A 63,744-nucleotide genomic window follows, 5' to 3' on the forward strand; every position below is an offset into this window, starting at 1 on the left:
ACAAACTCAAGAGCCAAATGGAGGTTATATATGGATTAGTTTATCAAGAAGACTTAGTGGAGTTCCTTAGCATAAATCTCCTTTTACATGTTCTCTTAAGAATAGTGCATTGGAAACCTATTAATCCCCATTCACTTACCTAATCAGGTTACTCTTGCTCCCTGCTAGAGGGTAATCACAACTGTTTTCTAAGGTGACTTGGAAACCATGGGCCGATACTTTCCTGTCATAATGCCAGTGTCATCAGTGACTTTATGCCAGCCAAAAATTTGGTCTTGCATGTCTTACGACAATGTGAGCCAACCTTTTTAACAGGCATCCCCAATTAGCCCTGTACCCTCCGAGTGCCACTCCGATTCCATTCCCTAGCCTGATCTGCTGCCCTGCTTCTGCTCCGTGCTCTCTGCCCAATCTTCTGCTCTGCTTTCTAGTACCTGCCCTATCTATCTCTGTGCCACCTCTCCTCTTCCCTCCCTGATCTGCTGCATGCCGCACACAGACACTGTCCCTGCCACTTGTGGCACCTGTGCCACAGGTTGGCCACTTGTGCCTTAAAAATGCATCTGAGGACGGGTGTCTTCCAGATAAAGTACCATCCTGGAGGTTGGGACAGCTGGGTTCAATTCCCACAACTTTTGTGTGAACATCATCAAATCACCTAATCCCTCAGGGGCCTCAGTTTCCCTTCTGTAAATAATTATAATATAAAATATATGTGTCAAATAATAGCAAGGCATTAGGTCTGTGATCTCATCCTTTTGTCAGTCTTGTCTATTTGGGCGGTAGGACCTTTGTCTCAGTGTTTCTTTTTCACTGCATGTTTATACAGTACCATCATAGGGCCCAATTCCAGGTGCTGCAGTCATACAAATGATAATACCTGGTGGGTTTTACCCAATAAACTGGGTGTGTTCCATTACTGAAATAACTTCACCAGTTGTATTCTATACAGTCTTCTGGCTAAATATCAGGGACATTTTCCTCTCTTGCCCTCTTTTTTCTGCTTATCTCACCAATCTCATATGGGGTTTTAAACCACAAGTTTTTATCAATCATACAATTAATTTGAACTTCAGTGAAAATAAACAGTTTTTGTCAGCTTCCTCTGACCACAGTAAGAATTCCTGAGACATGCAATAGTATAGGCCACTCACCACCTCTGCCACTCAATCTGTGAGAAAATGTGTCCTCTTTCTTGTGCCATACTAGAGAGGAGGGGTGAGTGTTTCCTGTGTAGTGAAGCTATCATCAAGTTTCAGTCCAAATAAAGCTGAAAGGGTTTGGAGATTGGGGGGCTTTTCTGGTGAGACTTGCTCTGTACATTTGTTTTTCTAATACTATAGTTGCCAATCAAAGGAACAAGCAAGCCATGATTTAATCCAATGCAGACTAAACAGCAAGGGGACTGGTTATGGGAATTTGCTTACAAAGGGATTTCCTGTTCTGTTGGGAGATCAGTCCCAGTAAAAATAGGGTGGTTAAGCGATTTACTCTGTGGCTTAGCATGTAAGTATGGAAGTGATAATCCCAGTTTAACATCTAAAGCTCATGATTGGGATACTACATAATGCCCATTGAGAGATTTATTTTCTTACTTTTCTGTTTTCAGACTGCATATTTTGGAACTCAACACAATGTGATCAACACAATCTCATTTACTTTTCAGGCTTTAGTGATTGCTCAGTTTTGCTTACACCTTTAAAAGCAAGGTTGTTATAATAGTATCACTTAGTTATCTTGCTAGTGAAATGTTCTCAAGGCTGTGAGCTAAGCTCATTGTACATAATATCTGGTACAACTCCATTAGACCAAAATACTGTGTATGTGAGAGAGTGGTCACAAAAATGGAAAATCAGGCCTGTCCAATCTCAGCCTAATTTTGGAAATTAACTGGAACATGAAATTGTTTCAGCTGATGCAGTTATGAATTCCCAAACACATAAAAATGATTATATCATGTCCCGTACTCAAGGGAACTCCTGTTTTATGTAATCAAGACATCATTATAATAGGTAGCCTGACAAATTGGTCAAAAGTCACAAAAATAGTGTAGGACCCTCTTGTGCTGTAGTGGTCAGCACAGTAACAATCACTGCATGAAAATGTTTTCCGTGAGGCAATAATAGTTTGCTACTCTATTATGCTACCCGGATGCACAGTTGAAGTATGCTTTTCCAAAGTGAATTACAAACATACACCCTCTTCCTTCCTGCTTCATAATAAAAGTCTTGTAAGAATAGCTTCCCAAGTGTGAGGTGATTATGACAGCAATCATTTTCAGTTTTAAATGTCCTCCTATTTAATCGGAAATGATTTGCATGTAAGGTAAGTGCTGCTGCAGGGTGAGTGAAATTCACTAGTGGATGGTGTAATTAATGAGTAGTTTGATTGCTTTGTTTATATCCTTCCTGAAAATATTCTCATTCCTTTGGAGGAAGGGAATAGAGAAGAGCTTTTATGTTTCTTCCATGCTGGGTTTGATTACACACAGCACAGGTGCATAGAGCTGCAAGTAGAAGAGCAAAGTAAAAAGCACAGAGCAAAAGAGTGAGCCCACAGTTCTGTGTCAGTGGGAATGCTGCTATGCAGCCACAAAGCTTTTGCCTGCCTATCGCAGAGAAAAATGAGCCAAATCCTTCATTAGCTCTGTGAGAGTCACGCTCACACTGTCTCCTCCCATGGACACATTCACAGTCACATACTTTGTGTTCTTGCAAATGAGAGTGTTCACTTGAAGGACTTGTGAAATAGTATTTCTTAGGGTAAAGACAAACCTTACAATTGTTTTGATATCAAAGGATATAAACTGTTATAAACTGTGACAACTGGATAATTCTGGGAGCATTTACACATGTGCTTTAATAGACAGTAGCTTATCCTACTGTGCATTAAAGTGGCACATAAAAAAACACCATGCTAATACACTAGTGCACAGTAGAATAGGCTACCACACATTAAGCATCACCTAAAAAGCATGTGCTTGCATTAATGCACATATAGATGCACCCTCTGTGTGCCAGAACAATTGCAACTTCCACTCTGTTTCATTAAGGGCCAGAATTAAGCTAGTTCGTATGTGACCAGACCATGCAGATATAACAACTACCTCATAGAAGGCTTCAAAGTAGTTAAAAAGGTATATTTGTCCACATTGTGGTCTAGAGGGGAACACCTGCTGCTTAGCCTTAAACACTGTCTACATTCCAAATTGCACCAGTTCAATCAAATCTGAATCTGTATCTGTCCCACATCAGTAAATGTGACTTAGAGTTTCAGTTCTCGTGTTTTTCTTGAGCCACTATTTCCCCCATGTTGTTATAATCAGTAAAACTGGGACATTTGCGTAGCATCTGACAGAGGAATTTTTACATGGCTCATGCCTTCAGTATCCAAAGGCATGCCTGCCATGGCAAATATTCTGACTTCATTCTTAACATCTGAACATTTTTTTATCTTCTTTTCTGAATAGCCTTAAAGTTCTGGATAACTTTCTGAACTTGAATGAATCTAAGTGTCTACTATAGTATACTATTCAGTTTAATACCTAGTATCTTCCTGAGTCATTTGCTTTCAAGGGCAGTTAGATGTCTGCCTAGCCCTCTCATGGATTTCCAGCTTTCACATCCGTATGTTAAAATGGAAATAAAATTTTAGTTGTAGATTTGTAGTGTGGTCTTTTAAACTGTAGATATTTAATGAATAAATATAAAATAAGCTGCTAAAGACAGCTGCTGCCTTGCCAATTTCTGACTTTATTTCCTTCCATATTTCCAAGTGAATTGATTCACTTCTTGTATACCTTTTCTTTCAACTGCAATGCTTACATTGGCACCTGCTAGGATTCTCATTAGATTTGTGTTTTTTAACTACTTTTTTAGTGTGGGATCAACTTTTGGTCTTCACTTGCAAGTTGGTTGAACTGTTCCAGAGGAAAACAATGTCATAAATAAAATCTAAATCTTCTAGCGTTCTGTTCTTAACCTATTGTAACAGGGAACTTTAGCCCTGTTACTAAGTAGCAGGGCTGCCCCTTTAAGGCCTGGGTCTACAGGAACACCAAGCATCAGGAGGGTAGTGGTTAATAGCCCAACCACCCTGCCTGGTCAGCTGACAGGAAGGGGATAGGCCTCTGGGCACATGTAAACCCCAGGGCTGAGGCTGGCAGGGAGAAGGTCTCTAGCAAGCGGCCAGGGGAAGAGAGCTTCTGCACAGCAGAAATACCCAGGAACGCTGTGGCTGCTGGTCAGACTGTTGCTAATGAGGCTCCAGGAGTCTACAAGGTACCCAGAGTCGGGGGGTGGTGGGAGGGGGGGCACTCAATGCTTGAGGAGCAGTTTGGGGTTTTTAAGGAGCCAGAGTGTGGCTTATAGGACTTATATTATGTTATAGCCCAGGGGCTCATATTTATGTTATTGTTTATCCAGTGGACCGGGCTGAGGTTATTTGGGGAGTAGTAGGCCTCAGTGGGGCACACTGCGTGCAAAGCCCCAGTGCCGCGGGGCACAGCAACAGGAGGTGATCAGGCCTCAGTGCCAGGGGGGCACAGTGACAGAGGATGATTGGGCCCCCAGCACCAGGGGGGCACAGCAACAAGGGGTGATCAGACCCCAGCGCCAGGGGGCACAGTGACAAGTGGCGCAGAGACAAGGGGAAGACCCCCAGTGTCAAGAGGCACAGTGACAGAGAGTGAGCTGACCCAATGCCCTAGGGTGCAGGTCAACATTTATACACCATCTGCAAGGTACAGGCTGTGGCGGGCCAGTAGGGGGCACTCCTGTGTTGAGCCACTCACCTCACTGTGCCCGACCACCTTCCAGGCTCCAAGTGCCTCCCTGGGGGTGCCTCATGTCTGGCTGACCCACTTCCTGGAGCACACACACTAGCCTGGGGTTTCCACTGCCACCACCCAGGGCTGGGTTTGATTTTGGCTCTGTGCACCCTGGGAAACACAGGGCTAGTAGCCCTCAAGGGTACTTGATTCACTTCAAGAACTTGGAATGCTTCCCTCAGTCAGAAGCACAAGTAGTGGTCTCCTTTAGTCAGCCAAACCAAGGGGACCCCAAGGCATAATCTAGACCCACTCCCAGTAAGTCTCCTACACCAGGTACAAAGGAGAACTTTATTGGTTACAAGGGGTAGGGTTGGAATAGAGTACAGGGTAGAGCAATATCTGAGAAATCCCATAGAGCAAACTCCCATGGTTGACTAGCCTTTGATCACGCATCTGAGTTACTGCAAGCTATATATCTAGTTAGATCTCAGGTAGCTTATTCACAACTATCATCCAGAGGCAGATGGAGATTCCCTCTGGAGGCAGGCAGTTCCTTGATCATGAGTTTTGAGAGAGAGCAAGTTTCAGATGGTTCAGCTCTTCTCCCTCCCTGAGTTTTCCTCATGGCTGCTGCCCCCTCTTCCTGGGCAGTCCTTAACTTATATAGCCCTTGTGACCTCATTTACCTGGTCCAATGGAGGCCAGCACCTGTTGGCTATCAGCCAACCAGTTTGAAATGCATCACTTGTTGCTGGGCAGACTGGCAGTTCCTAGCTCCCCAGGGAGCAAGCCCCTCACCCAGGTATGTGATACCAGTCACGTAGGCAGAGGGAGCAGGTTTCTCCCCTCCCTCAGGAATGTATCCAGCTCAGGTTACCTAAAGAGATAGGGTAAGGTGTATATCCTCTGCTGGGCCCATCCTAACCAAACTGTCACAGAGCAGAGTTTTTGGGGAGAAAAAGAGGTGGCCTTCTGCCACACAGGCCACTGTGTAGGGGAGGTTTGGAGCTGTGGATAGTGACCCCTAGCGTTGGGGTATTAAATGGGCAGCCTCCCACCTGAGTAACATCATAATTATTGTTCCATCCAGGTATGGCAGATGAGATAGGTGGGAGGGTAGCCCAGAGACAGAGGGTTGGGCCTCTGTTAGACAGGCGCCAGGATGGACCCCGTCACACCCACATATTGCATTGCACTGCATTGTTCAGCTGAAATGGTGGGGACTTTGCTTCACTGTGGAGCCCAGCCTGCAATGCCTCAGAAAGCACATTGGTTGCTCCTGGACCTGGAATGAGGAATGCCATGAGCTGGGGTCTTACCGCTCACAGCCCCCAACACCAGCTGCGTCACCATGACCCCACTCAGGAGAACCATCCTGGAATGGTTCTTGAAGGATGCCATCTGATCCAAGTACTCCAATGGCCTGAGGACAAAACCCAACCAGAGCAAAGTCTTTGAACTCACTTCGAAGTGGGACGCCCACAATAACTTCATGCCCAGTGAGAGCTTCACACTGTTGATAGACTGTCACTTCATCTACTGCACCCACTTCAACTGCCTGCTTCTCAACAGCACCATATGGTATGGGAACCATGACAAGAGGTGCCAATGCTGCAGCTATGAGGTGGAGACCCTCCCGCACACACTGGGTGCCTGCAAGCCCCATGCCACAGCATGCCAGCTGCTCCACAATGCCATTCAGGAATGGCTGGCCAAGGCCATCTGTAACAGGGGGCCTCCTCAGAGCCGATCTTCGTGGCCCGCCCACCTGTTCTTGGGCCAACCACCCACCTTCTCGCCCGTCATGCCTTGATTTAATTGATTCACTAATTGATGTCACTCAAGCAGGAGGCTGCCCATTTTAGTGCCCCGATGCCAGGGGCGCTCTCTGCTGCTCCTTTCCTCCCCAGTACCACAGCCCAAGCCTCGCAGACCGCCACGCTGGGCCCCAGAATCATCCTAACAGGACCCCTCCGTGATCCCTCCAATCAGACGGCCTCTCCACCTTCATTCAGGCTACCTAGCCCCCCGAAACCATTTTCCCCTCTTGGGTGTGGTCCCCCCAGGACCTTCGGCTACCAGCCCTGGCCCACCTCCAGGCCAGTTGGGACCTCAGGCCCCCGACTCTTGGGTGTCCCTCACGGTGGGCCCCTGGCCCTTTTGACCCTCCTGGTCCTGGCCCCAGCATGGGCCAGTTGAGGGTACTCTCTTGTTTGGGTTGGGTCTCTAGCCCCTCACTCTCTCCCAGGGTCCGCCCTCTGGGCCCTTCACAAACGGGGTTACCCACCCGGTGGTGGGGGCTAGGGTTTAAGGCGCCCCGACCCGCCTTTCACCGGGGTGGTAACTGGCCTGGCATTTCCTGGGGGCTCCCGCACCACTGAGAGCCCCACCAGGCCACCCACTCCCGGCAGGGTGCAGTTTTAGGTCATGCCCAGGACCAAGAGCCTCCTTACCATCCCCTACAGCTCCTCCCTTACCTCCAGGTGATATCAGCAGCCCTCCGGCCAGGCGATGTTGCTGCCTGGCCCCCAGCAGCCAAACTGCCCTGTTTATATAGGCAGCCCTTGACTCCAAAATGGCTGCCCTCGGCAGGCACCTGGTGGCTGCCAGCTCCAGGCCCTTAAAGTGGCAGGCACACACAGTGCCCTGCCACACCATCCTAGCCTCAGCAGGGACTGTGTCTGTCAAATGTACCATTCCATGCTGCGAGAGTCAGATGCATCATCATTGTGATTGACAAGGACAGCAAGTGTGTTGTGATGGTAGATGTCACCAACCAGTTTGAGAACCGACAGCAAGCTTTTGTCAAGGCTCATGAATGGAAGCAAGAAAAAAAACAGCTGCTGGTGGACATCCTGAGGAGCTGGGGACATGACGGTTGAGGCACTGATTGTTGGGGAGCTTGGACCATGGAACCCCAGCAACAAGAGTGTCCCGCGCATCTGCCATGTATCCCACTGCTACACCAACCTGATGCAGCACCTCATAGTGCCTGACACCATCTGCTGGCCTAGGGACATCTAAGTGGAGCACATCACGGGACAGCATCAGTACATGGACCCCCCCAGACTGATGACTGGAAGCGACATGGGGGAACTTATCCATCCTGGACTCTTCCCAACCCCTGCAATTGTATTTCATGTTCTACTTTCTGTAACTGACCATGTACTTTTTGTAAACCACCTCTGAACCCAAACGTGGCATCATTGAAGGAGTCTCTGATATATTCCTGACTTTATAAGTGTTGCGTTCCCCCCACCCTTGTCCCCCTTTTCACCTGCTTACCCCCAGTCTTAGTTGGCTACAAGTTTGATATGTAACTTAGTTCCTTTCCCATCTCTACCCCAAATCCTCTACTATGTAATCCCTTACTTGGGTCCTCTGTATTTCCTTCTGCCTTGAACTTTGTACATTGAAATTTAACTTCTTCTAATGAAGTAAATCTCCATTTTCTTCTCATAATGAAGTGACTGGCAATATCATGGTGAAAGAATGCATCTTACGTTGACACTGGTATCTATTTTAAGCCTTTCCTATACATGTTTATTTTAAGTGTGCAACCTGCTTCTTGACATGAAACTTTGACAAGAATGCTTATGCTAAGTATTCTTGTCAGCATACCAGCTTGGTTCACCTGCAGATTGCCCAGGTTTTAAACATTTGATTTTTTTTTTTTTAATTCTTTCACTTCTTCATTTATGATGTGAGATTGGACTACGTCTGGCTGAGCATTATTTTCCTTGTCAAAGTCAATGTTCTTTGGGGCACTGGTCTCTTTAGCATCTATCACTCTGTGTTCTTTTTCATTTGCTAAAGTCTTTCCTGATTAATCCTTAATAGGTCCTCCAGCTGCTATATGTTAATTAGGACCTTGTTGCATTGATAAAGTGTCCTACTATCATTCCTTGCAGCACCTGCTCCAGCTTCTTTGGTGGTGTTAACCACTTATTTCCTCTTGTCTCTTCTGGCTTATCCTCTGTTTTAAGCAGATACTTTTTTTATTCTGCTTATTTTGCTGGAGGTATGTTTGGGGTGTTAACATTTTATTTTAAATAATTCTCTTTCCTCCAATTTTACCCTTACTTATGTCTGCTTATCCCAAAATCAATTCTAGCTGTTGCTGTATTCATGTGGAAGGGACTATGATATGTCAGTGCTAATTTCTGCAGTGAATGTAATTTTGACTAGACCTGAAATCTGTTTGTCTTTTATTTTGGAGTTTCTGCTGGAATTTCTTGTCTATCAGCCTCCTGCTGTCAATTTTTTTGGAGATTTTGAGGGGTTGGTTTATTAAAGGTTGATTTTCAGTCTTGTCACGCATAAGCTGGATGTTTCTGGTGGTCCAGTTCTTCTGTATACTCAGACACCCTGGAGAATTCATTTAAATCTCCTTCTGATATAGAGGTGGTTAATCTGGTTCCTGCTGACTATGGATATCTTTGTGTGGAATTAATATTCCATTAATTGTGAGCCAGACACAGTTTTGCTCACCTTTCCCCATTTTTAATTTTGATTATCTCCAACTTTGGCATTAAAATCCCCCATTACTAAGTAGACAGTAGCCCTGTACGAAGCAGCTACTATTCGCTTCAGATTCAGCTAATTCGGGGGACAAATTCAAATCACTGTCCCAAATTGATTCAGTCAAATCTAATTAGCAGGTTCAGCCACTGCCAAAGCAGCCAAATCTCCAAATCAAACAGGCCCCATCTCCCACCTGCTCTCCCAGCACCGTAAATGGCTGCCTCGCCCAGCCACAGTGTCCTGGCTTTTTAAAAAAAAAAACAAAAAACCCTGCAGCCACTGGCTGCTGCCAGGCGAGGGGTGATCCCTGCTGTCCCCCACTGCCCCATACTGTGTGGGGGGCTCTGCCACAGATCCCCAGAAGTCCCAACAGCCACTGCAGTATCTGGTGAGTGCAGGGCTTTTTTTTTTTTTAAGGGCTGGAATGCTGGGGCCAGGTGGGGCAGCCATTGACAGGGCTGGGAGAATGGGTGGAGGGCGGGGAGCACTCGGGGGGCTGGGGAAACAGGCAGGGGATGGTGCCTGGTAAGGGTTTCTCCATGGTCCCTTTCCCCCTTCTCTAGCCCCCCCCCCCTTAATTACTGGCATGGATCCAGCTCCCTGCAGCAGCAAGTTGGGACTGCCTAAATCTCTGAAGCTTTCCAAATCTTTTCTGAATCAATTCAGAGAACTTCATATTGATTCGGACCTTTTTATTGGTCTCCTGATTCGATTCGGAGATTCGGCGGCTGAACCAGGCCGAATCTCCTCCGAACTGAATCAGCACCCAAAGCTTTGCACAGCCCTAGTAAATAGCACACTTGGGAATCTTGTTAGTTAAGACTTTGTAGGGAACTGTGAATCTTTGTATAGCTTTTTACCTCCTCCTGGTTTCTTGATGCAAAACACTGTCATCTTCATGTAACATATTGTCACAAGACACTGGGATGTGCCTGCTCCTTTAAGAAAGCAAGCAGCCTGAGAGGCTGCTTGCAGGCATCAGGGGAGAGCTAGTGAAGGACTCACCTGACCAGAAAAAGGCTCAGGCTGGAGCTATTTAAGCCCAGAGCCTGCATGGGTCAGGTAGTCTCTCCTCAGCAACCATGAAGCAAGGAACTCCTGGCAGCAGGGCTCCTGAAGGGACCTGGACCTAGCTTAATAATGCTGGAGGCCAGGAACAAAGGAAAGGTCTCTGGGCAGAGAAAGACTGATTTTACGGACTTTATTTTATGTTAACCCCTAGAGGGTTTGAGGTGCCTACCAGAGGGTCCATGTGCCCAGGGAAGGACTGAGCCAGGACCAGAGTGTCTGAGAGTCCAGAGGAGGGGCTGAATATGGGACTAGAGAGTCTAAGAGCTGGAGGAAAGGGTGTGTATGGTACTGGAGGGTCCAAGAGCCAAGAGGACCAAGGGCATAGACTAGGGTATAGCCCTGAGCTGGAAAGTATACCTGCTGGGAGATGGGGAAAGTTTGCTCTCTTAAAAGGATGGAGGGCTGCTTCTGCTGTTTCTGTTTTTGTTATAGCCCAGGGGCTTATGGTTTATGTTACTGTTTACACTGGTGGTTTGGGTTGGGATATAAGGGGAGGTTACAGAGATCCCTTTAGTGCCTGTGAGGCATGCAACTGCCTTGAGCTGTGCCAGGGGCAGGCTCAAGGCCTGAGCTTTTGTTGAGCCCAGAGAGGGGCAGGGTGCAGGAGCACAATGAAGTACAGGCCTGGTGCCAGAGGGGTATAGCCACATAGGAGCCAGGGGGCCAATAGACATGGGCCAGGGGCCCAGAGACTGAATGTGATTGAAGCTAGTGCCTCGAAACTAGGTCTGATGCAGTGGACTTTGGCTAGAAGGCCTAGAGCAATTAAAGGGGTGGAGGCCAAGGAAGCCAAGGTCCCAACAGAGGGAACAACGTTACCATAACACCTGCAAGGCTTGGGTTGTGGTATAGGGGAGGAATGAAGCCACACAATTTGCCCTTTAGACTACAGGTGCCCTGCAAAGGCACTGCCAGGCTGAGAGGGGCCTATTTAGCACAAAGGATGCTTGAAACTAGTTGAGTCCAGGAAGGACCCATTGATGAGTTGTGTGGACTCAGGTTCCCTAAAAGGCCCATGGGCAGCCTCCCTTACTTAACTTTCATAACAACAAGGCGTGGCAGGAAAGTAGTTAAGGGAGGGCCACATTAGAGACCAAGCCAGGCAGGAGTCACACAGCCACTAAGGGGTTTCATGGCCACCCCTGGGGCTCGACTTGGCCACACACATGTAAAATATAGCACACCATTTTGAATGGCTAAATTTCTATAGGTGATTTTTTGTGTGTGTTGGAAGTCAGAAGTAATGGTACTTCTCAGTGCTACTTCTTAGCTTGCTTCCCCAAGCTATGACTTTTTTTAGAATCATAGCACCCATTCATCAAGATGCACATATTCCAAGAACTTGGAGATAAACAGCTTTCCTCATTGCAGCTATTGGTTTTAGTATTCCTGGGACATTGAAAAGCTTCTCATTCTTGGCTTCCTGATGACTTTTACCAAGATGTGTTATATTGGCTGAGACAGAGTCCATTACTTTGGCATGGTGACTGTCAAGATAGCTATCTTTTATTTTTACAGTGATAGATTGTTGACCCAATATGCAACCCTTAACATAAACGCTTTTAAACTGTTTCCTGCCTTTTGGTCTGTCTGGGTCTGACTTTCTGTATTTTATTCAATGATTTTTTTTCCACATAATAATATGAAAATGGGCCTGGGAAAAGGGATCTGAACCAGGCCTCTTAGTGTCCAATGTTCTAACCACTTTGAGACAGAGCCAAGCATTCTCTGTCTCACTGATCTAAATAGTACAGCTTCAGGAGAGGTGAGGAGTACCCCCAAACACACTCCTTTCAAGACTCACCTATGATTTGCTGTTTAAATCATCCATCGGGGAGGTAGATGTAAGTTTGAACCCCTTTAGGCAGAAGAAGGATACTGAACTTGAATCTACCAACTGAATATGTAAAATGGAAGTACCACCACATCCTGCGGCAGCTGTGTTTAAAAGAAAGGAGTGAGCTGTGCTTGGTTACTTGAAAGGGAATAAGCACCTGCTTACAGGAGAGAGTTCTGGGGTGTTGATCTGGAGGGGTTGGCAGTGTCTCCCTTTGGCCCTGAGCAAAGCAAGATTTAAGATTTGCCCTGCCTCCAGTATTTTCCAGTGGGCTAGGTCTAGGAAGCTCCTTCTTAGTGCGCTAATTTGGAACCAATTTGGAGGTGCCTAACCTCCCCATGCAGTGTATAGGGAGCCTAGGCACCTAATACAGGCTACTACATGAAGGGAATCAGGCGTATAAGTGCTTTAGTGGATCTGGATATGAATGTTAGTTTTTTTTAATTTAGTAAAGTTGTTGGTGAGTGCACTAAGTATGTCCTTGCGTTTTACCTTTGCCAGCTATAAACTTTACCTTAGTCCTGTTTGGTAAATTCTTGTAGTCTAACAATAAATTTGCTATGTATTTACTGATTTTCCCTGCTGGAAAACAGCTTATTGCTCTCCCCTGACATGCTACCACTCTTTTTTCTTTCTGCTGCTTTCTATAAAAAAAGATTTTTACTTACATGTCATATCTTTGAAGAGTCTTCTTTTGCAAGGAACAGTATCTATGGGCTTTTAAAAAATCTCTTTTGACAATGTCTCACGGGTTTCTGATATGCTTGCATTCCTGGATTTACATTTAAATGAATTCTTACTTATTGTGTTTCCTCCCAAACAAAGTAAACACAGTTGTGTGGTACATTAAATGCTTGTTCTTAATGTAAAATCAGCTAATTTTTATTGGTGGGCAAGTGAGTAAGTTTCTTCATTACCTTGGTAACAAAAGCCAAGTATAACAACTGCTTTCCTTTTGATGTCGTCTTAAATTTGGCTCTCTTTCTGATGTTTCCCAGTTAAAAAGGTTTCCTCTATAAGAATTATCTAGGGACTTTTCAGTGGATGAAAGTTTTTTGGGGGTTGTTTTTTTTTGGTGGGGGGGTTGTAAATTTAGTAAAAATATATGACTAGAGGCCACAGGAAAACCTTGGAATTAGGTAAGATTAGGAAGTAGTGTATTCTCCATGTGCAGAATTGTTCATACTTCTCCCAAAGCTGCTAATAAATGTTGGCAAATGTAAGCCAAGAACAATTTGCTCTTTTATTAGGAGTTTCATTTACACATCCAGATGTGTGTGTGTGTGTGTGTGTGTGTGTGTGTGTATGTGTATATATATATATTATATATTCTTCACTTATGATTTCAGTTGATTAAAATAAAGGTATACAAAAAGGCAAAATCATGAACAGTATTGATGTTTCCGTATCATGCTTAAATCCTAGTGCATATTTGTCCCATTGAAGGATGGAGAATCTACTTATAGCTTGCAAAACCTTTTAAATATAATCAGGTATCCCAGGATTCAAAAGTGCTCAACTACACGTTGAAAGCACATTGTTCATTATATAATGCCTTGCTGTGATTTAATCATTATATAAATCAGTGGCATGCTATCTGCAAGAATGTTCTGCCCAGTTTTTGTTACCCCACCTCAGAAAGAAGGGAGAAGGAATTTTAGAATGTGTTGATATTTAGAAACTATTCAGAAATAACATACTGTTGTCCCCATCGGACGGTGTGAGTTCGTGCCCGGTGCGCTATTGCCAATGAACACACAGGGGTGGAGGATCCAACTTAATCTTTATTGTTTCAAGTCTGCGCAGAGAGGGGTGCTTGGCAATCGTTTGCAAAGCAAGCACCACCGGTTTCTACCTTTGGGTACCTTTTATACATATGTTTGCAAGTGTATCGCTCAGCGATTGGTTACAAGCCACTGACATAAGACATTCTCTACTGAGCATGTCCCTATACCTATGTTTTAGCCATGTATTTCATTTACATACATATATGTTTCATTAACATACTTTTGCTCTGCCCAGGGGTGTGATTTTTAGCATTATAATGAGACCTTTTTCTGAACTTCTTTCTATCTTAGAAGTGTCAGGGAGACATTATCCTGCTGGTGTTAGGGAGGCATTCCATGAATCCTCCGTATCCCACACGCTGTGCTCTGCAAGCATCTCTTAACACACACATGCCACACCCCTCCCAGCATCAGTAAGTTGCCTTAAGTATTCAGTTAGATATAGTTTGCAAAAGCTAGATATACCATAAAAAAGATTACATAAAAAGATTACATCAATACTATCTGAATGTTAAGTGCTATAGCTATAATAGAATAGATGCCCTTGTGGACACTACTTTTGGGATGAGAGAACTGAGAGAACTAATTTTGGGATGAGAGAACTTTTCTGATTTAGCTCAGGGATGCTCAACACCAAGCTCCTGGGCCAAATCTGACCTGTGGAGCTATGGCATCTAGATTGCAAAGCTGTCCCCTGGTCCAGAAACCTGGTGGCACAGAAGTGGTGTTCCTGTCCCTCTCCCAACGGCAATTAATATTGACGTCCCTCTCCTGGTGCTAAATTCAGGGCCAGGGGCCAGGCCATGCCCCCTTTTCCTCTTTAGGGCTGAATCAGGATTGGGCCATGCCCTCTTTCCTCCACATGGACAAATCAGGGGCAGGCCCAACGGCTGGATCAGGCCCATGGAGGCACTGAACACTGTCCATCCACTCCACAGAGCAAAAACATTGAGCACCACTGGTTTAACTAAACTGACTTTCAAATTTTTTCGTCACAAAGTATTGTGGATAACTATTTTACCATTACTATGATGATCAGTTTTCCCATGTAATCAAGGTTCAGAGATGTTTAGAGGCATGGCAAATCTACTACATGAAAAGAACTTGAAAAAACTGAGTGTTTTTATAGGAGGTAAATAAGACGGGATAAGCAAAAGATATATAAAATAATGATTGGTCTATATGAAGGAAACCTGGGATCCCCTGTGTAGTAGGGCTGTGCGAAATTTTTCTGGCAGTTTTGTTTTGATGCTGTTTCAACTCGTTTTGAGCTCGAAACAGCAAACTCAAAATGAAACGGAGAGCTTCGAAACAGCCTCAAAACGAAACGAGAGAAGTCAAAATGTTTCAAAATTTTCTAAACGTTTCAAGTTTCAAAGCTCAAGCTGGGCTTGCCTGCAGGGAAACAGAAACTAAAGTAAGGAGAGGGTGGGGGAAGAGGGGAAAAGGAGTGCTCTCATTATTGACTGTAGCTGGCCAATGACTGGCATCCTTCCCTGAGGTCCCTTCCAATCCCGTGCTCTGGAGGAGGGAAGGAAAAACTGCATAAAAGGCAGCATTGTTTGAACTGCCCTGCTTTCTGCCTTGGTGTCAGTTGAGTGAGGGTGCACCTTAACACACACACAGTGTCACCCACCCATGTCACAAGTGTTGCCTGTCAGCAGCTAGAGGTGCAGGGCCCCAGAACCCAGACTCCCCCTGCACCTATTTCCTTGACAGCTGTCAGGCTTTGTGGCCTCAGCACAGGCTACTGTGCCTGCAGCTTTCACCCTGCTACGCCTTAACACACACAGTGTCACCGATGTCATGAGTTTTGCTTGTCATAGATTTCATAGATTTCATAGACATTAGGGCTGGAAGGGACCTCAGAAGATCATCGAGTCCAGCCCCCTGCCCCAGGGGCAGGAAATCAGCAGGGGTCATAGGATCCCAGCAAGATAAACATCCAGATGCCTCTTGAATGCATTCAAGGTAGGTGCTTGAACCACCTCCAGCAGCAGTTTATTCCAAACCTTGGGAGGTCAGACAGTAAAGAAGTTCTTCCTTATGTCCAGCCTGAAACGGTCATGGAGGAGTTTGTGACCATTTGACCTTGTCACCCCTTGGGGTACTCTGATGAACAGGTGTTCCTCCAGATCCTGGTGAGCACCTCTGATAAACTTACAGGTGTCTACCAGATCACCCCTGAGCCTGCATTTTTCCAGGCTGAAGAGTCCCATAGCTCTCAGCCTCTCATCATATAGTCTGTTTTCCTGACCTCTGATCATGCATGTGGCTCTCCTCTGGACTCTCTCGAGCTTCTCCACATCTTTTTTGAATTGTGGAGCCCAAAACTGGACGCAGTACTCCAGTTGTGGCCTCACCAAGGCCGAGTACAACGGGAGAATGACATCCTGGGATTTGCTCAAGAAGCATCTATGGATGCAAGCCAGCATTTTGCTCACTTTACTAGCTGCAGTAGCACACTGAAGGCTCATGTTCATCTTGTAGTCAATCATGACCCCCAAGTCCTTTTCGTCCATAGTGCTGGCCAGCATAGCGCTACCAAGCCTATAAGCATGCTGTGGGTTTTTCTTCCCAAGGTGGAGAACCTTGCATTTTTCAGTGTTAAACGCCATCAGGTTCTCATCCACCCGTTTCCTGGGCCTGTCACAGTCAGCCTGGATTGCCCTCCTGTCCTCCAGTGTGGATGCTTTACCCCAAAGTTTGGTGTCATCAGCAAACTTGGCCAGTCCGCTTCTGACACCGATGTCCACATCATTAATGAAGGTGTTGAATAGTGTTGGCCCAAGGATAGAGCCTTGGGGGATCCCACTGGTCATACGGCACCACAAGGTTTGACTTCCGTCAACAACCACCCTCTGGGTCTGACCATGGAGCGAATTCCCCAGCCAGCAGATCACGGTGAAGCCAAGGCTGCAGTTGACCAGTTTTTCCAAGAAGTGATCATGAGATATCAGATAGAAGGCTTTTTTAGAGTCAAGATATACGACATCAATCTCTTCTCCCTTGTCCAGGTGATAGGTCACCTGGCCATAAAAGGAAATAAGATTTGTCAAGCAAGACCTACCTGCAACAAACCCATGCTGGCTATCCCTCAGGATGTTGCCATCAGCCAGTCTGTTAAGAAAGTCCTCTTTGATAATCTTTCTTTTCTATGACTTTCCCTGGGATAGAGGTCAGGCTGGGTCTGTAGTTTGCCAGATGCACTTTCCTCCCTTTCTTAAAGATAGGCACCACATTGGCCTTCTTCCTAAGCTCCAGGAGTTCTTGAAGATCCATGCCAGGGGCTGAGCTATGATGCTTGCCAGCTCCTTGAGTACCCTAGGGTGTAAACTGTCAGGTCCAGCTGACTTGAAGGTGTCCAGCCTCTCAAGGTGTTCTTTCACAAGGTCAGCATTAATGGAGGGTAAGGAATCACCTTCACCCAGGCCTTCCCGTCCTGTAATGGGGAGGGGTGCCCCTTGGGACTGGTGAAAAACCAATGCAAAGTACCCATTTAGTAAGTTGGCTTTTTCCTGGGCATCAGTTGTCAGTTGTCCCATCTAGTTTAGCAGGGGTCCAACGTTGCCTTTGCTTTTCCTCTGGCTTCCCACATATCTAAAAAAGGACTTTTTATTGTCCTTGATACCTGTAGCCAGTTGGAGTTCCATCACAGCCTTGGCTTTCCTGGTTCGCTTCCTGCAGGTCTGGACCAGTGCAGAATATTCCTCCTTGGAGGTGGACCCAGCCCTCCATCCTTTGTAGGTCTTTCTTTTTAGATGCAGGAGATCCACTAGTTCCCTGCAGAGCCAAACGGGCATGCTGTGCCCTTTTGCTGCCTTTCCTCCGAGATGGGATAGACTTTGCTTGTGCATCCAGGATCGCTCCCTTGAGCAACCGCTCATCCTGAACTCTCCTCCCCTTTGGGTCATAGTCCCTGAGGGCCACTCTGACAAGTATCCTGAGCTTGTCAAAGTCAGCTTTCCTGAAGTCTGTCAGTTTCCTGAAGACTTCTGTATTGCTGACTGACTTACCAGCTTTACAGCAGATGGTGAAGGTGATCAGCTTATGGTCACTGTCACCCAGCTTCCCTTTGATTGTTAGGTCACTGATTAGGTCGTCCCCCATTGCCAATACCAGGTCGAGCAGCACTTTACCTCTCATCGGCTTGTAGACATCTTGCATCAGATAGAGCTCATCCACACACGTGAGAGAGCTTTGCAACCACTCGGATTTGCCGAGCGCTCTTCCCACAAGATGTCAGGGTAGTTGAAGTCTCCCATGACAGCCATGCACCAGGAGCACATGGCCTCAGCCAATTCCCTGGCAAACTCCTGGTCAAGCTCTTGATCCTAGGTAGGAGGTCTGTAGTAGACTCCCACCATTGTGTCCCCTGTGCCGTGTTCCCCACGGATTTTAGCCCAGAGGGTCTCCAGCCACCCACCCTGGGTGCCAATGTCAGCTTGCAGGGACACAGCTTTCCTTGACGTAGAGAGCTACACCCCCACCCCTTTTGTGCACTTGATCTCTCCTGTACAGGGTATAACCATCTATAACGTGGCCCAATCATGGGTGGAGTTCCACCAGGTCTCTGTTATCTCTATGACATCGTAATTATTTGTGTTAAGCAGGAGGACAAGTTCCTCCTGTTTATTCTCCAAGCTCCTAGCATTTGTGTACAGGCAGGCAAGTGTCCCTTTGGGGGCCCCTGCCTTGCCCACAGCTTGTTCCAGGGCTGGGGCAGGGGTGGGCTCCCTTAAGTGCCTTGGCCTGCTGGCTTAGCAAGGGTTGCTCAGCAGGCTAGCAGTGGCGGTAGTCCCCCCATCCCCTGGCAGGCTCAGTTTAAAGCCCGGTGGAGCAGGTCAGCCAGTCTGGCTGAGAAGAGCCTCCTCCACAGCGGAGACAGTTGGAGGCTGTCCCTTCCCAGCAGCTCACTGCCTCTCTCACCAAAGAGAGGACTGTGGTCATGGAAGCCAAAGCCTTCCCAATGACACCAGCCCCTCAGTCTTTGGTTCACTACCTCAATCCTCCTCTCCCTCCTCAGCCCATATCCTGAGACTGGGAGGATCGAAGAAAACACCACCTGTGCCCCCAACCCCCCAAATCCCTGTAGCATTTCATGACCTGGCTGGGAGTGTTCTGAGCCATGTCATTCGTGCCCACATGGATAAGGAGCATAGTGTAGTGATCAGTGGCTGGAGGAGCTCAGGGATCTCCTCCGCCATGTCCCAGCTATGGGGTCCCAGGAAGCAGCAGACTTCCCGGGCTAAGGGGTCGGGGTGGCAGATTGCCCCCTCCATCCCCCTGAAGATGGAGTCTCCCATGACAAACACTTTGCGCTTTGTCTTAGGGAGAGTGGGGGCGGTAGCTGCAGTTGAGGCCTGTGTTGCCTACCAGAGCTGGCAACTTAGCAGGCTCTGCTGGGGCTGCAAGAGGTTTGGCCCTTGACCACCTTGGTCCTACCCCCTGGTTGGACAGCAGGGGAGGTCCCCAAGTCCCCCCTTGTCCTGGAAGGTGACCTTGGTCTACCCTCCATCTTTAGGCGTTGAAGGGCATGGCAGTAGGAGTCAATCTCCCACTCACCATCCCTGATGGTGAACAGTCTCTGGACTGTGGCCTGGAACTCCTCCAGCTGGCGTGCCAGAGACCCCAGAAGGGAGCAGACCTCACAAGGGGAGGTGGCCATGCTCCCGGTCCCCAGAGCCTGGAAAAGTGTCAGGCAGCCCCCGCAGCCAAGAGCCAGGGACTCTGTCTGCGTGGAGCTTGGAACCATGGGCTCCATCTGGGTGGACCAGAGGTGGGGGGCACAGACCCTGAGGGTACCCTTGGTGTGTGGTGCGTGCCCATCCGTATTTTACTGGTGGTAGTCTGGCTAACTGTGGCTACCTACCCTAGGGGCTCACACTCACCCTCCTGCGCAAACTCCACACTGACTCGTGAGCTGGGCAGACAAGCCTACCTGTTTGCATGACCTGTTCACAAGGCTCCGGTCTCATGGCTCCCTGGGGGCTGGGTGAAGTAGGAGCTGGGGGGAGCGTGTCCCTCCTTGGCTCCAACTCAGCCACCCCGCAGCTAACTGGATCGGGGTCCCTCCCTCCCTCCCTGCCACGGGCCCCACCTACCTCTGGTTGCACTGGAGGTCCAGGTCAGTGTCCCGCTGGGGTGTCCTGGGGGTCCCTGGGCTCAACAGGGGCACAACAGGCTTCCTTCTGTGCATGTCACGCTGGAGGCAGGGATGAACTGAGGGACGAATTGTCCGCAGCTTGAGGTGCAGTTTCCCCCAAACCCCTGCACTTATCTCCTTGAAACTTGGCAGGCTTCATTGCCTCAGCAGGGGCTAGCATACCTGTAGTTTTGACCCTACTGTGGCTTAACACATACACGTGACATGAGTTTTTTGCTTTCAAAATTTTGAGGTGAAGTTTTCCTGAAACCCCTGCATGTATCTCCTTCGTACTTGGCAGGCTTCATGCCCTCAGAAATGACAAAGTTATAAGCTGTTTTGAGCTTCCCCATTATAGCCTATGGGCGAAACATCAAACAGCCAAACTGTTTTGATGAAACAAAACAGAACAGCAGTTTCAAATTAAAATGGAATTTGACACAAAACGCTGTTCCATTGAAACAGAATGCTGCCATTTTGCACAGCCCTACTGTGTAGTGTCTTGTACCATGTGAACAAGTAGATTTTAATGAAACCAAAGGCATAAAATTAGAAAAACTGACAGAAGTTTGTTCTTTCCTAACTGATTAACTTGTTTTATTTCTTTAAGGAATTAAATCTCACCAGACCACTGTGAGTTGGGATTAGCAATAATATTTTTAGAACTGATTAAATAATTTAAATTAACTAAATGAATTTGAACAAATTAGCCACAAAATAGTCTATATTGCCCCTGCTCATTAAAGATTTTTCAAATAATTTTATTTGAAGAAAATCCCAAATGTGATTGGCTAAATCATTTGAAATGAATAATTCAAAAGGATTTAATTATTGTCATCATTCTATGAATATCCTAAGCATAAATGGCCAAATTGTAGTTTTGAAATAACTTCCTTAGCTTCTGTGGATTTTTTGCAGTGGGTAAATTTGTCCCACGGATTAAGTAACTTTTCCAAAGTCACTCAGAAGATTAGTTTTAAAGTCAGGAATACAACTTAGATACTCAAATTCATGCAGCTTGTATGCCAAGGGACCATTGAACTTCTTCCCTGACCAAATGAAGTCATTGAGGCTCTATGTAGGTATAGCAGTCCACCATCACTAGAGTTGCTGCAGACTGAGGCCTACATTTCCCTCAGTAAGGTTAAGAGAAGATCAGGGCATGGGTTAGGGTCCACATCACATGTCTACTCTTCCCTCAAATTTCTATTGAGAAATGTGGGGAGGACAACATCTCTCTCACCCCGTTGTGGGGTTTCCTGTCCGTGTCTGTCTCTGAGCAGTCATGGTACAATCTGTCTGTCACAACCCAAGGGTGTGATTTAGTGTGCGCGCGCTTCGGCACTGCTAAATTATTTCCCACCACGAGGAGCTTTCTTTGCAGGGTGCATTTCTCAGTTGCAAAGAGAAAACCCCGGTGCAAAGGAGTTCCCACCACCCGCATGCAAATTTGTGTCCCACTATTGGCCAGTTCTAAATTATTCCCACGTGGCGGCTAGCAATTGGCTTGCTAGCCGTATAAGAGGCTTGAGCGGTTTCCGCCCAAGTTGGAGGACTCCACAACCATCTAGTGGAGGAGGAGGACTTCACGTCTCTTGAAGAACTCTAAGCGCTGCGGAGCCTAATGGACCCAGCGTGTGCCTTAAGAAGGCTATAGGGGTCTGATCATCCTCTGGCCTCTCCCTGTCGCCGAGCGCGATCCCTCGACAAACCCCTTCCCTGCGCGCAAGTTCCACGAAGCCTAGCAAACTTCGTGTGAGTGTATCCAGAGCTCTTCTCCGAGTTGTTTTCTTTGGTTGACACGACAGGCTTTCAGTTTTAGAGCCTTCAGCCGGATTGGGCTAGAGTTCGCGAGATTAGAACTCTTGTCCGCTCTTCTTTCCTATCTGTAACTGTAACTCAAGCAAGTTTTCCTGCCTGCACCGCAACCATCTACGGTGTAAGTAAAATAATCTTTAATCAACCGCTATGCGTCCGTGCCTAATTCTAGTCCGCCGGCCTGCATTCCCCGACCCGCGTGCCAGGGCTGCTGGCCACAGCCCGCCGCGTGCCCCCGAGGGCCTCGGACCACTCCCGGCCCGCACACTGTCCACAACAGCCTGCCTCTCCTAAGAACCATGGAACAACAGGGCTCTATAACCCACCCACATGGTTCTTACTCTAAAGACCAAAGGGAGCCCTTCCCCCTGGATTTGCAGAATCCATTGGATTCTGTCCTGTCCTCATCTCAAAAGAGGCTCACTTGCAGAGGATGCTCCATGATAAGCATCTTGCACTATTTCTCTGCCTGTCTGGGCCTTTCCCAAGCATTTTTCACAGAAAGAGTAATCTGGAACTTAAAGTCCCTGAACACTGTGTCACTCAGAAGTGACCCCCGTTAAGAGTGGGACAGAGTTGCTGCCTAATAAACACTTGAAAGAAAGGTTTCTTTAGTCAAATTTGTCACCATAAGTCCTTTCAGTTAAGAGGCAAAAGAATTCCTGGTCTGCGTCTGAAACCCCAATCAGGCCTACAGCAAAGCCAAACAATTGTAATGTTTTCTGAAGTAAAAACCAAGCTGGCATTTAAATAAATAAATACATCTTTCACGTCTCTTTATAATACATAATGAAAAAAAGGTCAAAAATGCACATTTTACCATTTTCTTTGCAAACCACCTTTAGCATTCAGCTTAGCTTTCCAATTTTTTAAAATTATTTTTTTCAATATTGCAGCATTTCCACCCTTTTTTTCCTAATTATATTTTTAGTATTAATGAGAGATGTTATTAACTGAATGAGCTCTTAACCTTATACTGCTGCACTGATCAGTATATCTAGCTTCCCTTCAGGAGCTGCTGCCTTATGAAAGTTTTACATTATGGGCAATTACATAGCATTCTAGATCAGTGATTCTCAGCCAGGGTGCCTTGAGATCCTTTCAAGGGTGCTGCAGAGTGTTGCATAATTCATATGATAAACTCAGAGATTTTAAATATGAATCTGTAGTATTTAAAACATTCTACCCTTTTGTGGTCATAGGCAGTGGGAGAAAATATTATTGAAGGGGGCTCTGGGTAAAAGTTCAAAGATACTTCTACTGTGCTGCTTTTGGATGTGGGGGGCTAGGCAGGGCCGTGCTGAGCATGCCTGCCTGCCCCCTGCCCCTCCCTCCCACAGGGCCACGCAGGATGGAAGAGTTCCAGACTGCAAGGGACTGCTTGCTCCCCCCCCTGCCCCCCACTGCGCCACACACCTCCCCTCCCCCTGGGGGGTGGAGGGCAGCAGGTCAGGAAAAAGGGGCACTGAGTCGGGGCTGGCCATCAATGTTTACAACTGGGACATGGTACAAAAAATGTTGAGAACCACTGGTCTAGATAGTATCAATCAAGTGAACTTGGACATCCACTGGAGAAAATTCTGCTTTCAGTTGCAATATCATAACTAAGGACCTAGTTAATTCACAATTTTGCAGATTTTGCAGAAACCACAAAATCTGCAAAATCAGTTTTAAAAAATTAATAAAAACAAAATGCTGGCTCTCCAGTTCTCACTGACTTGCAGCCTATCCAGGAGGGGCAGGTGCCAGTTGACAGGGAGATACGAAGAGCAGCCAAGATGGCAGCTGCTCCCTCATCCCCCCTGGAGCCTCTCTGCCTATAAGCAATCAGGGGTGGGGCCACATAAAGGTCAGCCAGCAGCCAAGATACTGGCTGCCCCCTTGTTCCTCCTCCTCCCTGGGGCCTCTCTGCCAATTAGCGGTGAGGGGTAGGGCCTCCAGGAAATGCCCACAAAATTGGCTCTGTGCCATGACCACTAAGCGAAACAGCATTAAGCAGGGGTTGCCTGTAGAAGAAGTTGCAGCTACCTGGATTCAGGTGCAGATTTTAAAGATGTTGATTTCTGTCTGAGTTAAGTACTTAAATACAATTAAAAAGTTGGACCTTGATGGTTGACTTAAGTCATACAGCAAGTCCATGGCAGATTTTGGAATAGAAGGGTTGTGACTCAGTCACTAGTGTGGTTTGCTAGCTAAAACTCAGGCATTAGCTTTCAAATTTTGACCAGCTGTTTTAACAACGAATGTGAATTAAGCAAGTATCTTTATATTGCAGGAACAATGTGTAAAAGTCTTTTTAAGTGACCTAGTTAGGTGCACTTGCCCTAAGTCTAAAGTAAGGTGAATATTACAAGTAGTATTTAAAAGGAAGCATGATTAGGGAGAGGAGGGGGAAGAAATGGTGGGTAGGAGGCACTGAGGGCAAGGAAAGAGAGATGTTTTATTTTCAAATATTTTATAGGAAACTAAAAAATGTGGCTCATATTAAACAGGTTATATCACTAAATCACTATATTTCTCTATATCACTATCACTATATTTTTCTTGGTTATACTCAGAAAGAAAATAAGTCACAGTGAAAGAAAAGTCTGTGCATTATATAAAGTACCATATCCTTTATTACAGTTGGCAAATCTTCTGGGTTTATTAGGGTTGTTTTAGTCACTACAATCTAGTGCAAATTATTTTTTTCCTTTTCTAAGTTTAATATAATAACAATAATGGCAGCTTTTTAATAATCAGAGTTCTTTTGACGTTCTTTTAAAATCTCTCTGCACCAGACTGGCCTGGCTTTTGTGAAAATTCACCACACTTTCTTTCCATCGGCTCAATTTGATTTGTGTAAGATTTTCATTATTAAGTGCTCTTGATATTTTATTCAATATTAAATATTTTGTTAATGTTTTGCTAATATTTAAGCAATAAAGAAGAAGTGGTTTTCATACCCCCTGAGCCAGAATGGTAAAATATTCAAAGGCTTTTTAAGTTTCTCTATCAAGTTTTTCTGGCATTTTCAAACCAGTCTCTCAGAGCTCAATTCAGAAGCAAATTAAAACATGCAGACAACCTGTAGCGATTCTAGTCCATGAATATGTTATATAGACATACCAATCCTTTTTTTACAAACAGCAAAAGTGTGTATATCAGGTCATTGGCTATTATGTTGCAATGAATGTATATCCCATGGTGCAAAATGTTACAAAGCCTGAGGTTCACTCCTGTCATCTGAAATGCCATAGGTGTCACATATTGGGGAAAATTGATTCTGTGCTGACACAGTTGCTGCTTCTCTGAGACATAGCAGCATCTAAAAGGGAAGGACAAAATTCATTATATGAGCCTGGAACAACATATTCGTTAGAGAAAAATGCATAAAAAGGATTTCAGTGTGCCATCAGAAACACAAGCATGTGACTGGGTCAAAAGCATGTGACCCATTTTTTGGGTTCATGTGAAGATGATAAAGAGCATCTTCTGTGGGTCAGTTCTTGGAAGCTAAAAAAGTTGAAGAAACATGGTAGACTTCATAAAATAGACAGGTGTTAGAGAGTTCATCATTCTTAGTCACTCTTGTTGTTTCCTGAAACCTGCTTTCATCATATCTCAGGATAATCACTTTTAGGGTTTAAAACTTGCCTCATGCTTCAATGCTGTAACAAGGTTAATAATGCATTCACTTTTCATTCCATGTCCAATCCTTTAGTTCCCCCCAACATCTGGTTAATGAACCCCACAGAGAGCAAGTTGCAGCTTGATTCAGTTAATTTCAAGTCGGGATTGAGGTTTGGCATTCCCATAAAGCATGTTCAGTGGAAACAAAGGGCCGTTAATGGAAAAGTTTAGGGAGCTCTGAAACATATTGCAATCAATTCTAACGATTTAAAAGAGACTAAAAGTAAGTTAAAAGTTTAGATCTTAACACCAAAGGGTCTAATTCCATAGAAATCAGTCTTTACACTTTAAAATCATATGAATCCAATCAACATCCAGTCAAAAAAAATCCTAAGTCTGAAGTTCGCAGAGTGATTTGGATTAATCAGGTTTAATAGAGATTTACAAACTTCAGTTCAACAAAACTCAGTGGAATATTCATGCTCTGAACTACCTTATTAGTCACTAATGCCTTTCAGATAAAGAGACCCAAGCTAATCAAAAATGGTTCTCACACAAAAGATTAAAACCAATTTGTAGTTATGCAATGAATTACGTAATGGACCAGAGTTTACTAAAGCTCAGGAAAGGATTTGTAGAAAATGGGGCATCTTTGCATGTGCTCTGGGGTGGGGGGGACAGGGTGCATTTTAATTAAAGTGGCTCTCAGGAGCTGCTCTAATTAAAACGCCCACAGTGTCTCATGTATTCAGCATCCTGCACTTCAAAATGGCAGCAGGGACACTTTAACTAAAGTTTGTTTGATAAGCTTTAGTTAAAGCACCGCTGCTGCCATTTTGGAATGTGGGGACGCTGAATAAACATGATGTCGAGGCTGCTGGACCATTCTAATTTGAACTCTCCAGCAGACTCAGTTGAGTCTGCGCTGATGAATTCTAATAAAAACACGTTGGAGCAGGCATGGGGCATGTGTATAGGTTCCTAAAGTTCTATCCTCCCGAGCTTAATTTTCAGGAAGAGCATAGATAAAATAGCAGGACATTTTTTATTTTTCTTTCAAAATGTGGGAGTGGATAAAAAGTAGGGAGAAAGATCTTGTATGTTTTTCAGAATACATACTTCTGTATGGTAAGGTATATGTGTGTGTGTGTAAGAGAGAGAGAACTGGTCTGTACCAGTTCTTAAACTGGTAGAGATGGGGGGAAAAAAGTCTGGAATAACTGGATTCTTCTAAACCAGGGTGCTCAACCCCTGGCCCCTGGAGCATCCCACAGAGTCCCCCTGGGTTTAAAAATTTGGTGAGGGAGGGGAATGTTTACCAGTCCCCTGTTGCCACATTTTTGGACCCTTGGTAAGCTTTTTGGGCTTACCATGGCATGATCCTGCATGTTAGATTGGGTACACAAGGTGGTATGGGGCATGATCCTGGAGCATGAGGCCAGACTATGTCATTGGGGGTGCCAGGGCCCAATTCTGGCATGCAGGGCCTGATCCTGGCATACAGGAGTGATGTGGGACCCCATCCCAGCATGCAGCAACAGCATGGGGCTCTAGGGTCTGGTCCTAGGGTGTAGGGCCCAATTCTGCTATGCAGAGCCAGCACAGCACCCAAACCAGACATACAGGGATTGGGTGAGGCCATGCAAGCATGTGGTGGCTGATCAGGCCCATGGACCAGCCTCATGCCACTTATCTGGCTCACTGGGCCAAAAGGTTGAGCACCACTTTTCTAAAACATAGCTATAAGATTCTATTTATTTCCAGTCTTAATTCAAGATGTCAGTAATTTTAATAAGTTTTGCTAATTGCAACATCTTAATTCAGTTTCAGTCCCAAGTGACTGAACTAGTTACAGAAACCTCTGGGTGAGATTTCAGGCACTGACAGACATGATAGTTTGTTGCATGATGGGTCCCTGAAAGTGCTCTTCAGCTGTGCATTGACAGAACTGCACAGCTACAGAGCAGTTTAAAAATGTCTGATCACATAACAGTCTGGACCCTCATTACATGGGGGTCTGGGTGAAGGCTCTCCAAAGTGAAATGCCTTCATTAACATCTGCCAGCCTGGCCGGGGCAGGTCTCAGCTGATACAACCAAGCCCTGCTCCCCACACTGTCTTTGGAATGGGAGGGGTGGAAGGGAGTGGAGGGAACTTGTTCTGGGGGTTGCCCAGCTAGCACTGGAGGGTGGGGCTGGTGGATTGGAGGTGGGGGGCTCCAATACACCCACCCCACTCTCCAGTGCTGGCTGGGCTACCCCCCCCAGAATGAGCTCCCTCTGCTCCCTTCCCCTCCCTCTCCCAGTCTGAAGACATGGCCAGGGCTGGGAGTGGGAGGAGGTGTTGCCTGGGGAGAGTGGCTGCAAAGACACAGCTGCTCTGAACTGCAGCTCATTTCCCAACCCCTGGGACCTAACAGTGAATGTCTGTTGGGTCCCAGAGATAGCTGTAAATCATGACACTTCCTGCTAAGTGCCATAAGTTATAGTGGGCGGGGCGGGCTGCACTAATGTCCATGCCCTTCATGGCCTGTGTTATGCAGAAGGTTAGAGTACATGATCATAATGGGTATGTACAAACATTTGCTGCATCTGATCTAGGTTTAGGCACCTTGTTTTAAGCAGCCTAAACCTAGACTGGGAGTAGCACATGTAGGCATTTCCTGCTGCTGCTGGGAGTGGTGCGGACATTCAAAGGTAAGTAACTCACGGTGAGGGGAGGGGTTGGAGGGATCGGGGGGGCTGATGAGTTTGCATGGGGGTTTGGCGGGTCTGCAGGTGCGGGGGGGGGGAGGGGGGAAGAGAGGTGTTGCCCAGTTTCCTGTGATGAACTTACCTCAGTAAGTTCAAATGCACCATTTTGGGGCCAATTTAAGCCCCGTGAATGCCTGCACAAGCAGGCATTTGAACCAGCCTAACCTTGGTTAGGCCAGTCTAAATATAATGCTTATCAGTACCCAGTGTTTCCTTCTGACCTGGAATTGCCAAGGCCTGGAAAGGCCTCGAGGCTGAATGCCTGAGTCTGGTGTTCCGTGGAGCACTTAGAGTTGGCTGGAGTTTTCTTGACATCTGTTCTCAGGAATGGGTGGTTCTCCGAAAAGGCCTCTCTTCCTTGGGCACTTTTCTGACTTGCAGTCTGCTACACCTGACTTGGACAACCTTTAACATACTGTGTAATTCTGTGTTCTTTTTAGATGAAAAGCACTGGGCATCCACACAGTTTTTTAACCAGATGTTCTGGAACCACAACACTGTTCCAGTTGTGCCTTATATTATCATCTGTCTATCTTCTGTGGGAATTATGTGGCCTCATCACTGGATATCTAAGCACACATGGCAAGTATATGAAAACAGGAACAGTGCCAATATCTCTCATGTAGTCGAAAAGGCTTGTTTAGTACCCCAAGATCAAACACTGTTGTCTTGTACTGTCATGTGATTCCTGTTGCCTGTGTAACTTCCCTGTAGTTGATGCCTTGGTGTTGTGTTTTGTTTAGTTTTAAAGGGTAGGAATGAAAGAGAGATTTTTAAGACCATGTAATTTAAAACAGAGAACAATGTAGACTCCCAGGAGTTGATTTTTAAGTTGAATTTTATCCTTTCTCTACCTCTCTACCTATTTAAGACTTACTTTCTATGCATGTCTAATATGGAAAAGGGAAAAATCATTTTAACCCAAACATTTGAAAACCACACTATTTTGACCAGATATAGAAACATATTGATTTATAAATACACAGCCAAATAGAAACCAAATAAATAAATAAGGAAATAGAATGCTGTCGCTGTGTTTTATGGAAGTGGTAGTTCAGGTGCCTCAATGTTTTATTCTTTATAGGGAAGGCTTCCTGGTCAGACTATATCTCCCTCCCTCGTGGAACATGCATCATGGGAATCTATGACTGCAGTTGCTGGCAGACATAGTCTTACCATAGAATCTACTTTATAGAGCAGTGATTCTCAGCCAGGGTGCTGTGAGATACTTTTAAGTGTACTGTGGGGAGCCACACAATGTTAGCACGGTTAGGTGTACAAACATGTTTCATTAGATAAACCTAGAGATTTAGTGTTAAATATATTCTGACCTAATGTGATCTTTCTGAGTTCTTTGTAAAAGAAGCTCTATTATTTTTATGTAATAAATTAGTGAAAACTAAGAGCTGGTATTTTGTGAGGTGTGCTTTTAAGTCTAACAAGGGGTGCCTTGAGTCTAAAAAGGTTGAGAGCCACAGTCATAGAGGAACATAGGGTCATGTGGCACCCAAACTGCAAATGCCATGAGTCACTATGGGTGCGTCTACATGTGCCATTAAGGGGCAGCAATGCACTGCAGAATTTATTGTTCAACAGTGTATTGTTTCTAGGAAGCTCCTGAGCAAGTGATTTACATGTGTACCCAGAGCACAGCACACTGAACTGGATTGCAGCAGCCCTGGCTACAAGGGAACTCAGGGGGTCAGCCTGCCAGCCCGGAATTGTTCCAGCTGGATTCAGTGTGCTGTGGAGGGGCTATCTGGGGATGAAGGTTCTTCAGCGCAGGGCTGGCTAGCAGGTAGCCTCAGTACTGAAGTACCCTCATGCCCTAACCAGATGGCTCAACATATGTATGTGTGGTACCGTGCACGAAAAAACTCCGCAGCAGGAAAGGACTTGTATTTACAGGCCCTATCCTGCTGCAGAGGTTGTTTCATGCACACTAATAGGGGCACATGTGTAGATACTTACTGCATAGTTAATTCATCAACTGTGCAGTATGTCGTAACCCAGTGAGTTTGGTGCCTTGGCACTATGGAATTTTCTTCACACATGAGAGCCTCTTGCACAGCGAAGGTTTTTGCTGCATAAAGAACCCGCGTGCAGGAGAGAGTTCCCGCCAATTTGCAGCTGTCTTTGCAGGATGCATTTCTCTTTGCAGCACAGAAATGCACGGTGCAAAGAGTTCCCGCCATTCGGATGTAAATTCGTGCCCCGCAATTGGCTAGTGCTAAATTATTTACACGTGGCAGCCAGTAATTGGCTTGCTGGACGTTTAAAAACTAGCGCGACTTCCGCCCAAGTCGAAGAGCTTTGAGCATGCTGCAGAGTGCCTCTTAGAGATCTGACTTGCGGCTAGCTGATCGATAGACTGATCACCTATCGATCCCTCTTCCCGTCGCCGAACGCAGTCCCAGACGAACCCTTTCCCCACCGGCTTGAATTACGGACAGATTTACTGGCATTGGCCTCGCCAGCTGGAGCAACTCACATTGTTGTCCAGACGACCAAACCGTTTCCGTCGCAGCCACCCGCGACGTAAGTAAAGTTTTTTACAACCATTAAGCCTCATCTGCCTCTCCATTCACCATCCCGCCCTGATGAACGAGTAATTTCTGAATCACCTCGAGTCGGTTCAGCCCGGCCGAGACACAGTAAATGTCTCATGTAGACATGCCCTATGACAGCTTATCAATACCCAAACATACTATCTTTGAATATTTAGTTTCTCTATCCAAAATATCAAAATTTTGAGGAAAGCAGATACTTCTCACACGTCCAAACTTCATCTTTTCCATGAAAATAGTTTCAATAGAAACATTTCAACTCATCCTAGTATCAGAAGTTGGACAGTAATAGTAACAGGAGTAGCTACTTCAAGGCCACCTTCTAGAGCAGTACCTAATATATTCAGAATCTTTCTGAATGGGCCTGGATGGAAAAATAAGTCCATGGTTGGATCTAGATGTCATGTAAAAGTAATGTCTTGTAATATTTCACCTTTTGTCTCCACTTACCAGAATCCTTTTCTTCCATATTTCTGTATAATAGAGACTCTTCAAAAAGATAGTCAAAGAAACTTGCTTTTACTTCAACTGAAAATGCACAAACTTTATCCAAATGATTAGCAATAACTAAAATAAAAAGGCAGGGTAGGGTGGCACTTTAGAAACTAACACCTTCAGAGATGCATAAGTTTTTATAGGTGACAAGCTACTTCGTTAGATGCTGTGAATGGGCTGGCAGAGAGCAGGGGTACTAAACAGAAAGGAATAAAGTAATTTAAGTCCAAGGGATTGGGAAAGGGGGAGAAAAGGATATGGGGAGGGGGTATTGCTGAGAGAGACAAGATGAGCTGAAGAGATCAAAAGGAATAAACAAAGTAGTTAGCCCACTGAAAGATATGACAACTATAGAAGCTAGTCCAGGTAATTGGATAGGAATCCAGAGTCTCTGTTGAGATGATACTTAACACAGTCCAATCTGTGGATGATTTTGTGTTCTGCATTTTCACATTCATGTTGGTTTTTAAAGTTTGGTTATTTAAGAACAGCTACTCTGTGGTCAATGACACAATGTCCAGGGAGGCAGAAGAGTGGCAGTGTAGGCTGTCAGCTTCAAAAGCTTATGACTCTCTGAACAAATTATTCTCTAAGAAGCTGTCCTACCCTGGCTTCTTCCTGACTTCAGACTCACACAGCTAACTACTTCTCACTAAAGTAAGAAAACAATTATAATTATCATGTTGTCTAACCATAAAATACATTAAAAGGGAAAATCCAGGATTTCTCAAAGTTATGAACTTCAGACAAGGTTTAACACTGGGCCTTGCCAGTTACCTCACAACTTCATTCTGCTCTACGGAGATAAAAAAGCAAATTGCAGTCCTCCAGTATCCCAGGATGCTCTGCCCCTAACACCCCCCCCCCCCAGCAGAGATAGAGTTCAGGTGTGGCTTTTAGCCACAGTCCTCCTCCCCATCCCTCTAACAGCAAGTCAGAGCTGCGCACTAACATTACCATCCATTGTGGTCCTTTATTAGCAGTTTACATTGTTTAAATGTTTATGTTAACAAGGGTCCAGAGGGTCTAGTCAAGACCTAAAAAATGCTAGATGCAGATAACATTTAAATCTTGTATTATGTTGTCTGTTACCATATACTATAGCTTTTAATGATCAGAAATAGTATCCCAGTATTTTCCTACATACAGCATGCATTTTTGCCTCCAAAAAGCTAGCTGCTGGAAATTTAAGTATAAATTATATATGAGAAATACGGTAAGATGCATTTCTGCCACTTATTGGTGGAATCTGAAAGTAGTCTGCACACGATCCACAAAGAGCAGAAGAATGAGCAGGGGCAGCTCCCTAGCTGCTGCTACTCAGTTACTTATGACAAGGAAAGGTTTTCCCTTTGTTCTGCTTTTCAAAAACAAGGTTTTGTCTTATTCTGGGATACACTGAATATGAGAAAATACAGGATCTAAAATGTTTAGAAAATCAATATTATGCTGAGAGTGGTATCAGAACTTACTGTGTGGAACGAGGCAGCACTACATAAAGCCCTAGCAGGTAAGGACTGCTACAAGAATTTTCACACTGCAGGAATACAAATTGAGTGAGCGTCTCTATCAATGACATAATTAGGGCAGGGCATACCAGACAACTACTCTGGACAACTACTTCAGATTGCCATGAAGCATCATCACCTAGCCATCGAGCAAAAGCTTCTACCTTTCTGCAGGCTAAGAACTGCTGGATGGATGGCTAGTAAAAGCAAAGATGTAATATGTATATTTTTAGTACTACCATATTTTCTGACATACAGCACATCCCCTAATAAAAGAGGCACATTGTTTTTGGAAAGCAGGTTGCAGAAACAGATTTTTCCAGCACCATCTGTGTAACATAGAGTTGATCCTCCTTAAAATATAGAGGATCCAGAAAGTGTGGCATCAGGAATATCTTCATGTGACAGACTGTCTTCAGAGATGCCACAGTTCCTGGACACTCAGGCCACATCCACATGATGTGGAGACATGTCGTTTGGGCACCTCTGAGCTGGGGCAGCACCCGGCTAGTTAGCAGCCCACCCGGCCTTCCAGCACCCCATGCACTGTCCCCGCCACCTTCTGTGGCTGCCAGCCAACCAACCCCCTGCTGCTTCCCTGTGTCCCAGGGCCAAGTCAGCCTGTTCCCAAGTGGCCCCAGGAATCCTGCTGTCCGCAGGAGTTTGCTGAAGGCAAAAGCAGTGAGGGGCCCAATACTTTCTTTTTTCTTTCAGTGGAGCCTGCCCATTCCTCTTGACGCCAGGACACGAGCTGCCAGCAACCCAAGTGACCCTTAAGCAGTGGGGCCCTGGTCCTTCCCTCCACAGTGGCAGCTTCCCCCAAGGCTAGCTGGGCGGACTGCTAACTGGCCAGGTGCTGCCCCCACTCGGGGTTGGGGAAAGGCTGGATCAAGCCCCAGGGGGCACTGCCACTGTGGAGGGAAGGACAGAAGCCCTCAGCAACTCAGGGGCTGCTCAGCCTGTTGGCAGCTTGCCTCCATAGGCAGGCTTCGGCTCAGAAAAAAAAAAGTATCAGGCCCCTCAATGTAAAGTGATGGAAAAATTGAAATGGTTTAGTCCTCAGGGTTTTATTCTATGCCCCACCATTTCAATTTAGGGGGCATAGAATAAAACCTTGAAGACTTAACCCCCATCACATGTACAAGCACCCATGGAGCCCCTGTCTTGAGGCACACTGAGCCCCAGCCAGCTACAGAGCAGCTGGTTGAGGTGCAGTGTGCCTCGAGATGGGGGAGCAGGAAGCTCCCTGGGTTGCTTGCTCCCCTGTCTCTGCATGCCTCAATGCAAGAGCTCCGCAGTGGAGCCCCCATCTTGAGGCACACTTTACCCCAGCCATCTGTGCAGCTGGCTGGAGTGCAGTGTGCCTTGAGATGGGGGAGCAAGCAGCGCACAGAAAGGGGCTCCCCTGTCTCCGCATTTCACATGGCATGCAGCACTTTGGCATGCTTTTGCCCCATTTTTTCCCCAGGGTTTTTTTTGCTACCAGGAAATACCGGTAGCAAAATTTGCCCCGGCGCTGCTAATTAGCACCAGCACACAACATCCACATGTGCCTGACATCCGGATCCACCCTTTATGTTTCCAGGTGGACTTACTATACGTCATAGAAGGTTAGGCCCCAGATCCTTGCAACGGACAATGGCAAGGCTGTTATCTTTACCTTAAGTAGCTCTTTATATATATTCCTGTAAATAAAGTGCTGTTTCCATATCACAAGCCTCATCAAGATATATCCAACTGCTCACTTGCTACTTCAGGTATAAGCTACAGTGCTTAAACAGTAGCTACAGTTGTGAGAAGGTTAACATACAACTGACTCTTCAGTTTGCTAGGCAGAGACAAGCAGCAGCTGTCTTGGCAGCTGCACGGCATGAAGTGTCACCAGAAATGTCCCTTTTCCAGCAAAGAAAGCAGCTTCCTCATTTAAACCACGCACCCCAATGTTGGGAACTTGATTTTGGGATAAATCTTGCGTGTCATATTTGAGAAAATATGTTATTTTCCTGTATTGTAATTAAGATTACTATGGCTAAGCATTGCCATCAGGTTGCATTAATTAGCCTCTGAACCAGTGTTTAAGCCTTCTGTCCAGTTTCAGTTTTTCAAAAAAGTTTGTAAAGTTGCAAAACCCCAGCTATTATAATGAAAACCACCTGTACAGGGTCATGTTGAAACAAAGTCCTCCTCCACCGTCCAAGTGTATCTTTTATTGTATGCTAATCCATTTAACTTAAGAAAATAAAAGGTTAAATCATTAGGACAGAAGATAAATTACCCAGTTAGTGTAACACCATATCTGAGAACTTCCTGCAGTGGCACTATTGGGTCTATTGAGACCAAGTGCTTCCTTCAATGTCTGATTCCCTGCTTAAGCAAAGACATGTGAAGTGTGCCATGTCAGAATTCACTCCTCATGCCAATGGTGCCATTTTGTGTCTGCCTTACAGAGATATAGGTGACTCCTCAAAGTGCAAGGCAGCAGAAAATCAGGCATTCAGTTACATCCCTGCAATATGTTCATAAGGCTTCCATGCAAAGGAGGATAGAAATTTGCTAATTAAATTTAGATTCTTTTGACAGGTAAACAGTATTTGCAATACTGTTAAGGGGATCCAAGCTCAGAACCCAGATCTGTTTCCTTGGTTCAACAAGAACTAGCAGCTTCTTAGAAGCAGCAGCACAGGCCTCAATTCAGCAGCTCCCTAAGGCACACGCTTATTTTTTAGCTCATGAATAATCAAGTTTCCAGCAAATCAGTTCATGGCCTTGATGACTAAGGATGGATTTTTCATGGGTTGAAGATTTTAGGTATGTGTTTAAGAGCTCTGTTGAATCAGGGATGTAGCTTTATTTATTTAAAAAAACAAACAAACAACCTGACTTTCAAATGACAACAAAGTTGGATGTCCAATTTGAAATGGCCCAGGCCAGATTTCCAGAGAGAGTGAGGACCCAGGCTTCAGTGGGAGTTGCAGGTACCGAACTCACGTGAAAATTGGCCCTGTGTGCTGCAAATTGGGCATTCCAGATTAGTGGACATTTAAAAAAAAATGTTGATCTTAAAGCATAGATCTCATCCTATTTCTGTTTTAAGAGGAAGAGTGTCAAATTCTATCAAAAAGAGTAACAGCATCACCAGATTTCGCTTTGTTGGATGGGGAGGCAAGTGTGCAGACTGAAGGGAGCAGAAAATAGCCACCGCCACAGAGGCAGCTGATTGTGCCACCACTATTGGCATGGCAGAAGCTGGTTGCCTGTTCTGTGCATCATGGCTGTCCTAGGCACAAAGCTGCCCTGCTGTGCCTCTGACTAGGCATCCACTTTGGTTTCAGCTGGGCAAAAATAAATGATAAAAGATAAAAAATTCCTTGCAGGGAATTTTCCTCCCCTTTTAGCTGACAAAAAGGATTTGAATACTTCTATTCATTCTGTTCACTGTAAGGCCCAATCTAAAGTCCACTGAACTCAGCTGGATACTTCTTCATTGTTTTTTTGGAGATGTTATATCAGATCCTGAACAAGCTAGATTGTGCTTCCATCTTAAGTTAATGGGAGTTTTGCCACTGACTTAACAAAATCTAAGTACTTCTAGGAAAACTTTAAACACTCCCACACACATACATAATATATATGTAATGGCAATAGCAGATAGTAGGAGTTTAATTTCAGTATGTATCCCAGCTCGCAAACAAGGTTCTCATAAAAAATAAGGATAAAAAGTTTTAATGTGAGACACATGTCTTTTTTAAATATATAAATGACATTCTGAAGTTAGTTTTCAGTCATGTTTTAAGAGTTGCCTTTTAGGCACTCCAACTTTCCAAGAATGCTTCTACACTAATTAAAATAAGGGTGGGGCAAAGCATGCAGAAGAACCATTTGTCCACCATATCTCTGTGCTTTCTTCCATTTCAATAGCAATCATAGGACTCAGATGCCAAACTACCCTGGATACATTTCCCCAACATCAACATCTGGCTGTCTGGCAATCAGTTGTGCTGACAGCTGTTCAGTTCCTAGGAGTTGTTTCATGCTCCAGTAGTAGTGTAGCTTTGCTATTCTTGGTTCGTCTGAACAATCAGGTCACATGGATACCATCCGCTCTTTGTCTTTTATCCTCACATTTTGGTTCTATTCTTGTCATGTTTAAGAAGATCTAGGGTAGACCTCTCTGTGAGATTTCTACATAGTGTTTTTGAAAGCAAAAACAGAACCTCTATCAACATATATGTCTTCTCCAAGGCCCTCATGTTGGGCTCATGTTTTACCACCTCACCCTTGATGGTGGATTCTCTATACGGTCTCTTATATATGGTCTCTTCTCTCTCTTCTATGATTTGGGTTGCTGAGCAGGGCTGTAATTCTTTCCCCAGACCCACTGGGTCTGTATGAAAAAGAGAGAGAAGAGTTCTCCCTCACATGGAGGTCAGGAGAAGGTGATGCTCGGCTTCTGGCATTGAAAAGTCCACTTGACCTAGGAACTGAAGCTAGGAGCACCAACAGCCTCAGGCAGCAGGGTTGGGAGTAAGCCAGTCAACAACTTTTCTTTATTTAGAAATAATATTTGCTGTCAGGCATCTGAACATAGTTTGTTCTAAACCTGATAAGGCATAGGTCTGTCCATGCTTCACTATATCATGGCCTTGAGCAAACAAAAGGAGGCTAAAGAGTAGAGTTGGCTTGAATTCTCTAAATCTCAAAAGGTGCCTGAATTTTTGGGGTTGGAGCCTGGGAATTTGATTTAAAAAATAACGCATTTTAATGTTTTCACAGTCCTTCCCCCTTTTCCCTTCCCATATTGCTTCAGCTATTTGACTGGCTCTTGTGAAGGGGAAGAAAAGAGCACAACAGCTGTCAGGTGGTAGGAGAGGGGGTTATTGAAGTAGAGCTCTGAAAAACTGAAGGTATAAGAGGAAGCTAAGTGGGATACAAGGAAAAAAGTGAGTCCAAGGCTCCTGCTATCAAGGAAAGTCTATAAATAATACTAATAATCAATGGTGTGTCTTTGTACTATTTTTGGAACTATGTGCATCCAGCCAGAGGCAGATTGATTAGAATGACCATTACCTTGATATTTTTATGCTCTTACCTAGTTGCTAATGTTTTTTTGTTTTTTAAACCTATCTTTAATAGTGTGCCCCCACCCAGAAAGGCCAGCCAAATCATTTATAGGAGCCAAGTTTAAACCTTATATTCCTACAGCTATTGAAACTGGTTCTGCTCTCTAGTACCATAGGAAGTGTGGGGAGGGACGAACGGGGTGACCGCCACAGGCGCCAAAGTGAAGGGGCAGCAATGGGCGCTGCCCAGCCAGGGTGGGGCACAGGACGGGGGAGAGCAGCTCCCACTGCTGCATGCATTCCTGGGCAAGCATGGTGGGGGGAGTGGATCTGTGCGCAGGGCGAGGGTAGGCTGCCACTGTAGGCTGGCCCTGGGCACCAAACTTCCTTGCTACAGCACTGCTGCTCCCAGTGTGAAATTGAACCCACTTTCCTTTTTATTTAAAATGGTTCTTCTAGTCTGAACATTTTCTTATGCGTACAATGATTTATGATAAAGTCCTTCGACCTTTCACAGAACTTATCCTTCTAAAGAATTTCTTGTTATCTAGGACTTGTCTACACTGCCTCCATGCCAAGCCTACAACTGCTGCTGAGAAGCATGTCCCACTTACTGGCTCTGTCTCACCACTGGCCAAACCCAGACATTTGACACTGTAGGCAGCTTAGAAACGTTATAATCAGTGGTGCTGTCATGCTCTCTGGACTGTTCTATGTTGGGCTGTGGTATCAGTTGAGTCGGAGCAAGTAGGTAAGGCATGCTTCTTGACAGAAGTCCCAGGGTTGCCATGAAGATGACATGACTTTAATTACTTTTGTGGGTCCTCCCAGATATTGTAGTGAGTCAAAGACTATGGTTGCAAAGAAATATAAGTGCTATGCTCTAATCATATTGGCAACAATATCTTCACCGGATCCTCAGTGTAAACCAACATAGCTCCATTGAATTGGGTCTGTTTTCTAGGCCTATGTAGTCTACAGCTGGTTTGTTTAGTCTGAATTGTAGGAATTAGCAAAGGTTAGCAGTGCTGTACAGACCTTAGAGAAAGAGAGGAAGAATATCATCCAAAGTTGTCCAGGTTACAAGACATGCACACCTTTTTGCAGGGGATGAGAGCCCTGACTGTCATGTTCTCATTCTGGGAGACTGAGAGAAGCTGTTTTCTGTCAGTCTCCATTTCTGTTGCTATCTAGTTCATAAACACGCCCAGAAAAAAAAAAAGGTTGTGAAACTAGTTTGAATCAGTGAAGATTATACTTACCGAATGTGCCATTAGCTCAGCTGGTATCTACCGGCATTGCTCCATGGCTCTTATCTTACCAGCACTAAAGCTGTGTCAGTTTTCACCAGGTGAGAATGAGACCCATTTAAGGCCCTAATAAAAATATTTACACTGGAGCAATTACTTTGACAAAATTGCACCCATGTAAGCTGCTATTATTTTATGAGACATCAGAACTGGAAATAGACTTTTCCCACCTCCCAAAATGGAAACATGTCTGCCATGCCAGTTTCTATAAATAAATAAAACACTGATTTTCTAACAGGTGTAGATGCTATCATAGATGCTATCTATTTGAAAAGAATTTAGGCATTACAGTTGGCTGGTCCTTCAAATACAGACTGGATGGTAAGCAACATTAGACCCAGAGTTGAGTTGGTATTATGGCATGTGCATGTGCTTGCATGTGAGAATATAGAAAAGTTTCTCAGTACATTCGATTTAGAATGTAGTATAAAAAATAAATTCAGTTGGTATTACAGCTGGATAGAAGTTTTAAGTCAGAATTTTTACAACACCTGTGTTATAAAATATTATCTTCTTTGTTTTTCAGCAACATCTAGACCTGGCCCAGGAAATTCAAAATTCTAGGTTTTTTCTTTTAAATGCTTGGATTTTAACCAAAAAATGTTACTGTTTTACTTTGTATTACATGGACAGAATAATATTGGAAGTCAAGTAGTTTCTAAAAAAATTAATGTAAAAAAGTCCTGGATACAACACAAACCATCAGAGCATTATACAATAAAATTACCTGGTTATTGCTATTGCAAACACTGATTCAGAAAACACCTCCTTTTTAAGTGTGTGTTGAATCCCTCTGACTTCAGTAGAACTTAAGTATGTCCATAAGTGCTATTCCTGGTTAAGGATACTTTTCTGGATAAAATGCTTCTGTACCCGTGTACAGCCCCTCCCTCTCCCTGGCTTTTTAATCTAAGTGCACACACTAGTAATTTAATATTTCTACCATGCCATCTCAGTAAAGAGGGCATCACTTTTGTATTCTAATTGGAGAACTCCTGACTCAAAGTTAAAGGATACAATCCTGCAAAGATGGAGATATTGTTATAATGCTGCAAGGCTGTTGTTTTAACCCCCTGGAAGCTTGGAGCTGAAATCTGTTTCCTTTGCTGCTGCAGAAGCCTATCTTTTCTATTGTGTGAGGACACTGGGTGTTTTTTGTGGAGTTGTGCTGCCAAGCATGAAGCTACTTGGCTGACTGTGTTTCTTTTTTTATTTTTAAGCTCCCTGAAGCATTTGATCTGAAAACAAAACAAAACAAAACTGCAGATGGACTGCAAGAAGATCAGGATAGCATAAAGCCTGGGAGCAAAATTCTATGAATGATAGAAAAACAAATCAAAGACAATAACATGCGCTATATAGATCAGGATTTTGACAGAGGAAAAAAGGGTGTCTCAAATGGAAAGTGTGTTTTATAGAAGGTTCAAAACAGATTCTAATAACTTCTGGATCAGGTTGTACATAAGGTGAATCATTTACCTAGCCACAAATGGAGTGAGTTAAGGTCCTAGCATGATTACCCACTTCATTTATTTATAGGAAAGAGGGGGAAAGATTTATTATTTTATGATCCATCTGCATTTATAAATGCCTCAAAAATAGCCTTGTAAAACTGTTTATCAAATTTGTAAAATTTCTAGAATGATTTATTGAAACCATTTTAGTCTTAACAGTTTCTGAATCTGATTCTACAAACACTTTATAACACCTTATAACACCTGATCCTTAGTGGAGCCCAGGAAGAGTACAAATACATTTTTAAAGACAGTCCTTAAACTATTCCCTGCATATATGTCTGCAGGATCAAGCCTCCAAATAAAGTTATTCTTATGACCACACACACACACACACACACACACACACACACACACACACACACTCTTTTTGGAAAACTGGTGGTGATGAAGCTATAAAACTCAGATATTATTAAGCATTCTTTTGTGACCCCTGCTGGATGGACTTAATATTGTACTTTCACAGACAATCTGAGAGTCAATACTGATAATACTGTAAAACTATAAAGTTATTAACATCTATTGTTCATATTAACATTTATCTAGATCTGCATTTCTGGTTCCCAGTCCCTAGTACCCTCTGAGATTTTTAACAAAATACTGAAGTTCAAGTTTCTGGTCAAAGTGACAATATAAAATGATATAAAAAGTATTTATTGCCCCCTTTTTATGTTTCTGAAGACTTCAAATTCTTGTGATAGTGACTTGTTCTCATGGAAGAGAATTCAAGTTTAAAATTAAGTACTTCTAATTTACAAAATAATATTCATGTATAAAAATGGAAATTATTTACCATGTGAAAAAATCACCTTCTTTGTACAGTATCACATATACACAGAGGCAAAAACAAAAGCCCAACCAGATGGTGCTATTAGATATGTTTCCCACCAGTGTGTTTTGATAGAAAATGACTGTTTCTATCAATCAGAATTTTCTGCAGAAAAACTTGATTTTCACTGATATTTTTCAAAATTCCTTCAAAAAAGACTGAAAATGTGTTAGTTGTCAGCAAGCCAAATATTTATGATCATCAGAAGTGTACTTTTGAGGTCTTTTAAATGAAAATCTAAAACATACTTTTAATACATTTTATTTTTAAAATTATCATTGAAAAGTTTTGTGAGAAAGTAAATCATTTTCAAGACATTCCAGTTGTGAAATGTTCCTAGAACCAGGGAGATTTGGGGTACCCAGGAAATGGAAGGGCAGGGAGAAAGTAATGGGAAAGAAGGAATTTAAACATGAGGGGGTTTAGAGAAGGAAATAAGACAGGGCTTGACAAAAGAAAATGTTCAGGTAAACTTTAGAACAACAAATATAGTTTCTTGGATCTGATTCTGCTCTTAGTTAAACTCCTGTAAATAAAGAATGAATGAAGTCAAGGAAATTATGTCAATGTAAAACCCAGGATATAGGCTGAGGAAAGATTAATCAGATCCAGGACTCCTCAGCCCTGAAAGTGGCCCACAGAATTTGAGGTCTCTTAGGTTTTAGCATCAGCTGTACTTGCAAATTTAATGCTCTTTTGGTACTTGCTCTCATTGTATAAAATCTGGTTCCAGTCTGGCATTCACAGGCATCAGTCACTGACTGGTTAATCTGATGGAATTACAGTGGAATTTACAATGATGTAAAGAGTGTATTAGTGAAAGAAGAATCAGGCCCAAATTCTGTTCTTACACTGGTATAAATCTGGAGAGCACAACTGAAGCCCATGGAATAACTCCTGATCTATACTGGTGCAAGCAACAACACCATGGGTGCATCTACATGAGACATTTACTGCAAACTAACTAGCTCCACAGTAAAGTCTCAGATTCTAGGTGTGTACCCCTAAAAGGGTGCACGAAACTTATAAATGTTTAGGTTAGTACTTGTAAACACAAGTACTGTTGTACTGTGCAGCATTATTGAGTGCACTGCAGCACACAAGTAGACACTTGACAGGGCTGGCTGGGGCATGAGGGTGCTTCAGTGAGAGGGCTGGCTGCCAGCTAGCCCCACCCTGGAGTACCTTCCTGCCCCAGCCAGCCCCTATGCAGCACATTGATCCAGGTTAGAGCAGTCCCCCCAAACCCGCTGCCAGCCAGGGCTGCTCTGACCCAGATCAATTTGCTGTGGTCCCAGGCACACATATAAATGTGACACCCGGGAGCAATAAACTCCAGAGCAAATTGTGCCAGAATTTATTGTATCTCACTAAAACCATATGTAGACATGTCCCATGTGGACCAAACTGCCCTGGTCACCTCCCCCATCACTCTCCTGATCTCCATGTGCATCTCTTGCCTCATTGCTGATTGTCAAGATATATGCTCTGTGTGTGTGTAAATCTTCTCCCTCTAAATTAACAGTACAACTTTTGTGACATCACTCGCAAGTACTTTTGAGGAGGCTGCTATGAAGGAAATCCCACAGTCTGGTCTAAAACGTAAAGATAATTAACATTCCTACTGGATTCATGATCAAAGAGATCAATCCAATTGCATTCTCACATTCTTATTTCCCCTTTGATTGTATTCCAATCTTTTTTAAACTCAAAGTGTTGTATATTTTTCATGCGACCTTTCTGAACAATTCCCACCAAATCAGGGGGTAAAGTGAATATATCTGGCCATGATACAACCTTCTACTGGTTAGCCATTTGGACAATGACTGCAACATTTTATGAAGCATCTAATCATATGTTTACCAAGAAAAAAACAGATATACTATATACTATATATATATTGCTGGTTCTCTGTGGAGTCATAAAGCCTGGTCAGCACAGTGACTGAGTATAAAATTGTGTATTTGGACATAATTTCATAAAAACAGACCCAAATTTTCTCAAAGTCCGGAAATGTTTGAAACCAAGGTGAAATCTTGGTCTCCCAGAAGTCAATGTTATTGACTTCAGTGGCATCTGGAGTTTGGTTCACGTCTATCTCTAATTATATGCTTTTACTAGGCTCATTATAAATCAGGCAGATTGTGGTGGACAGCAAAGAAAAAGGTCATGATGGATTGAATGAGGAGACATTCTGGGTTCCCTTGGGTGTTTTCACAGATGCTCATCCCCTCTGGATGTTAGGCAAAACCCATCAATGTACATATCTATCCAAGCTTGTCAAGAGCATGGCAGTGCTCTGGGTGGGTTACTTCCTAAAGCAGAAGAAACATCATCACATACATAGGGTGCCACATGGGTAGATATCACAGGCACAGATAAATTGACACTGTCTCTTGGTGGGTCTAAGTAGCCTGCCTGAAGTGCTGTGCAGAGGATACCCCACTTCCAGTTGAGGGAGCTACCTGTCTGAGGCAGCAGTGTGCCTGAAGACTCTGTTCTAGGTTATCATAAATGTATCACATTGCTAAGACCATCATTTCCTCTGAATTAAAAATGTAAAAATAGAATTGGCTTATCCTATATATGTGACTGTTTTAAGGCTGTAGTTATGCAACTTTCTGATTATTATATAAGCTCCAAAAGTCATACTTTATCCTCAGATTTTGCCCAGAACTGCCATTGGACTCTAATGGGAAACATCTATATAAAATCAAAGTAAAAAATGACCATCAAATAAGAAGACACAAAGAAAGCCATTCTTGCTAAGATTAGAGGTTTTCTGATGATATATAAGCCCAGATTCTCAGCTGGTATAAATTTGGAGCTACACCTATTTGTATTAGCAGAGGATGAAGTCTTTTTTGTAGCTCCAAGAATAACAAGGAAATTGCTAGTGTATTTTTAATTGGGTCTTCTCCTGTAGTGATAGTCAAAACATAAAAAAGGACTGTTCAGATAAGCTTCCAGAAGCCTGAAAGCCAAATACATAGCTGGTATAGACTCATGATGTTCCATATGGTTCAAAAGGCTTGATACCATCCTCCACACATTTTGCTTACTTGCATTGTTCCTTAGTCAGAGATGCCCTAGAATGTACTAAGTGCGCCCAGAAGCCCTACTTCATACAAAGTTCTTTTTTTAATAGAACAATACCATGGGCCGAAGAGAAGGCTGCCAGACCCTGGAAATGGGTGAAGAAGCAGTAGCAGCAGCAGCCAATGTGTGGAACATTCAGAAGAAGCCGCCAAAAGTGCTTAATATTTAAATTCAGGTCTTCTATCTCTACTTTTCTTTCAGTTGTTCCTCTGACCTTCTCTTCAGTTATTTATAGGATTGTAAGTACCTTTGTAGTAATACTTTGAAAGTTTTCATAACTAAACCAATGAACCTAATACATGCAGTTGGTCAGGTACAACTCAGGAAAGAATCTGGCTTATCAATGGCCATGCTAGAACAGGGCTAGTTTGTTTGCTAATAAACTTACAATATCTGATTATTATTCCTTGTGTCATAAATTACAGAACGCTGTTGTCCTCAAAGGTAAAGTGGCTGAAGGTGAAGCCCACTGGGTACCATTCCCTTCTACTCTAGACTTTATGCCATCAAGTGCTCCAGTGCAAAGTAGGCTTGGACTTCTGGAAAGTCAACGTTCTCTTATCACTAGTGTTGGTGACAGTGTACAACATGAATGTAAAACAGATATAAAAGATAGTGCAAGACTGACACTGAGGTGCCCTCTACATATTACAGGTGGCATGCAGTTAGCTGGTTAATTGTTCCATTAACTGAAGGCAGCTATACATGCAAAGTACCTGTATCACTCCAGAAAAAGGTCCAACAAGCTATATCAAGTTAGATCTTGAAATGTGTATTAACTTTGTAGCTGGTTGGTATCCAGTTTTAATTTGCATGTGTAGCAGGGCCTCCCCTGTGGCTGGAAGCTCTGTCAGCTGAACCAGGCTCCCAGCCTTAGTGGTGTACCATACCCATCCCACAACTGAGGGAACTCTCAGTCCTGGCATCTGCTGACACTGCATCATGGCAGAACCAGCTGGATCCTGGCAGCCACAAGGCATGGCTGCAATCTCCTGGCCCCAGGGGTGTCTGAAGCTTCTGGGGCTGAGAAATCACAACTGCTGCTGTCTCCTAGCCTTGGTGGGGTATGAAATGGGGATTGAGCTTCCCCTGTACCGGCAATAAGACACAATGGAATCTAATGTGTGATCCCACAATCATGTCTCCTGTCATGCATGTGTGGCATGGTAGGAGGTGTGATTGTGTGGACCATGCATTAGATCCCATTGTATCTTTGCCTGCATGTGTGGAAGGGCCCTGAAGAATCAGTTTATTGCCTCTGCTTCTTTGCTTATGTAGAGTGTGATTATATTCTTTGATTTTAATTATAATTTTGTCTACCTTTTCAAAATAAAAATCTGTGAGTTATAGCCTTTATTGATGCAGCAGCTCTGTCAATTTAAAATCTACTGAGGCCTTCTGTGTCACTCCTAAATACCTGAGGATCTGGCCCATGTAGCCAGGGCTCACTTCAGGCCCATACTAATGTTTATAAACTCACTTGTAAAAGGTCTATGTTGAGCTTGATTCAAAGACAACCACTCATTGGAAAAGACTCCTGTTGACTTGGGCTACAGATAGACCCTACTGAAAGGTCAGTTGTTGTTTTATCTGATTCTTTATATAACAAAATTAATTTTTCTAACTTGGCCTTCTAAATAGCTATAGTGTTTTGGATCTTAAAAAAAAGGTGATGCAGAAACTGAAGAGTGAAGTTGTATGGTGTGTGATATACAAGGGATCAGCTGTGGATGATCAAAATGGCCTCATCTTGCTTAAAAAATTGTGGAAGGTGGAAAACTCACATTGATCTATAATTGCACCAATGAATAAAGTTAATAGAATTCTTTAATAAAGGACACAGCTGCTGGAACTGAACATACTACTTTTAAAACACAGAATAGATATAGCTCATAAAGCTAAAAGCATTTGGTTAGTAGCCATGGCAATTTATAGGTGTTAAATTAGCCACAGTGGGGCTTCCCAGTTCCCTAATGCAACAGAAATATTTTGCAAATTACAATGAAAAAAATTAATAAAAAATAGCAATATTAAGGCTATAAAGTTCAAACAAGTGAATGCAAACCAAGATCTGTGTGCCTATGAAATTTCATAAAATGTGACTTTATACTACGTAATACAGTCTGCTGCTTCAACAAAAAAAGCTTGTTTCAATATTTTCATTAAATGGAGAAATTTTGGGACTTGGAATGGCAATTAAGTGTTGAAAATTCAATGATCAGTTTGACACCAAACATATAAAATATATTTTAATAAAGAATACAATCACTTTGGTACTTGAGTCCACCTCTATTGTACCATATGCCAGACACTATCTATTAGACTACAAAGTTTTGGCTTAACAAGAATGGGAGTTTCAAAGTGTAAAATTAGCCAAAGGAAAGGTCTCCTATTATTACATGAGTGCAATAAAGACACAGTGAGATTTACAGGGAAAAATTTAATAAAACATTGACTAGAAAGGGCACAGAGTTCAGTATCTGTTCTGTAGCTTATACTTACATCTATGTGTATGCAGAACTCCATGCAAATTGGAATTAATTTATTTTACATTTTGTTGCTTCAGTAATAGAAAGTGAGCTCAGTTATTTTCTGATAATTTCTACAAATGGCCTCTAAATGAAGAGTTTGTTTAAAAGGAGCAGGGTGAGGTTGTACAGGATGCTAGAATAATTGTGTATTGGCAGAACCAAAAAGGTTTAAATGCTTGATAATGACTGGCCAAAACCCTGGATTCCTAATCAGTTGTCAGACAGTGACAATAGAACAATAATCTAGTTTTGCTATTGTCAGTGCTCCAACTCTGTGTGGCATGAGGCTTCTTGCCCCTTACAAGCTGAATAGCCTTCTTTTAGCTTCTGTCCTGTGTGATTCAGACTCTAAAGGCAGATACCCCAAGCACAATGAACGGGTGACAATGACACCATTGAAGATATAGCAGATTTTTGGTTTGAGGTGTACATAATATAAAGAGCAATATATAAATACACACACACCCCTCTACTAGTAGCAAAAAGATCCAGATCAACCAAATTTTCCAAAAGAGGTATGATTGCCAGACCCACCATCCCGCTGGAGACTAAGCTGTCTTAGCATCTTCTGCTGTAAGATGTCTTTGAGTTATAACCACACAAGAGCTCTAGCAGCTTAAACTCCTGTGAGGGTTTCCACTAACTGCACATCCCTCAGTTATCTCTGTCTTTTTCGGGATTGTAGTATGTCCCTATAGACCCAATGAAAGGGTACGCTGTGGATAATCCCCTTTCTGAAGAACTTTCCATCTCAGGAGACCAGTATATTAGCGTATACTACTATAGGCAGAGTTTATTTATTGTATATATAATTAATTGCAAGGGCAGAATGTTAGCTCTTGATCTACTCTTCAATTAATTCCTCCTGCAAAATTCCCATGGAGAACAAAGGGAATTTCTTGAGAAGATCTGGATAAGGTATTTTGTCTTCAGAATGTTATGTAGGAACAGAGGAATCAAAATTGGTGACGAATCTACCATAGATTTGTGTGAAAACTCTTATTCACTTCTTATATTAAACAGCTGTTTTCCAGCACTGCTTTAATGAAAATGATGGTGGTCCATAAGGATTTTGCCTAGATCTTCAACTGTTAGGGAAAGATAGTCATGTTAACCTAAGAACCTGGAGTACCAGCTTTGTTGATGACTCAGACAGTGATTAAATGCAGACCTATTTTTTCCAATATTTATGAAACATAAAGATATTTGTTTTGATTTCATCACTGTCACCTCATTAGGCACCAGGAAAGCTAGGTTATACACTGAATAAGTTTTGCACTAAGTCTTGTTTACTTTTCATAAATTAACATGGTAATTCACTATAATAAAATTCATGGTTTACATAAAGATATCAAAAGCCATTGTCCATTATTCTCCTTGACGCTGCAGCTTTAGAAGGTGCAGCTAACAGCTCTGTTTATACAGCAGTTGGATGGAGCACTTAACACAGAGCGTCACCTCTCAGATATGCTCCATTTTAAGCAGTAGCATAAAGACACTGAAGCTGAAAAAGACCTTTCCATTTAGCACTTCCTCCATCTTGCAAAATAGGGAAGAATTGTTTCTCCTGAAATGTGTCTCCTTCCTTGTGCAAGGAAGATTAGATTATTTTCCCCTTTAAAATTAATCAAGTAAAAAAAAATAATATTGTTTTATATTGTAAGACTAGATCCTGGCCATTGATATGGATCCTCTTTGCTGGTCAAGTGGGCCATAAAAGAGATTTAACCAGTTTGTTTAGCCTTGACCCAGCATGGAGGGAATCAAGCTGTTTTCAGGGGCCTGGTTAGAATGCTGCTGTATTCTGGGATGGTGTCTCCATAAGGGCCATGATAAGCTGTAGAGTAAAAGAAGACGTTTTAATGTATGTGGTATCAGCTGCTCCAGGATCAGGAGAGATTCAGGGTGTTCAGTCTTTGTTGGTTTGGTTATGTTTTGCCTACTTTCACTTTCATCTGCGCAGATTAAAGCTCAGGTTAACCCAAGGCTGCAAGTAAAATCAACTAATCTGTCTCAGCACTGAGGATTATCCTTCTCTGGGAAGTACCATAGATTGTGTGCAAACAACCAAAAGCAAGATAAATCCAGAATACCTGTATTAAAGCCAGCAGAGGTAACTAGTGGAAGCCAGGGAAGAATGAGACCCATTCACTTCACATCTAGAAGACCTGTCCCCAGTAGATGGAGCAGGGAAGTTGGAACTGGAAGAAAACTAGAGAGTCCAATTACTTTATCACTGGCAAATAATTGATCTCTTGCCATGACAAGGCATGAGATGACCTGTGCTTCCATAATGTCATAGTAGGTTTCAAATTCAGGATGTAACTCTTTATTTCTCCAATGATGTAGCCCTAAGGGGCATAGAATGGTTTGCACTGTGTATAGTTCCTGGTACCACTTAGCATTTTCCACTAGGCTATTTCATCTTAACACTTAATAGGCCCCAGAGTTTGGGGCTGTAGAAGGAATTATCCAGCCTGTACTGTCTTCCCACATGGAAAAGATTGGTGTTGTGAGCAGAGCAATTAGAGTTGACATTTCTGCCTCCATTTTTTCTATATGTTTTCACAGGGTAGGGGCTGAGGGTGTAACCACTAGTCTAAAGAGGCACAAGAAAATAGAAGTCTTTGTACACTTTACTTACATCCCCTGTGGACTTTCTGCTTAAAATAGCATACAGAAAAAGAAAATGATCTGATGGACCAGATCCTTGATATGCACTACTAAATAATCCCAGGTCTATGTTCCAGACAATAGCTGTGTAAATTATTTTAGCAAATGGAGAATGCACAAGGGGACAAAACCTGTTCTCAGGTCCCCTAATGTAAAGCATAAGTAAGCAGGGAGGGGAAAGGGAAGGTGACTGGAGAGCTAGCCCTGGCCAGTTCTAAATTTGGCCTGTTATATATGTAATGTACATATTATCATGTTTAAACAATTTATCCCAAATAAACCTTGAACAAAACTTTTTGACAAGAATGGTTAAGAAACAGGTAGGAAATGCTGAACACCTGGTCACTTCAAATTTTACACAAAGAACAGCTATTGAAAATGTTTGCAAAAGTTTATACTGGGGTTTTTTCCCTGATTTGTTTCTTCAAGTATTTGTCTGAAGGCCAGTGATGCCAGTGGAAGGCTTCCTATTGACTCTGGATTCAGGCCCTAAGGTTAAGGTGATGTAATTAAAGCATTTTAAATGGCAACAGCAAGATTCAGCTATTGTTGTTCAATCTGAATGCTATGTTACTCAGTAAATAGGAATCTGGCCCCAAGTGATTATAAATGAATGTATATTGTTGGAATATTATCAGTAAATCATATGGGTTTCACTTTTAGGATTAAAATAAACTACACAGCAGATAGAAGCCTGATAATCTAATCCCAGGTCTAACATATGCAAGCAGTGGCCAAAAATCGTTTAGCTTTTCCCCACTGACGGATGACCTGACAGTTAACAGTAAATATTATTAACATTAAGATTGTCACACATTCAGGATAAATGTTAAAAATTAAACTCCAGTCAGGAAATCAAGAAGTTGTGGAATGATTCAGTGCAGGGGGTTCCAAAACGTGGTCTGTAGAGCAATGGTTGCTTGCAGAGTCTGTGAAGACTAGGCAGAACCCCTTATTACTAGTGCTTGCTTCTTAGTCACAAAATTGCATTATAATTACAAAATATATTTCTAACCTTATTTCTCATGTCAACGAACCCAGTATTTGCAATTTCTGACCTCAGTGGAGATTGATGATTCAGCTGTGAATAAGTGGGGAGGTGGTCTGTGAACCCCTCGTCCTAGTAAGCTGATCCCTCCTATAAAAAAGAAAAGGTGGGGGAGAATTCTGAACTGACCGAGAAAATTGCTGAGCTGAAAATATTGGTGATATTATTTAAGAAACACTGTGGGACCTTCTGTTGCACTGAGGGCGTGTTTTAAGGACCAGTGTCTCACCAAATCATTGGGTTGTGTTTTCAGTATCACCATAAAAAACTGCTGGTAGAAAGAATTGTCCCCCTGAGGTCAAGAAACAGCTATCAAGGCAGATCAAGACTATGTTACTTAATGGCTTAAATTGCCCGTCAGTGCTTTAATGTGCCTCCACTACAGTTGTACTTCCAGAGGGACTTTCATGGCCAGAACGTGGAGACTGAATTTGCTTCTCACTGGGTCTTATCCAAAACCTACAGAGTTTATGAGAAAGTTCTCACTGACAGCAGGAGCTTTGAGTATGGATTGTTATATGTACCAAACTTAACTGAAGGAGAATAGTATCAAGCCCTTTGTTTCCATCAGGTGTTAAAGAAGAATGATGATAGAAATGTGAATGAATTTGGATGTCCCAAAATGGCTTTTACTCACTCCTATCCCTTCCCCCTCCCCAGGATCTTAGGTTTTTATGGAAAACATATTTGTAATGTATTTGATTGCATCAATGCAGGGGGAAATAAGATTGGCATAAAGGTAAACAACTGGCAAATTATTCATAACTCAAAATCTGCCCAATGGTTTTTTGTTCCAAAAGTGCAGAAATTAGAGACTGCTCACCAGATGTTATAAAGAAATTACTAATTTAACTGCTAAACTGCTAAAAGGTTCACTCGGGTAATATTTTCCTTCAGAAAATGTCTGTGTCTTGTTAAATGTTTATTGAATACTATAATGATATTACATTTTCTGTTAAACAATATTGACATTTTTGAATAAAAAAAAGGTTGGGTGGGTTTGGGGGGTTTTATACAGACAGGATATGTAATGTGAACATCTGGTAGTAACCTTATGTGTGGCATTGAAGCGAAAAACAAAATAACAAAAGCAGTGGGGTTGGAAAACATAATTACTTCTTGCCAATGTTTTTTTCTATGTATTTTTAATACTACTTAGCCTTCATAACCTAGGGTATGATTAAGCACTAAACTTTCTCGCTATCGGTGAAATGTTTAAAGACAAATCACTAGCAAATCCTCAGCAAGCTAGTAACTAGTGAAGTAAGAATATATTTAGCAATGAGACAGCTGTTCCTTGAGCAACAACCCAGCTGTTTGGCTTGAAGGATGTCTGTTAGAGTTATTAATCATATTAAAAATAGAAAACGAGTAACATCATAAAGCACGAAACAGGCTTTTTAATGGAAAGTCTATCATGGCAACGAGACCAACAGTAATAGAAAAGGTTAGTTTTAAAGGTAGAAATATTCTAGTGGCTATCATAAAAGTGGTTAAAAAGAGCACATCTAATATCGCTGCTATTGACTGAGTTTCCATTCTCCATTCAATGAATGATGCCCATGTAAAAGCATTTCAAAATGCTTTGTATTAGAGAGTTTTCCATACCACTCCCTCCTCAAGACCTTTTATCAAATTGCTGTAAAGAAGCATAGTAGGCTCATATGTGCTCTTGGCTGATTGCACTAGTACCATACCCTTTTGTTTTCTTTTCCCATTGGGTAATGGATGACAGAAATTTGGCTCTCCCTAGGCTTGGGAACAATCCATCGCCCCAAGATTCTGATTTCTATTGGAGATTGGAATAGGGAATACATATACCATTATACTATTTAGGCATAATTGTACAGTCAATCTTCCCTTTATAGGGTTTCCCTGTCATGCAGAGGATTTAATCAAAAGAATCAGTCAGCTCTATAACATTCACATTTCAAAGACTGACGCAAGGCATAAGCATTTAAACTGTAACTCTCACTATTTAAATAGGTGTTCCTGGCTGAGACATCTTCAAAGTCAAAAACTACATTATTTATAGATACGACCAGGTCCTGGCTCCCTTACCTGCACACTTTCTCCCTGTTGGCCACGTCCAGGTGAGAAGGGGCATGATCTTGCAACAGCACAAATTGCCTCAGCACATGCCCCTGCACATGCAGCTTGTTGTGGGACAAATTGTCCTACAATGTTCAAAACACCCTTGTCCAGCTCCTCCCAGCTCTTCACTCAGGGAGCGCTGGAAGCCTTACCTTGTGGCCTGGTGGCATGTTGGAGCAGCAGGGACAGCACGGAGGCCTATCTAGCAGCCAGAGCATTGCTCTGGACAGCCTGGCCTCTGTTTGTGCCAGCACACACTTGTTTTGCTTGCATTGCGTTGCTTTTTGTTCTAGCAGATTTTTTTGCTACTGGGAAATCCCAGTAGCAAATTTTGCCACTGCATTTTACATTTGAATGTTTTAATGTTCATTGTGTGTAGTTTGTGGCACCACAAGATGGTTCATGGCACCACAAACTGGATGCCTCTGCTCATCTGGATGCAGCCATTGACTATTAAACTACAAAGCCAATGGCACTTTATCGTGCATCAGCAGATGCATGACGAATAGGTCCAAGGAGGTGATACTTCCCCTCTATCGGGCGCTGGTCAGACCGCAGTTGGAGTACTGCGTGCAATTCTGGGTGCCGCAATTCAAGAGGGATGCGGATAACCTGGAGAGGGTCCAGAGAAGGGCCACTCGTATGGTTAAGGGCCTGCAGACCAAGCCCTACGAGGAGAGACTAGAGAAACTGGACCTTTTCAGCCTCCGCAAGAGAAGGTTGAGAGGCGACCTTGTGGCTGTCTATAAGGTCATCACAGGGGCACAGAAGGGAATTGGTGAGGATTTATTCACCAAGGCGCCCCCGGGAGTTACAAGAAATAATGGCCACAAGCTAGCAGAGAGCAGATTTAGATTGGACATTAGGAAGAACTTCTTCACAGTTCGAGTGGCCAAGGTCTGGAATGGGCTCCCAAGGGAGGTGGTGCTCTCCCCTACCCTTTGGGTCTTCAAGAGGAGGTTAGATAAGCATCTAGCTGGGGTCATCTAGACCCAGCACTCTTTCCTGCCTATGCAGGGGGTCAGACTCAATGATCTATTGAGGTCCCTTCTGACCCTAACATCTATGAATCTATGAATCTACAGCCAACTCTGCCTTGCTGAATTGGACCTACCTGTACTTGTTCCTGAGAATGACCTGTGTTACTAAAAAAATCAGGATTTGGTCAACAGTATTATCATTTAAACACATAAAAAAGCCCCCTTCTTCTGGATAACTTGCTTTTGAAATGAACAAATAGACGAAGAAGGAGCCATTTTAAATTTTCTTGCACCTGACTTATTTTTCTTTCCTTTTTTTATGTATAGACTTTTTTTTTTTTTATCCTGATAGGGTACATCACCTAGGATGAGGAAATACTGGCATAGGCAGACCACTGTTAAGAATTATTTAGCCTAATATATAATGTTTAAATTGGCCCAATATTTAGAGTTCTGGTTGGTGGTTAATGCAAAGTTCAAGAGGTCTTTGAAAAATGGGATTTCCTATTCATGGGAAATTTCAACATGTTGAAATAACCAAATAAGAAGTTTGAATATTTAAAATTTTCAAAAAAATAAAATAGAAATGTTTAAAAAGAAAATAGAAATACCAATCAAAATATAATATTTTAACCAGTGTGAATAGATTTTTTCATGTTGACATTCCCAATTGAAGAATCAAAAAAAATATAGTTGAAATATATGTGTTTCTTATGATCATTGTCAATAATGGTAAAGCTACATAGCCTAATATAAATATATTTTGGCCAAAACATTTTAACCAATTCAAAAGTCTACCATAGAGTAAAGATTTGCATTAAAAATTATGTAGAATATTTTAGCATAATGATAATTGGATTTATCCTAGCATAATTAATCAGTAACTCCACTGAAACCAGCTGATTTACCTCTATATAAAATCAGGGTAAGATCCTCATCAAGCTGAAATACTGAATATTATGGCAACTTATCTGTGCCCACACATGATACTGAAGCCAGCATGAATGCTATGGATATATATTAATACACTAAACATTGATGAAATCATTATTAATTTTTTTTTTAAACATAATTTCCATTAGAACAACATTAAGGCAGGGCTTTCAGTTGTTTTTTATTTGAAAGTAATTAAAAGTCCAGGCTGACTTTCCTTGAAGGTGATGGAAAGATTCCTAGGAAAGATCTCTTACTAGGCTCTTCTAGGACATCTATCTCCTGTAGCTGCCAATAAGCGTACCAGCCAGTACCAGTTACAAAGATGCTTCAGAGTCTCTTTAGTAGCCCAGGAACTGGACTTTTTTTTTCAGTCTCTCCTTTACCAAAAGATCTAAGCATAGGAAGTTAATTTAAACTAGAACCCACTGGCTCCAATAATCTAGATTGTAAAAAGAAGTTAAATGGTTTAATAAAGGTGCCAGTATTTTCTATGTACATAAAAAAATTATGAGCATTTATAATAAAACCAACTTTTGGGGGGGAGGGTTATAACTTGATTTCAGAGATAGGTCTGAGATTAAAATGTATCACACTTAATCTGCTAGAAATTAATATTTATTTTTTTGATAAAGGTAGCATTTGAGTGATTAAGGTTTAAAATGCTATTACTGTCAAAGGCTTGTATTTGAATTTTCATAATGAAAAAAAACCCCTCTGTAGTTTCAAACTGTGAGTTCCTCAAATAGATTTGTCATTTCAAATCATTTGATAAATGTTTTTGCAAATCTTTTTATTCCTGAATTACTTAACAATCCTGGATATTCACAATTGAAACTACACTGGTTACTTGCAGCGGGCCAGAAAAGTCCCAAAGAAGTTTTTGTTTTAACTTTTGCCTGACTAAATTAATGTACAAGCAGTTCTGGTGAAATATTTGTGAGTGCAAGTGTAAAATCTCTAGGGTTCCACAAACATTCATACATTTGAAATTTCTTTCAGTGAACCTACACACATTTATCAAAGAGCAGGGGCAAAAGAAGCACAAATGCCTCCAGAGCAATTCAGTTGATCTGTGAAATGAACAGGTATGCTGATGGTGCTTAAATAAATAATGTTATGGTCAAATCCAATCAGTGTTTCCTTTGAGAAGCTCACTCATTTCAATGCGTCTTCAGTCTGCTCCTCTGGGCCCCCTTCAGTGCATACCACTGAATATCACTTTCACAGTGTATCTTTTGGTATTGCGCATCTACTTCCAAACCTATGGAATGACTGATACTGATTTAAAGATTTGTCATTTGAAATGTTCCTGCCCATTTTTCATCAGGTCTGCAAGGTTTTGTTTATTGCAAGCATGCTTACTTCAGTGCAGTAATGTTAGGACTTCTGTTCTCATACCAAATTAAGGAACTTTTGCAAAAAAAACCCTGCAATCCTTTGCTGCCACTGATTGGAAAATTAATACATACCTACCTTTTCTTTTTTTTTAAATATAAACAATTGAATAAAGCAGTTACCCACTAATCAAGATATAATGAGAGATGAAAAAGTTTGAAACATACTATATGGGCGCATCTACACATGCACATTTACTGCACAGTAACAAATTACTGAGCAACACAGGCACTTGTCTACACTGCACATTGGTAATGCACAGTAAATTTGGTGACTAATGCAGACTTGAGTGTAAATTTGATACCTGCATGGTGCAGATATCGAATTTCTGCCCAATTAGTTAATGCACAGTATTGGGACTAACTTTAGTCCAAAGTCAGTCCACACAGTGTTAATGCACTTTAATGCCTATACATGTAGACGATGACCTACTTCCGCTTACTATACAGTAAATTTTATCGATGTAAATGCACAGATAGACACGCCCTCTGTCTCCTAAAAAAGTATGATAGGTCAAGAAGTGAATCTTTTGAGAAGGGAACTTATTCCAAGAAGTCATTTTTCAGTTTCTCTATGCTATCACACAGTAGCAAATCCACGAATAGGGTAAGAGGAGTGTGCTCTCCCTACACTTTGGCTGTGCCCTGCCTGCATAGTGAGTTCTGAGCTCACCCGCAGATCTGCACAGGGTCTTGGCTGAAGCCCTTGCTGTCACACTGCTACAGAGTTGGGGGGATGAAGGCTGATGCTTTCAACCTTTCCCTCCCTCCCCTTCCCAACTGAACTCAGTAGTAGAGGAAAGGAGAGGATGGCAGGGGCTCTGAGTAGATCTCACACTAGGAGCTCATGTGGGACACAGTGAAAGGGGGTGCAACCAGGTTGAATCTGCCCCTGTTATCACCACTTCTCATATTGTAATCAGTAAAGTATTCAGTTATGGATGAAGAGTGGACTCTTCCACTCTTGAAACAAGGTATTGTGAAAGGTTCACCTAGAAGTGTCTCTAAATAATCTAAAGGTGATGCAGTGCTGCAAACATTTCTGGATTCTGTTTGTATCCACGCCTGAAAACAGGCTGTGCAAAATTTTGGCTTGGACACTGAATTTATATAAGTATATGCCTGGTGACTTTTTAAGATACCACATCCCCGGTTCTAAAGGATGCCTAACATTAGCACACACTTTCTGCTTTCCCCAGAGTCCCTGTGAAAATATGTATTGAATTCTGTGTTACCCCTGACCTTGTTTTTGTTTGCCTTTTCACTTTAAAACTTTCATTGTGAAAATATGAGGAAATGAGAATGAAATATGCTCCTTGGCATGAAGAACAAAAGATTGGCTATTATGGAAGATTTATGTTAAATAGGTCTTCGTAAGTTTGGGGTCTTCACAGTGTGATCAGTCCTTTTGCCTCAGTAGCATTCTTTCTTCCATTCAGCACTTCTTCCATTTAGGCTGTTGCTTCTGCACTTTTAGCTTGTTGCGTGAGCCACTATAGAGGGAAGGGAAATCTACAGTCCACCTCATTTCCATCCACTTTGTAGTGATAAGTGCCCACAGGGTGTGCTGTTACGGGTAGGAGATGCAACTATGAGCGGCCTTTGTGTGCAGCATGTGATAAGGGAACCTCCTGCTCTTTTCTTTTAGTACAGTAGCAGTGGAAAGGGCTATATTCTTGCTGGTTCAAGTTCACTTGTGGCCAGCACCAGATATAGTTTGTTTCCAGGGACCAACCCTTGTGGGCATGTCCTCACATGCAGGGCCATGCAGTTGCCATGGCAAAAATAGCAGCAACACAAATTTGTGCCACTGCTTTGTGTGTCTGCGCATGCCCCTGCATGTGAGGTTGGTGCAGGGTAAATTTTCCTGGGTGGAGTACAGGAGGCTGGGGCCAGCACCTGTACTGGCCTCTGCAGCCTCACTGGGGTCCTGGGGCCCTCCTGGAGCAATGGTAGTAATTCAGGCACTTGGAGCCTGGCCAGCAGCCGGAGTGTGGCTCTGGCAGTGCCCAATGCTGCCACATGCTGCATGCTGCTTTTTAAAGCAGTTCTTTTTTTTTGACACCAGGATCTCCCAGTGTCAAATTTTGGCATCACGCTGCAAATCTGCCCTGCGGTGAATCAGTGCATCTGCTCTTCATGCAGTCTGTGGCACCTCAAACAGGTTTGAGGTGCAGCAAACCATACATACATGCTCGTCAGGATGTGCCCTGCAGCCGCTTCCACACAAGCAGGGGCATGTGTTTGCAGCAGCACAAATAGTAGCGACACAAATTTGTGATGCTACTCTGTGCCACAGTGTGTGCCCCTGCCTGTGCACTTTGCAGCCCATAGCTGCCTGCTTCCCTGTCTCTGCGCGCTGCGGAAACCCCGCGCCCCAGCCAGCCATTTCCCAGCTGGCTGGGGCATAGTATGCCTCAAGACAGAGGAGCAGGCAGGCCTGGGCTGGTTGCTCCCTGATCTCGAGAAACACTGCGCCCCAGCCAGCTGCTCTACGGCTGACTGGGGTGCAGTATGCCTCACCAAGAGGCTCTGCAGCAGAGCCCCTGCACTGAGGCACACGGAGACAGGGGAGCAGCCAACCCAGGGCTGTCTGCTCCCCCATCTCAAGGCACCCTGCATCCCAGCCAGCCAGGGAGTGGTAGGCTGGGGCACAGTGTGCCTCAGCACAGGGATTCCTCAGCACCTGGAGCCATGGGTTGCCTGCTCTCTCATCTCTGCATTTTTCCTGGAGCATGCCACTTCGGTGTGCTTTGTGCCACTTTTCCTTTTCAGGGTTTTTTTCTTTGCTGCCAGGAAATCCCAATAGCAAATGTTGCCTTGGCACTGCAAATTAGCAGCACTGCACATGATTTAATGTGCAACTCATGTGCCTGCATGTCTGGATCCAGCCTGTGAGTGTTATCTCTGTATCATTTGTAATCTCCTTATGTACAGTACAGTACCTTGATTTCTTTATGCTTAGTTCTATGCAGTTCAAAATACAGTGTTTGATACATTCAGAAAATATCCCATCTACTAAAGCACAGCAATCATTTTCTTTTAAAATGGAGAGAGAATTTCATCATTCATGAACAAATCCAGGAGTGCCGGTGGTCTAGTTGCTCACAAGTTTACAGGGCAATAAAAAGAGACTGTTTCCTTTAAGATGCTGTGGTGATTTCTTCACTCATCAAAGTGCTCTCTGAATTGGCTTGGTCCTTTGAAAGGGTCCTTATAAGGCTTTGTATCATGAGAACTACTTGTTTTTGCATCAGCCTCTTTTTTAAATAATGTTTTTCCACACTGGCATGCAAAATAAAGGATACAAGAAAATAATTCTTTTTTTCTTAACACCCTCAGCCATCAGGTCTGTACACCAAATACATCAGTAAAACATGTATTGGTAGCACTAAGAAATCAGTTACCCTCAGTAGTCTTTCCATGGGATGCTTATGTTAAAATAACTCTAAAAAACACATAATGTGTATTTAAATATACCATGTACCAGAAATAGCAAAAACCTAACTAGCTGGTTAGAATAAAATACAAATATAATTTTTAAACGTGAGGAATGGAGTTTTTTTATATTAAATTTTCAGACCCTTCTAAATGGCCCCATAGTTTGTTTAAAAAGAAAAACTGGAAACATTTTATATAAAAATAACACTATCATTTTTCTTTCAATTTTTCAAAATATAAATTGTCATGGACATTTGATTTTTCCTTTTTTACCCCTTACCAGCTCTCTAATTATGTATATATTTGTTTTCAGCAAGATAGCTGAGGCTGCTTTGTGCCAGTTGTAGATGCTGATGTACTGTACACTGCAGAGTGCTTCCAGTCCTAGATTATAACTAGGGACCTACATGATAATGCAATTTTCACAGAAACAGAGATTCTGGGCAGGCTCCATGAAAAAGCATGGGTTTGCAGGGCTGTGGGGGGTAGTGAAGCAACAACAAAAAAAGTTGCAAGAATAGAAAAGGATGGGAAGCCTTGGGATCCTGAAGCACGGGGGAGAGAGGGAGGGAGAGGAAGCAAATTAGAGGCTGAGACTCTGACATAGGCTCAGTCCAGGAGCCAGTCTGGGGCCAGCCAGAGAAGTGGGAGGCTGGTTTTGGAACTGGCTTTTAAAGCACCCCACAGGCATGCTGTTGCAGCATGAATGCTCCTGCCTGAAGAAGAGCAGGGGTGAACCCTAAGAAATCCTCTAAGACAGCCAAATACATTTCAGCACTGGATAAGACAGTATCCTTCAGGGACCTTGCATGCAGATAGAGGCAGACTCTTCTGTACCTCCTGCAGTGTAAGTCTGGATGTGTTGAGCTTGTCATTTAGAGTCTGAGGCACACACAAAGTGGAAGACTGTTGCAGAGACTGAAGGTCAGAGCAAGAAGCAAGCGACCATGTCCTCCCCCTTAGAAAGGACCACCAAAAGCAGCTTGGCAAGGTGAAGGTTGGCATTTTCCCTCATGGAGGCTTTTGCAGCAGTGAACATCCTGCTGGAGAAACTTGATCACCCAAAGTGAAGGGACTACCTGAATCAAAACATGCCAAAATTCTGGCAGTTTTCCATGTGCCAACAAGCTCTGCCAGAAATATCTCTCTGCAGTGCTTGCTTCATATGTACAGTTCACAAAGGCTCCCTTGGCAGAGTGTGACTTCTCCATTGTGGCTGATGAAGCCACTGACCCTCATCATAACTATGTGCTGTACATTATATTTGTACTGGGGAGTTGGACAAACAAGGACCTGCCTGTAGTTCAAACTGAGATGGTCCATCTCATGTCTGTCAATTTTTCTTGTGTGTCTCAAGCTATTGTGAATTAATTGTCAGCTATGGCATAGACTTTAACAAGATCTCAGCATTCCTGTCTGACAGTGCCATATACGTGTGCAAGGCTTTCTCCGATGTGCTCCAAGGAATGCTGCCCAACACTGTTCATGTCACCTGCAAAGCTCACGTTCTGTCCTTAATAAGTGACATCAGATGCACGCAGTTCCCAAACGTGGATAACCTGGTGTCTTCTTTCAAGGAAGTCTTCAAGCATGGTTCAGGCCATAAGCTCTAGTACAGGGAGTCCATCTCCAGTCAGAGTGGGGACTCACATGGCACTGTTTCACTGCCACAAGAGCCTGGTCTCACACAGTGGAATTCTTTGCTCCATGCAGTCTGTTACCCACCAAACATAGGCAGCACTACGAGCAGTTTGTGGGTGAGGAACTGGAAGTCACACCCAGCATACCTACAGTGCATGCTTACACTTCACGATCTTTTAGGGCGAGGTGATATTCAAGATCAAGCGATATTTGTGGCTGACAATGCCACCAGATTCATGGCGCTCTTGACGTGGTTTGAAGAATGGCAAGCTGTGATCCACCATGCACACAACAAGCTGATGGATTTGATATGTTGGGTCAAAGACAAGGCATCACAAGAACTGTCAAGCTGTCCTCATGAAAATCAGTGCAGAAGGGACCTGTTCCAGGCAATAGCTGTGAACCTGAGCCAGTACTACAGATATGAGCTGTCACTGCCACCATGCTTCAGACAGCCAGTTGCCCCCTTTCTTAGTGCTGTTCACCTTTTGGACCCCAACGAGGTGCCTTTGCTGAGTTTTGACCTTCAGCTACAGAAAGCAATCCCAGGGTGGGGGAAAGAGCATAACGAGTGTGCTGCTTACGTGAACTTCATGTAACTGAACTTCATCAAAGGGTGCCTGTGCCTGTGCCTGTGTTCTGGGACTCTATCTGTGACTGATTTCCCCATCTTTATACCCTGGAAAGACACTGCCTCACTGTTCCAATAAACTCAGTAGATGCTGAGCATGCCATCCCAGTGTATGGACAAGTGTTCATCCCACAGAGACAAAGAATGTCTCCAGCAACTATGGCCGGGTGTAGCATGCTTGCATTTAATACCTAGCATGAAGTGCCTGTTTCAAGGTTAGCATTCAGTTTCAGTAAACTTCTTTTTATAATGTCCTTTAATAAAGTGTATACAGTTGGTATTAGTAATAATTCATGTTGCACATAGCACAGCTTTATTTTCATAAAGTATTTCAGTTTAGAGTTTAAGTGTTTAGATGGTATTATTTAATAAAATATATGTAGTTATCATTTAATAAATTGTGTGTAGATGGTATTACTTGCAAATAATGGTGTGCATAGCTTTATTTTAATAAGATGTTTCTTTTTAGACCTTAAGTGCTGAGATCACTTAATAACATGTCAATTAATGGCTTTCTATGGCCATTAATTGAAGTATTATTACACAATCTAAGTGGCAGTTAATGGCTTCTGCCAGTTTAATCCTCTGATTAAGCCTGCAGAACCCGTTAATTGATGCATTACAATCTAAGTGGCAGTTTGGGGCCATCTGCAGGGAGGGGTGGGACTACCAGGGCCCTTCAGCCAATCAAAGGTATGGGGTGGAGGGCTGCCACACACAGCCTACTGTCAGCCCTGGGATCTGCCTATGAAATTGGCCGGCCACTGCCTCAGGTTTGGTAAACCCCTAATTAAAGCAAGAGACTGGTGAAATGGAGGAATAGAAGATGAACTGGAACACTAGAAAGACTTATATTTACACAAAGGCCAGTAGATTATGCCCTACTGCATACCATTTTCAACTGTTTTGTAGGCCTTCTGACAGAGCTGTGTGTTAAAGAGGTTTCTGACAATAATGTACACTAGGGCTGTTCAGCTGGTAATCGACAGGCCTTGTGCGGTCCATGAGGGACTAGCATGCAGCCTGCAGGCTCCTGCCCAGCCAGCATTCCCTTCAGTGCTTCTGGTGCGGTGATAGCCAGGGGCTCCAGGTTCCCCCTCCTCCCCGGCTTGTGCTCTCTGCCCCCAGTCATGCACACACATGGATGAAGGAGCTGAGCTACTTATGCTGCACTTGTGGCACAAAAAAGCCAGGATGTCCATGCTGCATGCAATGGCAGAGGAGGGAGCTGCCAGTGTGGCATGCACAGCAGGGAAGATTGTGTTCCCATGCTCCATTCACAGCAGGAAGGAGTGGGGTTCCCTGCACACCTGCAGAGCAGAGAGAGACAGTATGCTCAGTGGTGGGGACAGGGTTGCTGCTGAGAAGTTGAACAGCTGTGATGTACATGAAGCAATCAAACTGAAAGGAAGTGATATTTATGGAAGAAACTGTGTCTGATGTGACATAGGGAGAATCGTGGTACTTAGAAATTATTCTTTTGGCTAGCTGGCTTGCCATAGAGAGGAAATGGCCTCACAGTAGTCCATACTCCAAGATACTCTGGTTTAGGAACACTCAATGTATTATAGATCTGTTGTCAAAAATGAGATCTTCAAATCCCAAGCAAAGAGAAAGAGGTTGGTTCACTGCTGACCTCATGAACTGAATTGCAAGACATACACAGGTGCCTCAA

The 63,744-nt window shown here is 43.4% G+C and overlaps 1 long non-coding RNA gene across 1 annotated transcript; it reads left to right on the top strand.

Annotated features, from left to right (window-relative positions):
• The first annotated feature begins 4,155 nt into the window (after positions 1 to 4,155).
• Positions 4,156 to 29,721, top strand: LOC132249364 (uncharacterized). The gene is made up of 2 exons (XR_009460834.1): positions 4,156 to 4,280; positions 28,759 to 29,721. It is a non-coding gene; the product is annotated as an uncharacterized LOC132249364 (long non-coding RNA).
• The last annotated feature ends 34,023 nt before the right edge of the window (positions 29,722 to 63,744 follow it).

This window comes from Alligator mississippiensis, chromosome 3 (genome assembly GCF_030867095.1).
Source record: "Alligator mississippiensis isolate rAllMis1 chromosome 3, rAllMis1, whole genome shotgun sequence".
Lineage (NCBI taxonomy): Eukaryota > Metazoa > Chordata > Crocodylia > Alligatoridae > Alligator > Alligator mississippiensis.